We start from the raw sequence: 72089 nt of genomic DNA, 5'->3' as shown, positions 1-72089 counted from the left end.
TTTGGATAACTAGCCTCCCCAAAGGTGAAGGCGGGGTCATTATCCAGGTTAAAAACAACATGAAAATAATCTACACTGAGAACAATTACACTGGTAACTCTTGACAGAGACCAGGGTCATTCCTTCCCCTAGCAGCCTGGGGTTCTGCCCAGGTGAGAGTGGTCGGGGAGAGCTGGCTGGGAGTGCATCTGCTTTTCATTCTGACGTCCAAACCCCTGGCCTGTTTTTCACCACTGCTCACCATAGTGGAACTAGCTTTCCTGTTTCTGCCAATATTCTTGGTGGCGTTAGTGTATGTATATGTGTCCCTGCAAGTATAAATGTTGGATAAAAAAAAAAAATGGAGAAAGAAATACAAAAACCAACATGATCGTCAGTAAACCTTCCTGACGTCCATGCTGAGGCTAGCAGTTGAGTCTTCAAAAGCAAACTCTGGGGGTTGTGTAGGATGTGGCTGGACATTTGGAAGTGAAGGCTGTTTCCTGGACCTTTCATGAGGACCTCAAATTCGTCACGGTTATATAGAGTGCTTCCAAACAGTTTCTGGAGGATCTTACAGAATTTACCCCCTACAAGAAAGTTTGGAGTAAGGTCAAAGGGCTAACTGCATCCTCCCTTTTGAATATACAAATTCAAGAATTTATTTCCCAAGAGCTGGCTTTAATTATTAGTCATATGGAAGATTTGGGATCCTGACTTGGGAATCAGGATATTACGTCGTCTTTCTGTCAGACTGTTTTGAGCCTTAACAGACTGATCCAATTAATTGCTTCTTCCCACTTATTGCTGCCTTTTGTGAGCCATTATTCTACCTCTTTTGAACTCCACTTCCTGCTCACCACTCAACCTTCACAGTCGCACACAGATACTCTTTTTTCGCCCTTCCCCTTTATCTTGAACTCTTTTGGTTTAAATATCTTTCCAAACTCTTGAAGAAACACTTGAATTGCAGAAGGATGTCACCTGTGTGCTGTGTTTCCCAGAAAAAAATGTGACATTCATTGCAACCCCAGCGCTAACTTTCTGACCATAATTAGCTCATCCACCAAGTGCAATTAAAACTGTCATCTTACTGGTGTCATAGAGCAGCTCTGTAGCTGATCCAACCTACCTCTGCCTGCAAGCTTTGAAACATGTTCAGACCTGCTTACAGTTTCCAATACGATGTTCCCATCCAGTCTGGAAGACAAGAAGGTGCTTGGGGGTACCTCCCAACCAGTTGGCTTTATTCTGACCCTTCTCCCAGTAAGAATGAGAGCCATCTTAAAGCTGATACCACAGACGATATGCTACTTCTTGTCCTGAGTAGAGTATGATAAGGAGAAAGGTGTATTGTTTTAGAGCTATTGTCTTAGTCTGTTCAGGCCATTTTAACAAAATGCTATATACTGGGTTGCTTATAAAACAACAGAAATTTATTTCTCACAGTTCTGGAGGCTGGAAAGTCCAAGATCAAGGTGTTGACAGATTTGGTGTCTGGTGAAAGCCTGTTTTCTGGTTCATAGAAGGCTGCTTTTTCTTGGTGTCTTTACATGGCAGACAGGGGCAAGGGTGCTCCCTGAGGCCTTTTGTATAAAGAAACTAATCCCATTCGTTATGACTCTACCCTCAGGACCTATTCCACCTCCTAGAGACCCTACCTCCTAACACCATCCCATTGAAGCCAGGTTGTAACATGAATTTCAGAAAGGCACAAATATTACATTTATAGAAGTTGTGTATTAACATGAGAATTCTAGAGAATTAATGGATGCTCTAAGTGTAACCCTTTCAGTAAAAGTATTTGAGGAAACCGTGAACAAAATTAAGGAGAAAACAAAGGAAGGGAAAGATGCTTGTAACTAACTCCCAGAAACTTCTTGATGAAATGGAGGAGGGCCCAAGCCAGGAACTTAATGACAGCTATGCCAAGTTTGACCTTCAAGGTACTTTTCCCTCTCCTTTCCCTGTCTCTAACACCATGGCCATTCCACTCAAGTATGGCCTCCTGTGCCCCTCAAAAATCTCCCTGCACTGTCCACTTAGCCACTCAGTCATCAGTGGCTAAAGCCTCGGTGACTGTATATCACTCTTTGTTCTCAGATTTTTTTCATTTTAAGAAGAAAGTACTTCTGTCTGGAAGCTTCATGAAGGCAAGGAGCTTGGGTCCATAACTGGTGCCAATAAGTATGTGTTGACTGATTGCTGCAGCTGTAAAAGGTCAGTCTTCAGGTTTCACGTTGGGGTACCAGGACAGTTAGTGTGATGCGGGCCTGTAGGTAGGACAGACCAAGGATCTTCAGGATCCTTGCTCATGCTCATGCTCAAAATGGAGGACTGATTCTCTGTGTCCATGAGTGGTAAGCTGCCCTCAGTGTGAGCTTTGCTGGGGAAGGGGAGTTAGTTTTGGGAATCAGGTGAAACAGGGAGGAAGAAGCAGAGAAGTCCTCTAGAATTCATGTTTGGCTTCCTCCTTTATGTCTTCTGCATTTTGTCATTTATGAAATGATGGATTACACATAGAGCGGGATCCAGACTGGGGTTGGGCTGAGGAGTTTCAGGAATGGAAATGTTTGTTTCTGAAGTTCAGCCACCAAGCTGGTTATTCTCAAAATCTCGTTGGCTTGCAATTCACAGCTCTACCTTGCTGCCACCTTTATGGCTGCTTTAGCCTACACTCCCCAGGTTATTGGCAAGCTGCAGAGAAGGCCGGTGGAAAGCAAAGGGCCAAGAACATTCTGGGTCTGGAAAAGCCACTACTCTGCTGCTAAGGAGAAAGAGAGCACCAACTAGGGCTTTAAGAGGCAAGACAAGGTTCCCCAGCTGCTAAAATACTGGGAGGGTCTTCATGAGTGGCTGTCGTGTGATGTTTCTTTGTACTGAATGCTAGTCTTTTCACTCCTGGTTTCTGTACTTCAGAGCCCTGTAACTGATTGGGTAGACGTTTTCTTGTGCTTTGTGTGTGATATATAAAATTTTAACACCACAGGCTTTCCATATGTGTTTTTATTAGACACTGAAGCAACAATATACAGATTAAAATAGTTATGTGAATTTCCAAGTATTGTGTGAGGATTATTATAATTATGAAGTACCTCTTTACATAGATCTCCAAAGAGTAAGTCTGTTGAAAGATCAGCTTTTTTGTTTTCTAACTCATTTCAGTCCAGTCCTTACTGTATCTAGGAAGTCTTTATGTTCTTTCTTTGGTGTATAATGGAAACCGTTGTCTCTGCTCCTTTTATGTGTGGAAGAATAAATTGTCTTGCATAATTATAGTTTAAATTTTTTATTGTGGCCAATTTTTTATATAAATAAATTGCTGTTACATGAACTTCACCTCTGAAAGTGATCCTCAGCCATGGTTTGAATATAGGTTCACAGCAGTGCTGTCCATTAGAAATTTCTGCAAAGATGGAAATGTTCTTTGTTGTTCCAGGCAGTGAGCCCTTGAAATGTGCCTAAAGTGATTGAGATTTGAAATTTGAAATTTTATTTGATTTTAATTAATTTAAATAAAAACAACCACAGTGGCTACTGCTTACCATAACAGATAGTGCAGGCTCAGAGGTTGAACAGTGGATGAGATCAAGGGAATGGAGTGATTTATCAAGGATCCAGAAGGGCGTTGTCTCCAAAATCCTTGCCCCACCCACCAACTCACAATTGTGAAGGAGATTAAGTGGCAACAAATCTGCTTATGCCCTGCCTGTATCCTTCTGCCCCATTCATATGTTGAAATCCTAACCCCCTCCCCACATGCCATAGTATTAGAAGGTGCGACTTTTGGAAGGTAAGCGGGTCATGAGGGTGGAGCCCTCATGAATGGGATTAGCGCTCTTGTAAGAAGAGACATGCTGTGCACCACAGGAGGACACAGGAAGAAGGTGGCCCTCTGCAAACCAGGAGGGCCCTCACCAGAACTTGACCATGCTGGCACCTTGATCTCAGACTTCTCAACCTTCAGAACAGTGAGAAATCAATGTTTGCTGTTCAAGCAACTCAGTGTGCTGATTTGTTATAGCAGCCCAAGCTAAGACAAAAGTCTTGAGTGAAAGCATCACTGGGACTTAAATTCTTGCCATGGGTGGAGGTGGTGTTGGCTCTATAGAAATGGAGGACATGGCTTTCAAGATGTCACATAAGAAAAGCAGCCGCCTTACTTTAGAGTGACAATTTCCTCTTAAAGATGCATTGCTGTGCTCTAGTCACAAGAGAAATACATGACAGTTCTTGTTGAATGACTGACTTCAGACCATTTCCTGGGGGTAGAGGGGGATGGTTTGAGCCAGATGCCAGGATTTCTGACATGGCTGGGGCAGGGATAGCAAGCAACATCAGGAAGGAGAGAAAGGGGAGGGGCCAAGACGAACTAAGCAATTCATACTTCTGCGCAGTCACTTCACCTAGGCTGAGAAGAGGATGTAGTAGGAACATTGCAATAGCCCAGGGGGCCCAGAGCAGAAGTCCCTTGGCCCCACCATTTCCAACAGTGGCAACAAATGGGCAGTTTCCAAGTGCCTCCCTTGAGCCAGTCTTCTGAGGGAAGGGACTGCGTTTTATTCATTTCTGAATCCCTCACAAAACTAGGTCTCCATGAATACCTGAGGACCAACTGTATGGGTGTCTGAACTATGCTTTTTCACCTTTGCTAACTCCCTTTTCAAAACAGGGACCGATCCTGTCTCTGCTACCGTCTGCCTGTAGGGAAGCCCCTTGGTGGACCAGGAAGGCAGAATGGTTAGACCCTCATCTCCTCCTTCCTTCAAGGGTTTATGGCTGTGAGGAAAGGACAGTATTTCCTGAGAGGTATTTTAAATGCATTAGCTTCCAACTTGTTTGGGAGGTATTTTAAATGCCTTAGCTTCCAACTTGTTTGAGAACCACACACAAAAGAATTTTGAAATAGAAAGATGTTCATATTTAACAAATGATTTATGAATTCCATTAGTCGGAACTCATTTTACCTTATCTTTGGCAGCTGGTTTGAGAAAAGGTGAGGTGTAACTCAAACTTCTGGACTCCACTGAAAGAACTAGAATATCCTTTTTCTTTTTAGTTGTTTGTGTGTTTATTTATTTATAGTTAAGAGCTAAATTTTGCATATGGCAATGCACCTCCCATCTCTGCTTACCCAGCTCACTCCCTCCTTTGTACCTCCATCCCCCACCACTGCTATCACTCCTGTACCAAAATTATTTTCTTTGAAAACGAAAGGCTGGGATTCGTCAAATTATTAATTCTGTTTAGTTCTGCGACCAAGGGAACTTTGGTGAAAATCATTTCAGATGATATATTTGGTATGGGGGTTTAGAAAGAACTGACCAGGGGCACCTGGTGGCTCAGTCAGTTAAGCATCCAACTTCAGCTCAAGTTATGATCTCATGGTCCAAGAGTTCGAGCCCCATGTCAGGCTCTGTGCTGACAGTTCAGAGTCTGGAGCCTGGTTCGGATCCTGTGTCTCCCTCTCTCTCTCTACCCCTCCCCCATTGACACTTTATCTCTCTCTCAAAAATAAATAAATGTTAACAAAAAAATTTAGAAAGAACTGACCAAAGGAGACTCAGGTTTAAAAGTTGACATCTTAGGGGCGCCTGGGTGGCTCAGTCAACTGAGCCTCCAACTCAGGCTCAGGTCATCTCACAGCTCGTGAGTTTGAGCCCCGCATTGGGCTCTGTGCTGATGGCTCAGAGCCCGGAGCCTGCTTTGGATTCTGTGTCTCCCTCTCTCTCTGCCCCTAACTCACTCACAGTCTGTCTCTGTCTCTCTCAAAAATAAACATTTAAAAAAATAATAAAATTAAAAAAAAAGTTGACATCTTAGTAACACGCTTTATTGGTAGAGTACAGAAAGTTTTATTGGCCAAGCTAAAAAATCTATAACACAAACACTATAATATTTTCCATGTATAGTGGTGTAATGAAATAATTCTAAGACCATTCTCAGCTCTTTCAAGTAAGGATGCTACATAAACAACGTTGGTGATATTATCACTGCTCCCCATTTCTTTTCTTTATTTTAAGATTTTTAAAAATGTTTCTTTATTTTTGAGAGAGAGAATGCAAGCAGGGGAGCTGCAAAGAGAGAGAGGAACAGAGGACTCGAAGTGGGCTCTGTGCTGACAGCAGCGTGCTGATGCAGGGCTTGAACTCATGAACTGTGAGGTCATGACCTGAGACAAAGTCCGATGCTCAACCAACTAAGCTACCTAGGCACCCCTTCCCATTTCTTTCCTGCTACTGAAAAATTTTTGGAAAAGTACACATACTTATCTTCTACTAGCACCCAACCTCTCAAGAAATGAAAGAGACAAAGAAATTAAGTGTCTGGAGAAATAACCATTGTCTCTAACTTAGCTGCTACAACATGTTGCTAGTTTAGGAGGAAAAAAAACAAACAAACCCAAAACAAAACTATGTACAACAGTTGATGAACAGAAGCATTGTTCTCAATGAGAGATTCAAACTATTGGATTTCCTGTGTAATGAGCCACTTCTGGCGGCAGGGTGCCTGGATTCTTGGATTCAGAAATTCCACTACTTTAGAAGAATGCCATAGATTCATTTTGATTACATAATTTATTGAGTAAAGCAGTACTCTTGGTACTTTAAAAAATATTCTTGGATTTTGTGAGTGGTTGCTATAGTTCATTAATGCAAGTTATGTTCTATGATACAATTACATCCTGGTATGTGTATTTTATTTTATTTTTTAAATTTAATTTAATTTTTTGCTTTTTGAGAGGGAGAGAGAGAGAGTGCATGTGTGCACCCTGGGGCTCGATCTCACAACCATGAGATCGTGACTGTGAGATCATGACCTGAACCTAAGTCAAGGGTTGGATGCTTAACTGACTGAGCCACCTAGGTGCTGTTTTATTAAGTAAATTCTAGACTGCTGAAATGTTCTCAATTTAAGCTTTTTAGAGCTCCTACTTCCTCAGGTCTTTTATACTTCCCAGCCTTTATCTGTATCTGAATTTCAGTGAGTTCAATCTTTGCTACAAGTGGGGCTTATAAATATATATTTATATATTTATCCCCTTCTCCACTCTTATTACTTGATATTTATTAATTGATACTGATTAAGTGAGCAATGGTATGCTAATTGTCTTGGGGTCCCACCTTATGCAGACCCTGCCCCATCACCATTTCTGGCTCTTAGCTCTCTTTTCTCCTGCAGTCCCCCATCTGCTAGCTGGACTTAGATATCTGCATGTTCCTTTAAGTGAACTATATCTCAGACAAGTTCCTGTGACCATCCTTAGTGACATAGCCATCCCGGTCACATGGGCTTGCAACCTCGATGTGACCTTGTAGTTTTCTTCTTGTTCACCCTTCAGGTCCAGCTTACATCCGGGTCTTTGACTCATGCTTTTTTCGTTGTTGTTTCTCCCGTCTTCCCCCTACTTCTAACACCACTGTCATCCATGACTCAGTCCTTCACTTCACTTGAGGATTACTGCATCAGCCTCCCAGCTGCTGTCTGCTTTCTGTCTTTCCTCTCTTCAACCCAACCCACTTGCCTGGTCAGTTTCATTTTTTTCTAAGAACAGTGCTCTGATTATGACAATCTCCTGCCCAGAAACCATCAAGGACAGTCTTTTTTTGTAGAGAATAGTCTACCTACCTGGGCATGGAAGTCAGACCAACCAAGATAGGGCCCTCAGGCTGCTTCTCCAGCTTCTCTCCTACCCTATTTGCTACACCAGTTTCCATTTCTGCCCCATGCCTTTGCTGGTACTGTTCCTTCTGGCTCACACGTGTTCCTTCCCACACCCCTTTGTGAGGAACCCACATTCGGCCTCATTTTCAAAATCTTGCTCAAATGCTACCTTCTTCATACAGTCCTTTCGAATTTTCTAGTCAGAAATGACCTTTTTCTCTCTGGGTTCCTATAATATCTAATACTGAATAAGTCAAATTTATTTGAATTGAAACATTATTATTTGACAGGGACTTCATGACACTGCATTGTTTCTCAAACCAGCACTCGCTTTGTCTAAAACTCAAGCTCATTTTATATTTATCTCCAGGGTCTGTTGGCAGACCTTTGACAAGGATGTGTGTCATTCCCTGGTTTCCCCACGGTGCCACAGAGATGATTTCCACTTTGTCCCGATTAACCACTACGTTATGGCAACATACTTTTAACACCATTATGAAGTAGTTATGAGGCAACCATACTTCTGGGAGAGCCTCAGCCATGTGTAGACCAGACAGTGGGTCATGGGCTGGGTGGGGCTCAGAGGCAGAGGAAACTGGCTTGGGAGGAAGTCATCCTTGCAAGCCTGCAACAGAAGTTGAAAGGGGTCGCTAGGCAAGGACAACGCAAGTCAGGTGCCACAGAAAGTGGATCTTCCGGGCAGATGGCTTTGTTGCCAAGTTTACTGAAACAAGTTCCGCTTTCACTGGGATGACTCAGATCTTCCCTTTTGGTTCCATCCAGGGGCTTGGAGACCATATCTAGAAAAAGGGAACTCTTAGTTCTTTCATGAGGAATGTATTTGACTTGTGTTTGTTTTCATCTATCTGTTCATGATGAGTGCTGGAGTAAAATACATGTCGAAAGGACAATAACCTCAGTGCACTGAATGATGATGTAGTAATCAGGAAAAGTGATGGTCTCCTGCAAGTCACCTGCATGAGGAATCCTGCAGAGTGCCTGGGACTACTTAGGCTACAGAAGGATAGATGGGGGCGGGGAACACCCTAGAAATATGGATTTAATTTTAACAACAGTAAGTTAAAATAAATGGTTAAGGCATTCTCTTGTTTATGAAGAGTAACTCGAACAAAGTTAATTTACCAAAGAAAGTCATGGATTTTATGTTTCTGAAAAGGTCACCTAGCATTGCTTATGGATTGTTTATTCCTATAAAACTATTCTTTTTTTTTTCTCTCTCAGTCCTCTTCAAATTAAGTACTTTAGTAACTTCTACAGATACTAAGATTGTGTGCTTCAGCTGTTTGCCAGGTTAAAATATTCTTTTCCTAGCCTCTTTGCATCCCATAAGCAACTAATTTTCCTGAAGAAACTTCTTGCCACTTTTATATTTTGGTTCTAAAGAAAACTTTTTTTTTTTTTTTAAATAGAGAAGTTTTTGGTGAGGAAACCATGTACTTAATAGTCTACTTTTTTTTTAGTGTAATTGGGCTAAGTTCTCTTTAAAAGGAAAAAAAAAGAGTATGCATTTGGGCACTTCAAACCTCATCAACTACATTTGATCCCAGATATTATCTAGGCTTATCTTGAATAGGAAAATGCCAAAGGCTCAAGTGCTGTAAGACTCCAAGAGCATTTTCACTCATCAGGAGGCTGATTAAGCTTATTATTTGCTGTCCAAAAAGCTTCAGGTGCTTATTGACCTGGACTAAACCAGAAAACAGTAAAGGGAGAAAAGGAATGCACTCCTAATTGAAAGTCCTAAGGAAACCAGGTCTACAAAGTAGAGATGGACACTTCTTTGTGAGTGTTGTAGAACTGAACTGTTCTGCCAAGAGTCTGTGGCCTGGGAAGGTTCATTTCCCATCATCCCTTGAGATGAGAGATACCCAACACCACATTTACAGAAGCTCAGCCATGTTTTCACACCTGGTTAAGTGTCCATATTTCCTTGCATCCAAACAAGAAGTGAGTTTTACACATATTTTTTACTCAAATATTTGAACTCTCAGGAGAACCATCCAGCAGTCTGGTTCTAGAGCTGCTCTGCTTCGAAGCTCAGGTTTGTTCAGTCCCCACAAAGGATCCTGATGCTTGCCAAGAAAAACAGCACAGCAGCTGCATCGTTGTGAGGGTGGTGCAAGCTTTAAAATATCCTAAAATCATCACTTATGGAAAGATGTAGAACCTTCAGTCATATTGGCATATTTAACCAGGGCTAGTTAGTTAAATGCCTTCCCCCACATTGTCACTTTTTTTGTTTCATTGGTTATGATTCCTCCTAACTTATTAAACCTCTTATGTTTTATTTTACACAAATCACTTCAATTTTCCTACAGAAATTACAAAGGTCCTGTATTTACCAGAAAAAAAAATGTGGATGAAAGAATTATTTGGAAGTCAGTTCTGTGATAAACTACTCTGTTATTTTTATTATTTTATTCACAATTGGGTATTGATGGTGGAAATTATAATGAACTCAGTATTGTGATTGGGCAAAGGAGTCTGTTCTATTTAAAAAAAAATGGGTCATATCCTGAGTGGTCTGAGGCTGGTATAAATTCCCATCATTCAGTCTTAAGAAAACCTGTCTTGGAGGAAGTTAAAGTTGGGGAAAGCAACAGATGGTGAGGGGACATTTAAGGAGCATGCAAGTCTTCACTCATTCTAGGAAGTATCTGGTAAATCCAAATGTATTTTCTTTGTTTTTATTCCAAAGGACAACTTCTCTTATCTCTTCTGTGAGTTGAGTATTTTTCAACCCAAGAGAAGGTAAGGAATGACATGTAAAGTTTTAGCAGCCAAGATAAACAATCTTCCATGAAACCAAAATATTTCATGGCACTGGCAAACCTCCTCAGCTTACTGGGAGGTTTGCTAAGGGACAGTGGGAATGGAGAGTTCAATCAACCAGGAATTTCTGACTCAAGACTTTGCCAGTATTTCTTTTGTATTAAACAATTGCCATTCAGAGGTTTTCAGCCAACTATCGCATCTTTACCTAAGTTATTCCATTATTTAACCTTATTCACATGCTGGATGATTAACTGCATATTTTCCCTAGCTTGGTCTTATAGGAAATTGTTTCTTGGTAGAAAGGAAGTTTCCAAACAATCATCCTTTTGCACATGTCACCTCAATGCCCTGTACTTTTGCTTTGTGGTGGTGTTGTGCCTTTGTTATTTCCTTACATTTTTCCCCCCTGCCCTTTCACTTGAGGGCTGAAAGTTTCTGCGTAAAACCAGAGGTTTCAGTGCATGGCATTCTTGGTAAGGGCACTTACATCTCTGTATTATACACATAAATAAATAAGCTGAAGAATCCTAAGTCAAGGGGAACATTCAGCAGAGCAGAGATTTCACTTGCAGTCAGAATTCCAGTTCTCTCTGCAGGATGATTAGGCAGGTACTTAGAGAGAAAGACGGAAAGAAACAGGAATGGAAATTGAAGATTTCTTCAGAAATTTGAGTCTTTGTATCCAAAGGTCTAAGGGAGAATTGCCAATAATTCATATTCCAGGCAAAGAAAGGAATTTGGCTTGTCCCGCTGAACAACTCCGAGTTACGAAGAGGAGAGGTCATCCTTCCTTCTACCAATTGTACAATCCAACACAGACATGGGGTCCATTAGACCTTGCTCCAGCACTTTATCTAACAGCCTCAGGTCATAGAACACTCTGGGTTCACATCCCTCCAGAGTTAATATACCAATTTTTCCTTCACTGCTTGCTTGTGGAATTATTGGAAATGTTTAGAAAAGCAGTAGTTTGTTCTTACTTCTTGTATTATTTCACCCCCACACAGAGCCTTTTCTCTGAGGAGCTCAGGAGCACACGCCACAATTAAAAGGATTTCATTTGAAGTTCAGTTATGACCTTGCTGGGTCAGTGATCTGTGAACTGAATTATCAAGACCTATTGATGACCTGAACAAAGGGAAAGCCAACCAGAGCACTTGGAAACAGTAAGAAGTGAAAAGAAATGTGGACATACCAAGATAGGTTTGTGAGAGAAGGGACTTGCAAGAAGCAAGAGGGTCAGTGGGAGGTCACAATGTCATCAGGAGGCCTATTGAAATATTACTGCAGGAAAGGAACCCAGAAAGTTTGGGAAAAGCCACTAAAGAGACACAATTTAGTTGAGAGGGAGGAGAAAGAATTTTCTGTTGCTGAGCTATTAAAAGCCAGGCTGAGATACACAAAACATGCCCATGTTTGTACTTTTCACCAATAGTGTTTCCTTCATTTAATTTGTTTATATTCACAGTGACCAGAGGACTTGAACAATAGTTATTATGATAGCTATGTTAGCTAATAATATGATTATGCCTTGATAAAAATGAATGTAAAATATTTAACATCATTAAATGTCATGGTAGACTGAATACACATGGTTGACTGTTTTCCCTCCCAAGTGTTCCAAAGCTGACCATAAATAATTTTAAAAGATTTAAGACCAAAGGGAAAAACAGACTGAGAGAGGTCAAAGAGCGGACTAGAAGTATCAATGAAATTCCAGAAGATGGGAAGCAGAGAGGGACTCAGAAGGAGACTTATCAGAGAGGGGTGACAATGAGTCCTTGTATTATTTCATAGAATCTGGAACAGGTTCTAGAGTTGGCAGGAAAGGTATGTCAGCAGGCTTGGAAATTCTGTTTATGGAGTAGTTGGAAACCTGTCTCCCCTACTCACACCCAGCTAGGTAACTATTCCTGGAAACCTGAGCAGGAGGTAGGGGCAGTCTCTGTAGACAAACTTGAGCAGAGAGGTCACCTGGGAGGCTCAGTCAGTTAAGAGTCTGACTCTGGATTTCAGCTCATGTCATGATCTCACGGGTTCATGAATTTAAGCACTGTGTCAGGCTCTGTGTTGACGGTTCAGAGCCTGCTTGGGATTCTCTCTCTCACTCTCCCTGCCTCTCCCTGACTCACACTCTCTTTCTCAGACTAAACTTAAAAAAAATTCTCAAAGAAACTGGAGCAAAGAACCTAGATTCTTGTTTGCCAAAGGCAGCTAAAAGCACAGTATGTTGCAGTAGTGCTGACAGGGTATTTGGTGAGTATGTCTTCCTGAGAGATGCACCTCCCTCCCCCAGCTCCCTCCCTTAAAGGGGTCCCCAGCACCCATGTAGTAACTGGACATTGGAAGATTTCTTTTAGGAGAAAGTAGCCCAAGAAAACAAGATCTGTTGATATTGATATTTGGAACCATCCAGTGGGAAGACTGGTCCCTGTTTGGCACTTGAATACAAAGCGCATAAAACCCACTGAGGCACACTGAGCTTAAAATTAGCTCTCGAGCTCCTCTCTCTTAAATATGAATGACAGCTAAGCATCACCAGTTCTCTAGGAGAGACTCCAACATGAAAGGTAAAACCCAAAGCAAAGGAAAGAAAAGAAAAAAAGGAAAAGTTTCAAAAACAAACAAGAAAAAGGAAGGGAAACTCAAACTAAAACAAAGCAAAGGGTTCAATAAATATGATCCTCAGAGAAAGATGGAAGATACTGCATTATTATTATTTTTTAATTTGTATTTTATATATATATATATATATATATATATATATATATATATATTTGAGTAAGTTTCCCAACTGCACAGAGCTCAATGTGGGGCTTGACCTCATGACCCTGAGATCAAGACCTGAGCTGAGATCAAGAGTTGGACACTTAACTGACTGAGCCACACAGGTGCCCCAGAAGGCACTGCATTTATGAAACAAGAACAGTATGCAACAGGAAATCTTAAAAGAGCTGTTGGAAATTAAGTATAGCAAAATTAAAATAAGACATTTCATACAAAGGCAAAAACTGAGTTTGAAAATTGTTCAAAAAGTACAAAAATTATTCCTATAAGAGGAGAAGATAAGAAAAACAGAAGCTCAATCCAGTAAGTAAAACATAGTATTAGTAAGAGTTCTAATTAGTAAGAATTAGTAAGAAAAATAATAAAGGAGAAAATTACCAAAGATATAATTCAAGAAAAATTTTCAAAGCTGAAGGACGTGAGTTTCTACACTGAGGTTCCAAAGTAATAAATTATAAACACAAACAAACAAACAAACAAACAAAACACCCAAGCCTCAGTGTTATGAAATTTCAGAGCAAGAGGAATACAGAGAAGTTTCTACAGATTAAAAACCAAACCAAACGGCGCCATGCATGCACATATGCAAATGTACACACATAAAAGCACACACACACACACAAGTTTTAGAATTGAACCAGACTAGTTATAACAATGTAAGCTGGAAAAACTATAACAATATCTTTAAAATTTTGTTAGAATATTTTCCAACGTGGAATTCTTTATCAAGCCAAATTAACAAATAAAAGTGAGGATGTTTAAAAACATATGAGAATTTTAAATCATACATCCTTTCTATGGAAGTTACTGAAGGATTGTTCTAGTAATACAAAAGAATAAATCAAGAAAAAAGGAGGAAACTGCATCTCGTACAGAAAAGAGGAAAAAATAGGTTCCCAGGTGGATGAAGAGAAGGCACAAAACTGCAGTTGTGCACAAAGTAAAACTAAAACAGATTAGTGTGGAAGACAGAGGGCTTCAGTAGCGATGACTCAAAAATATATTAGTATTCTTGACGTATGTGGCCATATTAGGAAGCTTCCCCTCCATTCCTGTCAAGGAACAATTTAGTGATAAGGCATAGAAAACAAGTCCAGCCAACTATCTCAACTGAGGCAATTATTATATATATATGGAAATGTTACAGTTCACTCTGTGGTTCAGCTGTGAACAATAATTGCATGTAGACAGAGTTGTATAACATCAGAGCTGGGTGAGGAATAGAAAGGTAGAGATTGTGTGTGTGTGTGTGTGTGTGTGTTAATATAATAGAGTTAAATTCTCACCTATTTTAATAAGGAATTGACATATCAGGTCTGAATTGAATCATAGTATTTGGGAAAATGGAAGCAGTGTCAAAAGAATCAGCTAAAAAGCTGAAAGCTGTTGGCGCTCAGAGCAGGACTCAGAGGGTGGAAAGAGGCAAAGAGGAGTCCTGTTATTCACAACCAACTCTGGTACCGTTTCACTTTTTATATTCTGCACAAATAGGATCTCATAAAAACAGACCATCCAACACTATCCCATGCATGAGGAAAAACTTTACATGAATTATTGCTTTTAATGCTCACATAATTACTGCATGAGATACATACCTTATTTTCCTCATTGAATGTTATAAGGCAGATCTTGGAAAACTTCAGTCAGAGAGAGGTTTGGAAACTTGTTCAAGGTCACATGGCTATGTGGGTGTTGAATATGGGCTATGATCTCAGGCAGCTGACTCCAGAGCTGTGCATTTAACCATTACAGCATTCTGACTGTTCAGGCTCTGTTGATGCAATGGTTGGGGAGCTTAAACTGGCATGCTTTAGCATATCAGTGTTTCATAAAAGCACAATTCTAGTAAACACAATATAAATGCTTTTGATTTTAGCCACATCTACTTAATTTGCCTTTAGAGCTAAAAGAGTGAAGATTATTGCATTGATGGCACAGAATGTCTGCTCTAAGGAGAGTGTGGATGGACAGGCCACACATAGCTGTCGCTCCTTTGATTTATACAGAATGTGGTGAGTCCTCACAGCACTGAGGTGTTGGAGCCCGGAAAACAGCCATATGCCATCCTCTCTTTCTGGCCTTCCTGGTCCCCTGGCTTCTCTCTTTAGGACCAACCCCAATTTTGATATTGAATTATTCAGGCTTAATGCCTAAGTAATTACTCACATAAACTTTTTAACCCCTGGGCCCTGAGCAGGTCTAGACTTGCCCCCCTCATTCGGCGACTTCCATTCTGCAATTCTCAGCATGATGGAAATTTAAACAGCAAGGATCATGTAATACACATCAGATTATAAAACTTTATATACTGGCGGTGCCTTTGACTGTATAAAAATTGGTTTTCATGCCTTGCTTGGATTTGGCACCAGACTAGAAAGGGCTGAACTCTCACTCCTCAGGAGCCCTCTTGACTTCTCAACCACAAACTCATGTCAACTGAAATCTTAGAAGTGGCCACAAGCAGTCTGGTTTTGATACCTGCCAACATTTTCCTCAAGCTAGCCCTTAACCACTTTCATAATTCACTTTTAAAACTAGCCAGTCCTTGTAAGTCAATGAGACTAAACAGTGTCAGCTGCTGGCTTAAAGTCGTTTCTCTGATGGCTGTATTAATATTTCTGTGTTCTCACCTCCTACCCCTGGAGGCATCAGCTTGCATGACTGGAGCCATTAGTTCCACCCAAGATTTTAGTCTAAGGCAAGCCATAGACAGATGATGTGGAAGACAGATGTTTCTGAATCCATATTCACAAGCTTTAGATGATATCAAACACCCAAGTGAAGAGTTCTTATTCTATTTCACTTATACATTCAGAATTTGGATTCAGTTGAAGTGTGAGACACAGACAAGCTACCTGCTCATGGATAACAGAATATTCTGGCTTCCTACTCTCTCCTATATGTCTCTGTTTCTGTTTATTGCTCAGTTTTTCTTTCCATCTAGGAAGAATAACTTGTTAGGTATTAGGCTTTGTCTTTTTTAGAGAGTTCAGTTAGAAGCCCATCTTTTAGATTTGTATTTTGAATTGCTTCATTTTTAATCTGGATCCGGCTTCATTCAACAAATTAAGAGACAGCCTTAGAGTAGCAACTCAAGTCACATTTAAGTTTTTATTTTTTTCCTAAACAAGATTCTAATGCAAAGACACTTCTGCATATCCCTTGGGATCCTTTGTTTTATAAAGCTTTCTTTCACCAAAATAAATTTCTCGATTTTGAGACGTTTTCAACCTATGAATGCTCTTTCCAACATACTGACATGGCTTTAAGAGAAAATACTTATCTGAGCAGGAGATACTGACACTCTGGGACTATCTTTTGATTTGGGGTTCAAATCGTTTGTTTAGGTTTGACACAGAGTAGGAAACAAAGTTTTGGGTCATTCTTTGATCCCTCTCCCCTTTATCTTGGGTCCCTGATTCTCTTTACAGAAACGCATGGAGGCTTACTAAAATTGGGAACACCAGAAACAGCTACAAGAATCTGCGTGGAAAATGAAGTGATCTGCTGGCCAATGTCTATACGTATGTTTAAGTTGAGATTCTGCTCACTGGATAATTCTTTCAATGACAGTCCTGTTTAAAAACCTGTTGGATGAAATGAAATGCCTTTACGACGTCCCCCCAGTGCAGTTTAGTTTACATGTGGTTACCGGTAAAGACAATCACCTTTCTTATTGAGGGCTTGGTTTTCTCTCACTTCCTCTGCTTAGGGAAACCTCACTTCTTATTAGTGCAAGTGTAGTCATTTAAACAGAGGCTTGGGGAGAAATTTGTGGTTTTTAAAGATCTATTCTTGACCTATTACCACTAAATGTTTTTATTAAATCTTCCCACTGACGTCTGTTCCTGACTGTCAGTTTCGTTAGTTGGACTAAGTGACCATGAATGTTTGCGGGTAGGTGAGGCTGGCTACAATGGGGAGACGGAACACTTGACCTTCTCTCTCTGGTATGACAATCCTTTACTGTTGCATATACTCAGATTGTTACGACATTTTACCTCTGATAGAGACAGGGAGATCTGCAACCTGAGGATATGGTCATGTTACAAGGGAGGACAGTATGTATATGGTCATGTGGTATGTTTTAGGCACATGGGTATCATCATTGTCAGAGGGAAGGGGGTTAAAAAAAACCATAATATTTACTTACAAGTGACAGCATCTAAAGTAGCCTTAGGTGGAGCAAGAAGTCATGCAGGGCAGCCTGAGAGATGTCCAGTGGAAAGAGGGAAAGAGTGTGGGCTGACTCACTTTCTTCCTTGGTGAAGCTGTGTCCATTTCTCTTTGCGCAGGTGAAAAAGTGGGGGTGACCAGCTGATCATCAACAACACGTTTGTTAACACCTCCCCTCTTTTCTCCAGTGGTGAATAGTGGGGGCACAGATAAAAGGGAAAGTGGGTGCGGAAGATGAAAAAAAAGGCAACCAGGGCCACAGAACTGGTTCTGGGCTGTTTACCACCCCTGGAGAGGGGTGTGGTTCCGGGAGGGCTCCATGACACCTCTCCTCTCTGTTCCCACAGCCCTCAGGCTCCCCCCTCCTCCTTCCCAGGTGCCACCTCCCTTTCCTAGCACCACCTGGGCCTCCACAGCTGGACGCACAGCGCCCCTCCTGGTTTGGCTGCTTTCTTGCCTCCATCCCTGAACGCCAGTCATATGCGGGGTGGGTTTGGGTTCCTCTGGCACAGTGCTCCTCTCACCTCCCCTCCCCTTCTGGCTCCATCCTCCTGCCAGAGCCCAGCTGCTGCAGGCTGCGCTGTCACCCTGGGAAACTTGTAAACACACAGTGCTCTCTTAAGATTCCAGTTCCCCAGATCCAGAGAGCAGTCTTGGGATGTGCCCTTTCCAAGGCTCCCCTGGAAATTCTGAAGAGCAGCTGAGTTTGGGAAGCCCCTGTGGCCATCCCTTCTCTGGGAAGCATCCCTGATCAGCCCCTCCTGTTGCAGGTTTCTTTACCTCACTACCTGGGATTCCTGGTCTCAAGGTTTCCAGGCATGAAGAGGTGGACACAAAATGAGCAGCAGACAAAAGTTCATTGGAGTATATGATTAGAAAGTAAGAATAGTAGGCGAGCTCTCTTTGCAGAGAGGGGGCATTGGAAAGTGAATACCTGCGGACAATAAACAAGGGTCCATGTTTTATAAGGTTCTGGTCACCCCCCCCCACACACATTCCCCTTTGTTCCTTCTCAGGTTCTACCCTTATTGGCTGGATAACTCTAGGTGCTGGGTTGTCGATTCCTGACTGGCTCCATTCCATTGCATGAGAGGTAGCCTCTAGACATATCAATTCTCGTGGGTCAGACCTTGTATGGTCTACTGCTTATTTTAGTTAGATCTTCTGTCAGATTCCTGAGGGAAACCTGAGGGGGAGTAGGTGGTGTCTGATACATTCTTAAGAGGAACCTTAAGCTAGAGAGGGTTTGCTGTGGCCTGAGGCTCCCAGCATTGTTCCAAAATATGTGTTTTTCTCCACCCAAGGACCTCAGGTCCTAACCTTTCCCTCTCTGCCTACTGAATCCTATCTTTTCCTATCATACCCGACTCCGTGTTTTTCCAGCACAATTATGTCTCTCAAGGAAATGTCCACTTCGTGAGGGCAGGAACTCTGTCTGGCTTTGAAGTGGTTTGCAAGATACTCATTTGATTGAACTGAGTTGAAAATTTTGTCCTCTCCTGCTCTTGCTAAAACAAAAGCAAACTTCTTTTTTGCTCTTTTTTGTTTGTTTTTAAAGGAGGAGGATTTAAAACAAATAAGACACTAGGAAAATTACAAAACTGCAAAAACTTTTGTTCCTAACAAAAGCTGGTAATACTGGTCCTTGGTTGTTGCTCAAGTGTGAATGATGCCAGACCCACACTTGCTTCATTTTTCTCCTTCTCCTTCTCCTTCTCCTTATTCCAGTGAAACCTCTACTTCTCATTTTATCAGTCTTTTTATAACATGGTATGTAAGGCATTAAGTTTTTTCAGGAAGACTCTCATGCTTATTTTCTTTCCCTGTCTCCCTCAATATCATGTCTTTGTCTCTCTCTCTCTCTCTCTCTCACACACACACACGCACACTTTTCTGATAGATTTTGCTAGGATTGAGAAACAAAAGCTGATCATGTGGATAAGATTCTGCAAGTTTCCATAATTGAGTCTGTAAGATTTCATAATCTTTCTCTGCTCCCCCACCATCCCATTTTCAGCATCCCTTGCTTCTAGAAGTCTCCTAAGGTAAATTCATTGCATGGATACTGAGAAAACAACAGCCTGATATTGACTTTTGCTTCTCAGCAAGTATATAAGACATACTTTTATGCTATTAGCTGTAATTTACATTGATACAGATGTTATTATCTGATTTAAACATCAAAGGGCTGATTTTATTTTGCTTTTGCCCTGGAAGCAAAAGAAAGAAAAGAAAAGAAAAGAAAAGAAAGCAAAGCAAAGCAAAGAAAAGTGAACCAGCACCATTTTGAAAAGGAAAGCATCTAATAATTAAATATACTTTCCCAGAGAGCTGAGGAGCAGATGTTCTGTCTCTTTCATGGAGTGGGAGGGTGTGGATACTTAAGGGAGTTGTACCCAGAGCACATTTCATAATCTTAAAAAGTCAAGGGGTTTGAGGAAAGTCCCTAAACATGGGAGGTCTGGTTGGGGTAAATTCATACTTGTGCAGCAACACAACAGGGAATTTACCACATTTTTTGGCAATCATATATTTTTGAATTTCTTCTCCAAACTCTCAAGATGTGAAAGATTGTTATCACCACAAATTAGTAGAGTTTTTAAAATTGAGGGGGAAAAAAAAAACCTTTTTACTTGGCCAAGACAGTTTTACTAAGTAAATTGTTACTGTGATTTCTGTAATAGCTTACCACGCAGAAGAAAAGTCAGGCAATATGAAAAGTGAAGCCAAGTTTGGAGGAAAAATCATTAACAATAGTAGATGGAAAAGAAAGAGAATTATTTTGACTCCAGTTCATGCGATATGATTCTGAAACAGGTAAGATAATTACAGTCACCTGAGGAGCCTTTTCAGCCATGGTACTGCCTGATCACCATTCCTACCACCTGCTTCCTGTCCTCCTCTTCCATAGGATAAGCACATGGCATTTGAAAAGACTCCTGAATTAAACCCAGTTTGCTCTCTCCACCCCATTCAGACACTGCCTTCCTTAGTTTTAGAACCAGTGCTATAGTATATAAACGCTTGAAGAAAGTTCAGCTTCTTCTGCCTCCTTCAGAGGAAGAATGCCTTGATTTCTCTGACACACCGCCCTATGGCCACCCTCTGAAATTGATCTCTCTTAATTGATCTGTTCAGACAGATCAGCTTCTGAAGGTGAAAACAACCATTCCTTCCCTACTACCCTTGCTTCAGAGAATCGGCTGCTCATTTTGTGTGCTATATCCATGATTAAATTCCCTCCATCTCATTTATAATGTTATTTTCTTCTGATCTTTCAATGAATTTGAAATATCTGTGTATCTGAAATCTGGGACTGAAATAAATCTTCAATGTTACAGTATTTTTAGAGTTGGAAGGAGCATGAGAGATTGTCTTCCACAATTTTACGGGAATTCATTTTATAGTATCTTAGACAGTTGATGCTTGGATATTTAAAAAAAATTAGGCACTCATTACCTTATGTGGAAGCACACTTTATTTTTGGAGAATGCACGTTTGAGCCAAATGAAATGCATTTCTCTTCCTAAGGTCTTCCAGTTACAGGAATCTTAGAGATAGATGGCATGTCCTTTCTCAGTAACTTCTCATGAGCCTCAACTCAAGCTGCCAGTTTGCTTAGGAGTACAACACATTCTCACATTTAATAATCATGGACTTTACACCCTCTGCTGAATTTGGTCTTTCAGCAGATCCACAACTCCCCCGATAATTGAGCAATCTTTGTGGTGCTGTTCACATGACCCTTCCACGGCAGTCAGTGCATGGAAGGGACAAAAGCGAGCCTTCTGCAGTCCTGAGTAGGGTCAAGGTGGAACCTCAAACACTGGCTGCACTGAACCTGAGCCTGTTCATCCTATGGGACAGCCAGAAAACACAGCTACAACCCTAATTTCTCATACACTCTGCATGACACCAGGTCAAACTATTAGTTCTGCAGAAAAACAGCAACAACAAACACATGACAGTTAGACATTTGGTATCATATAGAACAAATATCTGTTCAATGAATTTACACTGTCATCTGGTGATTTTGGCATTACTGGGATGCAGTTTTAGGTTTGTGTGTGTATGTGTGTGTGTGTGTGTGTAGGGGATAGCCACTTGCTATCTGAGCTTCCGGGGTCATTTCTCACATTTCTGCTCCAGAAATGTGTGCACTTGGGAAATATATTGTTACTGCTAAGACTAAATTGGCGTGTTCTTCTGTTAAAAATTTGGACCCATTGCTTTTCTAAAATCCTAGCCTTCTTAAAAACACTAGTTTCGGGGCGCCTGGGTGGCGCAGTCGGTTAAGCGTCCGACTTCAGCCAGGTCACGATCTCGCGGTCCGTGAGTTCGAGCCCCGCGTCAGGCTCTGGGCTGATGGCTCGGAGCCTGGAGCCTGTTTCCGATTCTGTGTCTCCCTCTCTCTCTGCCCCTCCCCCGTTCATGCTCTGTCTCTCTCTGTCCCAAAAATAAAATAAAAATAAAAACGTTGAAAAAAAAAAAATTTAAAAACAAAACAAAAAAAAAAAAAAAAAAACAAAAAAAAAACACTAGTTTCCTTACCAATGTTTACAGTTTTCTATCATGTGATACATCTTTGTATTCTGTTTATCCCCTTCCTTGGTACTTAATAAAGATTTCACAGATTCTACTGCAGTTCCTTCTAAAACTCCTTGTGCCTGAGGTTGATGAGCTTCTTGATAAAAAGATACAATGTGGAGGCTCCTTTGCCTGTGGACCCGGGAGACACTCATGGCCTGAATTCAAGACACAGGCAGAATGACTAGTTTATTCTTAAAGTTTCATCCATATGCTCTCTGTGAATAACCTAGTCAACACTTTGGGGTGAACTGTCTTCCTCAAATAGAGATGTGAAGTCCTAACCCCAGTAGCTGTGAATGTGACCTTATTGGAAATAGATACATTCACACATGCAGTCAGGTTAAGATGAGGTCAGCCTGGCCATATTGGATTATGACATGGGTCCTAATCTAATGACTGGTGTCATTAGAGAAGGCAAGAAGAAGAGAAGGGATATGCAGACAGACACAGGGGAGAAGTACATATGAAGGTGGAGTCAGAGATTGGAGCATGCAGATACAAACCAAAAGACACCAAGGATGCTGGCACCACCAAAAGCTGGAAAGAGTCAGGAAAGAATTCTTCCCAAGGGCCTTAAGAGGAGGCATGGTCTTGGTGACACCTTGATTTTGAACTTCTTGCCTCCATAACTGTGGGAGAATAATCTGTTGTGTTAAGCCACCAATTTGTGATGCTTTGTTATATGACAGTCCTAGAAAATGAATAAAGTACTCATAAAGGCCTTTCAGTTTTCTTGGACTAAAAACGAAGTAACTTGGAACTCTTGTTTGCCTACCTTCCATATTAGAGGCAGAACCTGGAAGGAAGTGTCAAAATATCAGGTCTTGTGGCTCTGAGCAACCACTTACTCTGCGGGCCTTGGGTTTATTCAACTCACTCACTTGCTCACTCACTCCCTCAGGCAGCAAGTGTTCTGTTGAGTATTGCCTGAGTCCTGGCCCTTAATGGGTGTTCATTCTAGTAGGAGAAGGCTGACAATTAACAGGGAAATGGGTAACAAAAAATAATGAATGTCATTGCATTCAGTGTCAGGGGAAATAGTGTCCCTGGTTCCTGGTATAGCTTCTAAAATCTTTGGGCTTTTTAGAGTAAGAGTATCTCTTGTGTGCTCATGGGATGACTAGTGACTGAGAACCCCTAGAGAGCTGTAGGATGGAGGTAGATCCCAAAAGACCAAGGAGTGATTAGAGGGTCGGAACTTTCAGCTCCAATCCCTAACTGGGGAGGGAAGAGGGGTTGGTAATCGAGTTGATCACCAACAGCCAATGATTTAATCAATTGTGCTTACATAATACCGCCTCCTCATCCCCATAAAACCCCCTACAGATTGGTGACCACACTAAGGTTATGAGAGAGTAATGCACCTGGAAAGGGCATGGAAGCTCTGTACCTCTCCCCCCAATGGCTTGCCCAATGTGTGTCTTCCATTTGGCTGTTCCTGAGTTGTATCCTTGATAATCAACTGGCAGTAGTAAGTAAGCTGCCTTCCTGAATTCCATGAGCTATTCTAGGAAATTATCAAACCTGAAAGGAGCGAGGGGTTCTGGGAACCCCCAGACTTTGTAGACAGGTTGGACAGAAGTGTGGGTAACCTAGGAACACAAGACTAGCAACTGGCACCTGAAGTGACGGCAGTCTTGTAGAACTGAGCCTTTCAACCTATGGAGTCTGATGCTAACTCTGGGTCTTTAGTGTCAAAACAGATTTGAATTGTAGGACACCCAGTTGGTGTACAGAGAATTGGAGAATTGACTGGTGTGAGGAAAAACCCTACACATCTGGAGTCATGAATATTGTGAGTAAAAGCAAACCAGGATGGGGATCAAGAGTGAGAAAGTGAGAGAGACGGGGTGATTTGGAAAGGCCTCTCTGAGGAAGCATCAAGAATGTGGGGAAAGAGTGAGCCATGCAAAGTTCTAGTGAAAGTGTGTGCTAGGCAGAGGGAACATTGTGTTTTAAAGGCTTTGGACTTGGAATGTGCTCAGTGTGAGCTGAGAGTAGAAAAAAGGCTGGGAAGCTGGAAAGGAAGGAGGTGGAATAGAATGAGCAAATGGGGTGAGATGGATGGGGAAAGGGAATAGAGGATGGGTTCAGAGAGCTGGGCCCTAAGGCTCAAATCATGAAGGCCTTAACACTTATAATAGTTCATGGGAAGCCTTTGATAAGGGGTATGCATGTGTATTTTTGATTCTAATCTGTTAAATGCAGAACAAATGTTTGTGTGTGTGTGTGTGTGTGTGTGTGTGTATAAGATACATATAAGATATATATAAGATACATATATTTCTTTTTTTTTTCTAGAGGTCAAGATTTAAGATAAAGGAATGGAGCTCCTTGCTGTGATTACTGTAGAACTTTTTAAGATGATGATTAGATTAGGCTTGGGGCACTTGGGTGGCTCAGTCACTTAAGCATTGGACTCTTAACTTCAACTAACCTCACAGTTCGTAGGTTTAAGCCCCACGTTGGGCTCTACAATGATAATGTGTAGCATGTTTGAGATTCTCTCTCTGTCCCTTCCTCTCTCTCTCTCTCTCTCTCTAAATAAAGAAATACAAATAAAACTTAAAAAAAAGAAGGTGTTCTCCTGACTTACCCCTAAATGGTGAGAACTAAGGTAAGGTTTCTTCCCCATTCCTGACATGTTCCTACTTGGGAGGAGAGCTCAGTGAGGGGACTGTAAGCCTGCCCTGACACCTGTCCTTGCTAGCAGGAGAGCCTGGGATGCTCAAAAGGGGCATCATTAAGAAGCCCTAATATCTGCTCTGTGTCAGGCACGATGCTCGTTGCCAAGGACACAACAATGAAATCCTACATGGTCCCTCCCTTAAGGAAGGCGCAGTCTGATAAGGGTGTCAGACAGGCCTTATGCCCCGTGAACAGCATACAAGAGATGGATGTAGTGAGCATTTACTTACCATGAAGCATAAAGACGCATAAAGAAGAGGCACCTCACCAGAAGGGAGGGATTACTTTTCCTGAGCAGAAATGTCTGCAGAACAAGGTGGCATAATCTAATCCATTCTACAGATGGTCTCAGCAGAGAAGGCCCTGACATGAGATGAAAAGCAGTTATTTAGGTGGGAAATGTTCACCAGTCATCAAGGGTATGTTCTGGTATCTTTTGTTGTCTTTGTTTTTGAAATGAGCAAAAGATTTCCATCAATCTTTTGAACTTCCATATTTAATCTAAATATGATTCTCTTTTGCTGTGCAAATGATTATCCCGCTCTGTAGTCCTTAGCAGGTAAAACGGTGAAAAATGTAATCTATTCCTGCATTATCATGTAAATGCCATATTTCCATGTCACTATATGTTTTTGCCCTTAAGTTTTTGATTTTTTTTTTCCAGCCTGTGGGAGAGGGTAGGTTCTGGCATAATCAATTGGATTGTTTTTGTTTGTTTGTTTTTGTTATTTTTACTTTAGGTTAATATATCTAATGTTTGCAGAAAACCGCATTTGGAGACACTATCCTTATTATTTGTGAGCTGATGGAAGGCGAGAATCCTAAGCCAGTAGCTGATGCTGCTGACAGAGCAGCCCCAGCAGAGGGCACGTGGAAGAAGCCAGGCAGCAATGCATGTGCTCAGAGCTGGTCCACTTCCCGAGTGGGTTTGTGTTTCAAATCACCCTGTTAGGAGCTGAGAGATGGCTCAGCCAAGGAAGATCGGGGGATGGAGAATGAATAACTGCTGTTCTCAACAGAAATAATTCCTGGAAGTGGGGGCAGATGAAGAGTTAGGTGCAGAAATGGATGACTAAGTGTGTATTTCTCAAAATGGATAGGCTGCCTTATGTCTTTATTAATGTCCAATGGGCTAGTTATCTTGTTTGAATTTATGAGGGAGTAAGTTCAGGTAGGAGAGTGGTAAAGACCAAGAGCTGGTTTCAAAAAACAAAAGGTATGGACATTTAAAGCGACCTTTTTTCTTTGCAGAGGTGCGCAGCCCAGATCTCATGTCAAAAGCTTTGGGCAGCTTTTGAAAAACATTTTGCCGTTATGAAAACCAGCGGGAGTTCGTGTTAGCTCTAGCATGTCAGGATTCTTCCATCAATGCTGTTCAAAGACAGAACACAAGGAAAGTGTTGGTCTCTGGGACTTTGTAACAAGCTAGGCTGTGTAAGCATGAGAATTTCTTAGAAATCCATGAGATTTGTCAGGTTTGTATATCGGCCATAGAGGCAAGGTTAAACTATAGTGACAAGTGACCCCTAAGTGTCCGTAGTTTAAAAAAACAAGGTATATTTCCTGTTTGTGCCCTTGAATCTTCTGCATTGTCCTATCTCTAGGACTCTGTCTGATAAAACAACCACAAATTGCTGGTCATTGTGGCAGAGGGAAAAAAGAGACAGTGGCAGTGTGTGTACTGGCTTTCAAAGCTTCCCTCTGGAAGGAACTCCAGCACTCTTATTCTTTTTACTGGCCAGAGCGAATCACAGGGCCACATCTGGCTGGGAGGGCAAGGTATGGCCATCTTAACATATGCTCCGAAGAAAATCAAGAAAGATGTGCCAGATAGCACCCATGGCATTCACAGATGTAAGTAATGCATAGAGGCAGCCAGTTGAGGTGATGGCAAAACTCCAGATAGCCCTTTCTCATTTCTTGTGAGTGTGTTATGGGTGTGTATGTGTGTGCACATGAAAGTGAAGAGCTAAGGCTGAATACAGACAACTGGAAGGAAAGATAAAAAAGCTATACCCTCCCCACCTCAGCCCCTCAGTAAACTGCTTATGCAGGGGCTTACTTATAATAGAACTGTTTAATTCATGTTTTAAGAACCCCTGTCTGCTGGGCTGAAAACAAGCTGGGACAGCTTGGATATGACTGAAGAGCTTTTCTGAGCCAGACTGAAGGAGACAGGTATCGAACTGGATTATTCAGGAGGCGGGAAGGCTGCTGCCCACTCAGGACACCAGCAGGAAGCATGGTGGTTGGGAGAGAAATGGAAAGACTTTTCTTGTAGGGAAGCAATTCCCACCTTCTGGGTTTTTAATCTTGTCTAATGATTTTATCTGGCACAGAAGGAATTGGGGGAAATGAGCATGTTTTCTTCAGTCTTCACCCAGAGGGTGATTCTTAAGAAGAGAGTGATCATTTGTGATACCTTTTCTCAGATCTACCAATCTTTTGCATGATTGTTGCTTTATTGAGATTGCAAAGTGTTCTTGAATCAGGCCTGACACATCAGCCACTGCCTCCCAAGCAGCCAGGAAAAAATTGACAGTTTGCACATCCTCGGGTTAGCTTCACATTAATTAAAGCTTCACACAGCTCTGTCTGCTTCCTTTTGTTATTCACATGGGTTTTTGTGAATCATGCTGTTTACAAATAAGGCTAAATCCAAATGCCACCCTTGCATCTGAATGTCCAGATCCATGCCCATTCCTAATTGCTGGACGTACAAAAGAGAGACTTGGTGGGCAGAGACGGTGAGTATAAGGAGACAGAAGAGCCATACAATTCGGTTTCTTGCAAAATAAACTTCAAGAGTTATAAACTTCCCTTTACTATCTGAAGCTTCTGGAAGCCAAATGTCTGAAATATATTAAGTAGAAGTTTGCCTGTGTTCATAGCTGTTTCCTCAAAATTAAGATTTCACTTGCAGAATATCAGCATAAGCAGTTTATTTTGTGTAAACTCTGAGGTTCATTACTTGCGTGTATGAACATGGGGGAAATAAAGAAACCACCTAAAACTAAAAAAAGAGAAAATTCTAAACACTAGGGTGATAGAATCTTTTTAATCTGTCAATCAGATGTTGTTGGGTCCAAAGAGCAAAGCTACTCTATTTTGTGTTACATTTTATCTACACTATTCCTTTGTTAAAAATGGAATAGGTTTGTGAAGTCTACTTATATCAAATTTTAATGATTGTTCATTAAACATGTTTGAATGAGATTAATGTCAATTTCAAATATGCATGAATCAACCCGACATGATCCCCCACATAATTAGAAAAATGTTTCAGAGTTACTGGCTACAACCTAAGTTGTTCAGAATGATGAAAACTTCAAGACAATTTTATATGGTTACATTCAGAAATTTGTCAGCAAATTTGTCAGATGTCACTTGACAGCTGGACTCATGTACTAAGTAAAAGGAACTGCTTGTAAGTCGGTCTTCAGTGGTGTGGTGGGGAGGTGGGAGGTGGGGGAGCAGTTCTACAGGCTAGGATTAGGTTTCAGTCTTGTAGTGAACCTGAGCCTCCAGACTGTGAACTTCACAGGTGCTTCTCAGTCTCTATCTCCTCCCCTTAGATGGAATAGGCTAATGGGTTGTAGATGGAGTTGGTGTTTGGCCAGGTGGGTTAGGTCCTGATGAAGCCTGGACACATAAGCTCTGGGAAACCAGCTTCCCCAGAGGCCAGACCTTGTTAATAGAACAGAGGGCTCTGGAATATTGCAGAATGTCCCCCCGTCCCCTCCATGGTGGAAAGCCAAGGGCACTTTACTCTGCCATTCACTGTGAGGACTTAGTAGAGCTCTGGGAGGTAAAACTCACAAAAGCGGGGAGACCCTTCTCTGACCAGGCCTCTCTGGAGTTTTCAACTCAGACTTGTCCACACTGAGCCTCCAGCAATTCAGTTCAAGTCCAGCCAATTACAGCTCAGGTTTCCCTGACCAAGCACTGGTTCCCACTGGAGCTGCTGATTGGCGGGTCTCAGCTCCCATGCACTGTGGTTCTTATTTGCCTGTCATTAACTCTAATCTGGGGGGGAGGGCTTTGTCCTGTGACCTCATGCCTCTAATGGCTCTAAGAAGAGTTGTTGATTTTTTGCTCTTTGTTCAGCCTTTTACTTGTTGCTAGGATGGAGTGATGACTTCCAAACTTCTTACCTGCTGCACCGAAAATGAGAACTTTGTCAGAAAATTGGAAATCACATTTATGTGGTATCTGTCCGGATTCTGAATGCTCCTGGAATTCAGGCCCACAGAAGAGATGTCGTAAGGAATAACCATCCAGCAGCTGATAGCTCTGGGATGGAGGGAAAAACAGAGAATGGGGGGAAAAGACAGAGACGAAAGAAAGAAAGAAAGAAAGAAAGAAAGAAAGAAAGAAAGAAGAAAGAATGGAAGGAAGGAAGGAAGGAAGGGAGGAGAGAAAAGAATGGAAAGAACACAGGATCATGGAGCAGAGCAGAATGCCCATCTCCACCACTTCAGATGACTTTGGGTATCACACTGCCAAGTACTTACTGCCTGCCCTGTCCTTAATCTTGGACTCAGAGCCTGGGGCCCCCATGGCTCGAAACCCTAGATGGGCACATCAGTGTCCCCCACATCCCCTTTTCCATTCTTATTTATTGACTTGCTACAACTAAGCATGATTCTGACATCAGCGTTGCTTACAGTGTGCTCGTGGAATTCATCAACCAAACAGGGTCATTTCTGAGACTATAAGGGGGGTGTCCTTAATAATTACTATGGAGACTCAGGGGCAACTGTGATCTCCCAGGAATACTGGGGAGTGAGGTTACCCCACAAAGAGCCCATTCTGCCTATAGGTGATTTCCTACTTCTAGCTTGAAATATAAGTGATACCAATAGGGCTGATAAATGTGTAGTATCACATATTGTCAGAAAATTTGGATAGTCAAATTTTTAATTTTTAACCTCCATTACCTAAGAACCTGTATCCATCATACAATCTTTCTTAATACCCCAGAGTTTGAAATACTTTTGCCCTTCTCTGTTCTTTCTCTGTTTTTCTCCCACTTTGTATTAGAGTTATATGTATCTCCATCTTTTCTTCCTACTACATATTATATTGTTTGAGGGCAAAAACCACATTTCTTAAAAAAATTTTTTTAATCAAATTTTTAAAAATCTATTACAGGTACTAATGAGAATGTGATTTTGATAAACATGAAAAGCAAAAAGACAAATGTAAGGAAATGATGATTTGGGAATAAGAAATCTTATCTACATTGGCCTTAAGGGTAGAAAAAGGCATTTCGAAATGAAGCTTTGAAAGCCAGTTTTTGTTAAATGAGTTTACATCTAAATTTTAACTCTGTTGGCAGTTAACTCAAGGGTCTTTTATCTATGCTTAATGTCACTAGCTATATCCTGCCATCGATCTAAGGGAAAAACTCCCTACTGAAATCAATGGGGAGTTCTATGTAAAAATCAATGACAGGATATGGCCTATAAGAATAGTGGTTACCACAAGTCTTCGGCCAGCCGGGAGGCCACCATAAATGGTACTTCAGGATAACCCTTGCAACCACGTTCAAAAACAAAAATGGGAAAAGCTGCTATTCTTTAGAAGGGGAGAAAATGGCAGGAAGGAAATGGCACATGTTCCTACAGCATAACCTACATGTTCCCACAGTTCAGCTGCAGCTTTTCATTGTCTTTTCAGATTCCCAAAGAAAAATCCATGGAAAAGGACTAATGCTTAAAAAAGCCTGTATTCTTTGAAAGGAAAATAAATGCAGATTACCATGCCTAAGAACACAAATCGGCCCATGTGCATGGAACCAACTGCTCCCTCTGCATTCACGTAGTATCCGCTGGCTCACACTTATCCACTGCTTGCAAAGGCAAGACTGACACATCCAGGATGAGAGCAAGAAGGAATCAAAGTAGTGAGGATGCTCACTCCCAATATTAGAGAGCTGTGTTTTCCAGGTAGTAAAAATATCTGAAAAACAAATTCTGGAATAGTTGGAGAAAAAACATGTAAAAATGTACAAGAGACAAGTCTCTTGTACAAATGGAGCATGACAATTAGTACCTATCTACACTTAGACAGGTCAGCTTCACCAACAGAGAATCCACCCGTATTATGGTCTTATGGTGTTTTTGGAGACAAAGAGGATGTGAGGGTGAGGGGGCAGTGATTGCATGCAGCCCCATCATTCTTGGTAGAGGGTATGCAGCATTCCCATTGCATCTGCAACTTTGCAGATGCTGGATCCTGATGGTACCAGATTAGCTTCCTCTTCTCTTTAGGTAATATGTCCATTCTTGTGTGTAAGGTCTAAAATGAAGGCCCAATATTATGTATACTTTGTCATCTGAGGAAACCAGGAGGGCATCAAATGGCCTAACATCAAATTCCTTTCCTCACCCTGTTCCTGGGGTTAAGGTCCCCTAGCCAAACAAATCTCCATGTCATGGGGTCATGCAAGTTCCTGCTTATTCCTGAACAGTGAGTTTCAGGTCCCTGGTGGCCTGAGGAAATATTCAAACAAGCCAGTCACATCCACGTGCAGGAACCAGGGGTCACCTCACCCTCTTGATACTTCAAATCCTGCCTCCCACAGCACCCTAGTTGTTCACTAGGTTCCCAAGTGGCAACCCCTGTGTGTCCCTGGTGCCACATGGTGTCTCTTTCTCTGGGCTGTAAGGTTACATGACTGGTAAATTGTTATTGATCTGGTCTGTCCAATGTCAGGTGTCCTGTGTTTGGTCATCCCCATCACCTGGGGGCAGGAATCCCACCCTCACCAATGGAGTGAGAAATTATTAAAACAATTTCTTTAAAAGTCGATTGAATTTAGAAGTGGTCTCCTCCACCCTGAGACATAAGTATCTGAAATAAAATTTAAACAGTAGAGCATGAATGTTTTGAAAGAAATAGCCAACATCACTGTGAGTTATGTTTTATAAGGAGTATTTTCCAAGTATTTTGAAGACCTCAAAGAGATGATGCACAGGAGTATGGTCTGATAGACAGAGTCTATGAGGGAAAATGATAGAAAGGCATTGGGATCAACATGTTTTCAAAATGAGAGCAAGGTACCAATGTGGTGTGAGGTAGACAAGTTAGAAGGAGAACAGGGTGAGAGGAGAGAAGCTGAGGAAACACGCTTGCAGTATAAACAAGACTAGAACTGAGTGTGAATGGAGGGATTCTGTCAGCAGCCCAAACACCTCCAGAACCTAGGGGAAATCCAGGCAACTGGGATCAGGAGGTAACTGGCTTAGTTACTTTGCTTTGATAGTTACTTGAAACTATCACACTGAAAATATTAAACCATGTTAGTTTCTCTCCACCGTATGCAATTTGTCTGCCTCTCTTACTTTATAATTTTGAGTTAAGTAGTGTTTCAGTGGTCAGTGAGGGACACACAAAAAACGTGCTATAGAAGCCAAGGAGAGGTTGGGTGAGACCTTGGGTGAGTGTGGGCCTTTTATGTTTCTTGCCTGAGAACAGAAGCTAAAAACCCACAAGTTGGCTGGCGGCACACAGAAAGTCAGCAGAACCAAAATTTCCCCATTTCATTCCATTATTTCTCCTAATTCTACCTCACCCAGCCACTCTGCAGCAATTTGAAGGTTTACTGTGTCCCAGATACCACAGTAGACCCTATACACAGAGATTGCTGATGAGAAAGGTCACCACTTCCCCAAAGAGACCATTGCTGGACTTAACCAGGCCGAGGTCATTCTTTGTGAAAATAAGGACCAAGAATAGCCACCTAAGGCAGCTTTGTAAGAAAGCTTCCAGGGGAGAGTTCCCAGAGGAGTGGGTGCTGCAAGGGAAATTTTGCAGGCAAACAGGACTTGGTCGGATATAGAAGTGCCATGTTACAAGACTTTTTTAGACACAGAATTTGTGGGACGTGGTGACCAAGGGGTCATGAAAGTGAAAGAGAGGAGGAGTCTAGGATAATTCGGACAAAAAACTTGAAACAATGCTTCAAGAATGTGGAAAAGCATCATGTGTCTAAGGAATTATAAATACAGTGGTGCCCCTAGTCCAAAGTGGGGTATGTTCCAAGACCCCCGGTGGGTGCCTGGAACCTCAGACAGTACCTTGTCTATACTAGGTTTTTTCCTATACATGCATACCTATGATAAAATCTAATTTATAAATTAGGCACAGTAAGAGATTAATTAACAGCAACATAATAAAATGAAACAATTGTAACAATATACTATAAGAAAAGTTATGTCAATCTGGTTTCTCTCTTTTTCAAAATATATTATTGTGCTTATTCTTCTTCTTGTGATAATGTGAGATGGTAACATGCCCACATGATGAGGCGAAGTGAGGTGAGTGACAGAGCCTTAGGCTATTTCTTTAAACAATTTTTTTAAACATTTATTCATTTTTAAGAGGCAGAGAGAGACAAAGTGTGAGTGGGGAAGGGGCAGACAGAGTGGGAGACACAGAATTTGAAGCAGGCTCCAGGCTTCGAGCTGTCAGCACAGAGCCCAATGTGGGGCTCGAACCCACCTGAGATCATGACCTCAGCCCAAGTGAGACACTTAACCAACTGAGACACCCAGGAACCCCATTGGGCTATTGGCTTTCTGACAGTCTGTCATCTGCTTCCTGTCGTGGGTTGGCTGAAGTAACTGAAATGGCAAAATGTGAAACCATGGATAAAAGGGGGCCATTGTCGTTTTGGGGTTTCTGGAACATAGCTTTTGGAAAGGGAAGTGGTGAGAAGAAGGCCATTGAATGAAAATAGGCAGGCTTGAAGCCTTGGAAATACGCAGGACTTACATGATGAAAAGCCTTGAAAGCCAATACAAAAACAATGGGCATCACTGAAATACGTTAAGAAGAAGAGTCATGTGGTCTGACTTCATGTGGTTACTCCTTCGCAGATGAAGGGGCAGTTTCAAGAGGTAGTCAAGAGAAATGTCTGAAAAGAGAGGAATTTAACCAAACATTGTGGTTGATTCAATGGGAGATTGTGAAAGCGAGATCTTGGGGGTGTCTTCTGGCTGGGTAACTGGGATGGGGCACTATGAATGCAGCTGGTGCCCTGAGGAGGTGGAGAGCATGCTAGCCCAGGGCTCCATGGACGGGCCCAGGGGAAGAAGAGTCCAGAATGTGACAAATGTATGTAAGGTGTAAGAAATTGAAGGATTTGTGTCCCGTGGCCTATTTTTCTGGCATTGAGGAGGCTGAGCCGAGTGCTGATGTAGATGCTCAGATTGTGGGAGCACTAGTCCCCTTGGTTTTGCTCCTGGCACGTAGGATACAAAGGGAGGAGGCAGATGCCTGGGCTGACTCAGGTTGTTGATGGGGTGAGGGGGGACTGCACCGCCTTTCTCAGAAAGGCACTCCCTGACTGTGGCCCCATAGCACCTGGCTCGTTCCTCATCAGATCACAACTGATGTTTTTCTCGTCTTTTTCCCCACCAGATGGGGTAGCCCCTGAAGGTGGGCACAGTCAGTTTTCATCTCTGTACCCACTCTCCCTACCATGTTGCCCAACATTAGCAGATCCTCAAAGTTTTGCTGAATGATTGACTATATTAATACAGAGGACTTTGGAAAACTAGAAGGAAGATCAGGAAGGGTTTTAACACTGAATGCGTTCTGTGTGATTATTACAAATAATGCATTTGGTGCTGAGAACGGGCTTCTAGAGTGTAACTGAGCTTCAATTCAAGTGACCCTGAGGCTCATATGTGTTGTCATTCCCTCTCCATTTCATGAGGCACTGAGCTGGCTTGTGATGAAGAGGAAGGCTGTGACCAACATTCTCATAGCCTCGATGCAATCAAGTCAGAGTCTGTTCCGTTTATATTTGTAAAACATACATACTTACTATATCGAAGCACAGGGATATGCACATGTTTTAGCTTCTGTTGGAAGAATTATAGTGTAAGGTACTGTCTTTAAAATCTCTTAGAAGCATAATGGGGCCTACCAATGAATGAAAGAGGGTGCTTACATTCTGGTCACCAAAATCTGGCCTGGCAGTTGTCAGATAATTTTTCTGAGTCATTTGGGTAGTGACTGGCTTGGCCCCCCCCAGGGGTGCATACCAGAGAACTGAACATCAGGCCCAAGATTTTAGTGTTTTTATTCTATTTACAAGACAAATAATAAAAATAATAAAATCTGACAGTGAGTTTTACTTCATTACAGACCCTTGGTATGGGGAATAAGAAGCTGCACGAAGGAATAGTAAGAATTTAAGAATACACGAGAATGTTACAACAGGGTGGGACAGTGGGGCGATTATGAGCACGGTGTCTGGGGCCCAGAGGAAGGCACTTGGCTATGCTGCACGCGGTCTGAGGAACAGAACCTCAGCTTCTCCCCCTTCAAGGCAAGCACACCCATGTCTCCCTCACAGGCTTGTGGTGAAGACAGAAGAGTTCACGCAGTGCCTGGCATGTCACGAGATGTGTTCAATAAAGGCAGCTAGAGGTATGTGAGCCAGGAGAGTCTGGTGGCATTGTGGCAAGGTGGCCACTGTGTACAAACTCACAATCAGATGAAGGGCTGGGTGTGCTAGCCTGAGAAATGCATTCTTGCCAAGGTGCTACTTACACTGCAGGCTGGAATTCATGCTTGTGTAATTTGTAGCCTCATCCACCTCCTCGTTTTTAACTTATTATTAATGAAATATAATAATGATCATGAAGATCTAATGACACTAAGTTCCCAGCCCAGACTATGCCGGGGCCAGGCCCTTTCTCAGGGCCACTAAGTTCCATGTATTTAAAGTGTCAGGCCTGTGGTAACTGCACAGGTGTTGGTGACTGTCACTGCTATGGTTGCCATTTCTTATTTGGTGATTTCCTTTCCTGGCTCTATATGCAAATTATGTGAAGAAATGGAACCTTAGACTGAGTGTGGCATAAAATGGGTTCTTTCTTTTCTTACTAAGGACCCACTGAGTTTGTGTTCTGGCCAAATTTGACCAGAGTAGTGTGCTAATAACCTCAGTTTTAGGAAGCCTGCTTTTGAAATTGTGTTGGTGTCGAACATGAAGAATAATGCAAATAGGCTTGCAGATTAATTTTATTATAATGAAGAGTGTGCTCATCTGGTTAAAATTATTTTTTTTTTTTTTTTTTTTTTTTAAAATTATTGTTTTTATGCTGGTACTTTAAGATACAATTGCAGATTCAATTTTATGCCTAATATATTGTTTATTATTTTAGTTTACTACTTAAATTAATGCTGTTATGTTTACATAAGCCCCATAACTCCTTCTCTCCAAACCCTGTTTTCGTAAGGCTTGTGCTGGCGGTTTTTTAGAGCAAATTATAACCTAAGGCTGTCTTTATGATGTTGCCATTTCGAACCCTTTGGGGAAGTAGGTAGGGCATACATAAATAAATAAGTACATGCTGTCAAACATCCAAATAAAAATGTGAAATATTCAATTTAAAAATGAGTATTTTATCTCTATCATGCCAAAACACCCAGATTTTTGGCTGTCTTTGAATATGGGTGGGCGTTGAGAGTCAAACAGATAGAGCCTGAGCTGGCTTAGTATCTTTCCCTTTTGTCTGGATTTGGAAAATGCTCCACAGCTATGTCCTACAGGTAGCACCTTGAATATGGGCATAACTGCACCCTGTTGGTTCTTCTGCCCAGTGGCTCTTCTCTACTCCAGGGCTTCTAGTAATCTCTCTTCAGAAATTTACTCTCTGGCCTACAAAGACCGTGAGGGCATCCGGGAAGCACAGCGATTCTTACTTGTCTCTTTTGTCTGGTTTGGTGGGAGGCTAAGCTGCTGGTGATTTTTCTCTCACAATGGAGAGAGGTAAATGTCCCTTGCATTTCAAATTAAAATACTAAAACACAGAAGACAGATTCAGGATCTCTGATTTCCTTCGGAATGGGCACAGTTCAGGTAACCCTTATGAAATCAAAAGGGGGTTTAAAATGTTCAGGATGGCCATAATAACAATAGCTACCATCTAGTGAGTGTTTTCTGGGATTTGCTTTTTATGTGCATTATTTTTACATAGCATTTTTCCTAGGTGATAATGACTACTAATTAATCCCAGTTGAAAATAATAGAACTGAGTCTCAGAGAAGTTAAGCTATTTGTCCAAGACCACACAGCAAAAGAATGGTAGGGGTCAAAGTTTTGTCTGATTGCAAATCTGCTTTCTTTCCTATTTTTTATTACTATGTTCTGATAGAATCTTGAAATGTTTGCAAATATGAGCTCTAGTCCTGCTGGAGGTTAATTTACACATGAAAGCTTACAGAGTGTTTCTTCTGTAACCCATGCTTCATCTTGCTTAAAAAAAAAAAGTGTTATCTTCCCTGTGAAGGGTATGTTCCCCGAAGGAGAACATCCCACCTGCCTGAGAATCACTTCTGTCTATCACCCTCAAGGAAGATTTTGTCAACCTTTGCTCTCTTCAGATTATGTTACCAAAAATAATTTTTCCCGAATATGTAAAAAGCTATCTTATAGCTTTTTGAAATCACACATAATTCCCCATTCTACATAGAATTTTGAGAAGCCTCTTCCTGCCTACTCACAACTCATATGGATTGAGACATATATAGAATATTATTGATAATATAAGGTAACAGATAATATAAAAAGTTCCTTCTCCCTCACATGAGCATTTCATACAGAAGATTTTGGTTCTGAACCCTAGAAGCCAGCCAGTTATCTTTCAAAATGACAAAGGGAGTGGAAATCAGTGCATTTGCATCCAGCTTCACTAGTAGAAAAGCAAAGCATGTGTTCTTTTTATGGTGAATTCAAGGCTACGTGGACTCATCTATACCATGTCATTTGAGGGACCACCGAAATATTTGTTGGGACAGAGTCTCTGAGAAACTCTGTGGGGTACCATGCAATTTATATTATGCAGTGCACAATTCATACACCTATATACAGCAGTCCTGCTTGTACTTATAGTAGCTCCAGCTCAGGTCTCTGAAAGTATCTGAGTTTCTGTCTGATGAAGATATTGAGGGTGTTTGTTTTCATATGTGTCAGATAATAGAAAATATATATATATGTGTGTGTGTGTGTGTGTGTGTGTGTGTGTGTATTGGCCTCTGCTCCTGGTTCCTGGTACAGAGCTCCTGAAACCCTTGTAATTTCCTAAGTGATAAGAGCACTATGAGCACCTTTTATTCTTTGCTCTTTGATGCTAGTTCCTGACCCAGAGCCCCTAAATCCCTCTGAATTTCCCCAGTGACAGGACTGTCTTTTATCTAATGAGGCAACTCTGAGTGGGCTCCTGGATGACTCCTGAATGGACGCTGGTCACCAGAGAGATCAACCCATGATTAGAAGCTGGGAAGTTTTAGCCCTATTCCCATTCTCCAGAGAGGGGAGAGAGGAGTTACTCATTGATGGTAGGTACATGATGAAGCCTTCATAAAATCCTGATGGTATGGGATTTTAGGAGTTTCCAGGATGGTGAACACATCCATATACCAGGAGGGTGGTGCACCCCAACTCTACAGGGACAGAAGCTCCTGCATTTCACTTGCCCCCAGACCCTACCCTATGTATGTATCCCTCCATCATACCTTGTAATAAACTGGTAAACTGAAGTGAAGTAACTTAAGTGTTTCCTCAAGTTCTATCAGGTGGTCTGGTGAATCACTAGAACTCAAGGAGAGCGTTGTGGGAATCTCTGATTTGTAGCCAAGTGGACAGTTATGGGCAACCTGGGGATCTACTAACTGTGATTAGCACTTGAAGTGGGGGTGAACCCCTAACCTATGGGATCTGACACTATCTGCAGGCATTTAGTGTCAGAACGGAGTTAAATTGTAGGACACCCAGATGGTGTCACAGAGTTGCTTGGTGTGAGGAATCCCCAGACATGGTGTCAAGGTGTTACAAGTACATGACAGGAGGGGGAAATGAGCCTTTCCCCCCAGTACAATACGAATGTGTTCTCTTAGAGGAACAGTCAACTGGTTTATTAGTAACTTATCCTGGAGCAAATTCCTGAGTACTGGAAGGTAATTCTGCTTCTGAAGGAGGTAAAATCAAGCTGAGAAAGGAGGATCTGAATCTAGCTTCAGGTTGGAAGATTGTGAGGAGACGAGGGGTAACACGGATCAAGTCTGCAACCGGGAGAAGTCAGAAGAGGGAGAAAGATACACTTCATATTGCTAGAATCAGACTTCCTTCTTTTAGAATTTGGCCTGGGTCCTGTGAGCCAGCAATGCCCAGCCTGTTCCTCTTTACTGTTTCCAGAAGACTGTACCTCTTTAGAATTATTTTGATGGAATGTTGATATGGTTCAAAGTTATATAAACTGGAAAGGGTAACGCTCTTGGGGTTTAGAAGTACATGAAGTGGAAATTATGAAATATTTCTGGGGTACCCACTATGTGAGAGGCTGGGAGACATAACTGAAGACAACAGAGTCCTAGATCAGTGAGAGACTGCACACATTGAGGTGGTTTTATATTTTCTGTGCTGGATCTCAGTAAAATCCTGAAGGTTTAGTGTAAAAAGTAGCTTAAGTGGTCTGAACATTTCCAGATCAGAATAAAGGGATGGAAGGTCAACCTTTTCAAAATACAAATGGAATTATTATCAGAAGCAATTAATACTGATTGAAAGGTTCTTGCCAAAGGCAGGCAGACACAAAGACTATACCAGCTGGTATATAAGCCAAAGAAATTGCAGGAGTCCAGCATGCCAACTGGTGAGAACAGAAACCACCTACTCTCATACAGCCTACGGTCCACATTAACCTGAGTTTAATATTTCATTGTATTTATTAGCATAACTTTATTATTGTGGGAGAGTCTTCTCCAGGCACATCACATAATTGTTTGCTCTAAGAACAATTTACAGGACTTATCAGCTCTTTACAGAAAGCATAGTTTTCATATCAAGTTGGAATCCTTCACCTAAAATTCCTCTCTTTGTCTTTCCTGCTAACCCTAAACATCATGAGCTTTACTCAGTCATCATCATGTATTCCCCTTTGCTGCCCCCTCACAGACAGACTTACCTTAAACCTGAAGGGATCCAGAATACACCACTATAGAGAGGTTTTTTTTGTTTTTGTTTTATTTTGTTTTCTGAACTCTCCTTATCTGTCTAAAAGCAGAGCTTCCCCGAATAATTCCACCATCATAAAGCCCTTCATTGGGAGTTCTGCAACTAAAAGATTGACTTATCACTAGACACAAGAAATCAGAAATCGGTACTGGTATAAGAAACCACCTAGACAGACAGTCGCAAAACTACTATTTCTCACATCTATGAATGAGGAAAGCTCATTCATCTTTCCTAATGGATATTTGCTTTCGAATAAATGCCTTTTCTTTCCCTCCTCATCCCTTATTAAGATGGTGTATAAGTCCCAAATTCTAGCCATCTCTTGTAGTCAAAATTTGTTTGAACTCTTACTTACTTATGTGGATAAAACTCCGTCTTTTTAATTGCTAATCTACCTTTTATCAGTTTAGTTTGCATACCTCCATTTCTAAACTTAAGTGTATGGAGGGAAAATTTTCCCTCCCCAACAAAACCAAACTCAAAAATCTCAGTAAAATCCAAACTTGTCTCTCCCACTCCAAGATGCTATCAAAGCCCTGTGGAGGTGGTATTCTTTCTTCACAGCAATAAACTCAGCTTTGTTCGTTTAACATAGTACTGGTGATATTTGGAGAATTGTCATTTGACTCTACATTTCACTAAGTGGTGAGAAACTTCTTTTTATGTAATAGAAAGACCTCCACTCAGTTGGAATATTACTATTCCACTGATAATCAGAGAAAAATTTCTTTTTGTCAGAATGCAAGTCTTAAAGATTAGAAACAGATTTGTTCAGAAATTTAAAAAAAAAGTTAATTTGTGATATGTGAAAATTGTTGGAGGTTGAGTGCACTGGCGGAAAAGGATGGAATTTTTCATTAAATCCCAAATAGAGATGGAGTGCCGTGATTTGATTTGCAAGCCACTGAATGTCCCACAAGTTATTAATTCTGCACTTAAACAATTAGTTTGAAGACTGAGTATAGCTCATCCCTCATGAACTCAGATCACAACATATTGCCTGAATTGAATTCATAAAACACTTGTGGCTATAGCAGAGTTCATTCAACAATTTGCCATAGCTCAACTGGTCACTTAATTGGCTCCCCTAAATGCTAATACAGTGGTAGATAACAGAAGCAGCTTGTGCATAATGTGAGGTTCTTGCCCCTGTCCTCTTGCATGGGGCTTCTGAGAGCTCAGGGAAAGTTAAAGAGAAAGACTTCAGGAACAGATGTGCATTTTGGTTTCCTGGAACTAGTCACAAGACAGTACAATCTTCTTCCATTATTTGCAGAACATTTTTTCTGCCTTTTAGATTGAGTTAAAATGATAGCCCAGATTCTGTTTTTCTCTATAATAACAGGACTGTTAGTCCAACAGCCAGCCAAGAAGGTCAGAATACTTCCAGAGCCACTGATTGGTGTTTCCATCAGAGGACTAGTACAATTAAAATAATTAGTATTTTTCCATTATAATGAAAATTGGTTACCTAGAAGACAACAGATGGATTTTTCAACCCTGAGGACTCTTCCAAAGGGTTAGTACAGGAAATATGTCAAGAACATGGTTGTTGATAGGCTTAGATTTACAGAAATATAGAGAGCAAGTAACAAATTCGATCACAAGACAAACTAATTAATAAGAAACATGTAAAGAATTAATATTATGCTTTGGAATGGTGTGATTATAATACCATTTGGGAGAGCCAAATCAACTCCACCAGGCATGCTAAAATTGTTTTACAAAAATGATTTTAAAATCTTCCAAGAATTTTTAATGGTGTAAGTTTTATTAACTTCACTTGCAGATATAATAAAGACAATACAAACAATGTTAAAAGCAGTTATGTAGCAAGAAATGATATAATACAGATAAGGAAAATGAAATTATGGACTTGTAAGATTTGATCTCAGGTACCTTAGAGAATTGGCACCAGGACTGGTTATCAGGCCTAAGAAATGATGAAATTGCTCTTAAGGGGTTATACTTGCATGGAAACCAAAATGACATCAAGCTTCAATAATTCAATTATAGGGAAGGCTGAGTATTATGGGTTTGCTTCCAATAGAGCACAAGAGAGTTCTGGTTGCTGTCTTAATTGCTGTTTTAAAATAATGAAAAGAACTAAAAAAATTTCAAACAGTCTCTTCATATTTGTCCAAAAAGCGAAGTCAAATGTAAGTATTTGACAGTTGACACAAAGGATGCTTTGTTTGGGAAAACATCAAAAGGTAGCCTATTAAGAGCTAGAATAATACCAAGGAGCCTCAAAAAAAGAAAGTGAAAGCATGAGAAATAAATAGGCAGGAATGAACAGAGACCAGATAGAACTAAGGTGTGCTGGACACAATGGCTCTTTTCTTCTCCCAGGACATTTAAGATTCTAATGAGGGGAACAACTCCATCCTGCTTACACCACAGCCCCATCAAGGATGTGCCTTTCAGGGAGAATGTGCAATGACAGGAAATCCTTTGCAAATAAGTCTAATGGGCAGTCAATTCGACTCTTGTTGAAATTCCCAAGATCCACAGTAAGGCCTCTTTCTGGGCAGGACTACCTGAGTCTTCTGTACTTGGTGGTGACTTGAACTCCCTTCCCCCAGTTCCCTACTATTTTAGTGGGACTGATATAAGGAAAACAAGTCTTGAAGGCATGTTTCCCAAAGCCATATTGTTAGAAGGCTTAGGCATTGTCTCCCCAATTAAAGACATCTGGACTGATTCAGTTTTAGATTGAATTTGACTAAATTGTTTAAATGTCAAGCAGATACAGCTCCACTGTGTCCTTGGAAACACGGTGTCTTCTAAGCTGCGGCTCTACCCTCTGCCTGTGAATAAGGGGGGTTAGGGAGGGAAAGGCGAGCTCATTCTGTTCAACAGCTACTCCTTGAGCTCACACCATGTGTTCGGTTCTGTGGCACAGGCCATTATTGAGGCATGGTGCTATTTTCAAGAAGTTTATTAACAGTGTAGAATTAGCATTATTTTACTCTTCTGAGGCACCTCTTGTCAGGCAAAGGTTTGGATTGTTCATTTCAGGAATTTACCAACAAGATCTATCACCTCTTCAGTGGAAAATGTTCACAGTTTGTGCTATAAAATTCTTTGAATCCTTCATCTTAAAACCTTCATTTCACTGTTTTCACTAATCCTGGACTTTTGTATTGTGATCTTTCCTGCTTCTTATCAAGGACCAGCTTTGAAAAGCTCACCTTTAAGCCAAACTTCAAATTCTCAGTAACATCCAATCTTGACCTTCTCTTCCAAGACCTTAATAGAGCTCTTCGAAGGTAGCATTCTCCCTCGCCACAGTAAGCAATAAAAGGCAGCTTTGTCTCATCAAGAAGTGTGTCAGCAGCAGAACACAAATAAATGGTGGGTAAGCGGTGGCACTGGATTTCAACACCAACTTCTTCTGACTATAATGCTTACTCTCTTAACAGCTACGTAGAGTGCTTCTCCTGAGTGGTGTTGGGACCAAGACTTCTGGTTGAGATTTGAACAAAAATAAAACTTTGTGGCCGAAAAGCAAACTCCAAACCCCTAGAGTCAACTAACACCTGAAAGTTATTCCACCCTGGCAATTTTCTGTTGCATTAGACACAAGTCTATGTGATTATGTAACAGAAAATCGACTCTGTGAAATAACTGTAATTGTACCATCTGACAAGTAAACTACATGAGAGAATAGCAAATTCCTTTTAAATGAATACCTTGTAAAGGAATACAGGAAAGAACTAGATACATATAGGTCCCACTTCTAGTTTTTTGCTGACAAATACCCTTTGTCAATATTCTCTTACCAGCTATTCATTTAAAAAGGCGTCACCGTTCTTTTTGTTTGTATCCTGTTTGCTGTCTGGTAGAATTACAGAGTAAATTAAGTTGGTACCACAGTATGCATTATGTTATTCACTTTAGTGTAAGCTGCAGTTAGGTTTGTATGAAGTTTCTATTGTAACCCCAAGTTTCACTCCATTGAAACTTTCCAAAACATTATCCTTTGGGGTTAAAATTTTCCTTGGTTCTTTTGAGGCCAGTTCTTTTTTTTTTGGGGGGGGCATAAGAAAATTGCCTGCAGCTGCTTTTGAGTTGTTGGTGAATTAAATAAAAAAAAGGCTATTTCCATTGTAAAACACTTTATTTTATAATCTCTGCAAAACTCCACCAGTAAAAGTTATTCCCACAGAAACCCTCTTAACACTTATAATTACATAAAAGGCAAATTTATTACTGCTTTCTGATTATTTTGATTTCCAGGTACAATAAAACAAAACAACTCTACCATATTAAGATAACAAAGCAAATGAAAAATTCAGTAAATTCAAACACTTAGCCTATGTAAAAGGTGACTTTCTTCATTTATTGGCAAATATTGACTAAGTGCTTGTTTTGTGCCAAAGGCTATGCATCCCTCACATTTAATCTCTTCGGTAACCTCATGGAATAGATACTATTTTCCAGATGAAAATATCAAAGCATAAGGTGACACACATTAGAAAAACAACTAGGTAAAATTAACATTTTTAGCATATTAATGTAAACTAATTTATTCTTCCTACAAACATTTATTGAGCACCTATTATGCCATTGGGGCCATAAAGGTGAGGGAGACAGACATGATCTTGCCCTCCCAGACTTTACCAGCATTTCAACTGTAGGGGCCCAACTATCTATAAACTGAAAAATGTATGCTATATCTAAATTTATGCTTAGTTCTGTGAAAGATACAGTCTTATGAGGGCAGGTCAGGAGACAGGACACCTAACGTGATATAAAAGAACAACTGACATTGTGTAGGGAAAGGCAATTATACTCTACACAAAAATGCCGATTCCAAATATCTGGAAAATTGCAGAATTAGAAAGACATGATTGTCAGAAGGCTGTGGCTGACCTAGGAATCAGTGCATTAATTTTAGAGCTAGAAGCAATTGAAGAAGTAGATAGTCTAGTGCTGTGATTTTCAAATTCAGCTTCTGGATGTCCATGCATACCCTTCTACATGTCTACATGATGAGCGGGGAACATAGCGGAAAGAAAGCAGGGACAAAATGGAAGAAAAATCTTTCTCCATTTCAATAAGAACAATTCTATTATGTGTTTTATATACTGATTTTTAGTATTACTAGAAGAAAGAATTGTACTGCAAAAAAAAAGCATATTTCAAAAATCATTTATCTGGTCTAAGTAATTTGTATGAAACTTTTATATCTGCTATATCATTTCCTTCTGTTTTGGGTTGAATACAAAAATGGGAATAATTAGACTTAGTAAATGGTTAAGATAAGAATCTCAGATGTGATAATTAATGCAAATTGTCATCCTAAAGCTCTTGCTCAAGAACTAATTTTAATACTAAAGTAGCCAACAGGATCATACAGTTCAGGAGCCATGGGTTTCTTCATTTCATTCACAAGGAATTTCAGCTTAGAGATGGAACTGTAAGATAAAACTTCATTCAGGGAAGACATTGGAAGAAACTCCTCACTACAAAGGAAAGCCTCCCACACATGTGAATCACTGGACCCGGGATAATCATCTGTCTTGTCCAAAAGCATCAAAGGAAACCAAGCAGATCACCTTTCTTCATTTTCCAGAGAAAATCATCCACCATGTGAATCCAAGCCATTCTGAATCAGAAGCCCTTCTACTGTCAGACAAAAAGATGCTATCAAAACCATGTATAGAATATCCAGGACCAAGGAGCAATTTGTCAAGATTAGGGAAATTCTTTAATCATCTAAGCCCAGATGTTTAGAGGAAACCACATTCTTCGAGAGAGACTGGCCTTTCTTGCAATAGGAAGTCTGTTATTTCCTATAGCACTTTACAGCTTTGGAAATGACCATAACCTTTTATCAATTTACATACCTAAACCCACATCCAAGCCTATGGTTGGTGGGGACCCATAATGCTGGTTATGTGTAATGGGCTCTATGTCAGATTTTGACCATCCAAGATGGTCAGGAATACGAGATAAAAACTTGGGGGCAGAACCAAGTCTTCATCATTGCCTGTGTCCTTGGTACCAAGAACTTAGTAGAAAATAAATATTTACTGGATGAATTAATAGATAAACAAGGGTGTTACAGACCCAGCAAGTGCTATACACAAGGAGAAGCTTGTGGTGGGGTAGTAGGGCAGAATACACAATCAAGGTAACAGAAGCTTATACAACGTACTAAATGCAAGGAACTAGAAGATGAGACAAAGGTTATCTCCTGTGGGAAGTCTCTCATACACTATAGTGGGAGGGGAAAAGCCATAAATGACTTTCCTGGTCATAGCCAATACAGGCCAGGGGAGTTAAAATCTATTGTAGTGCAGCAAGTCCCTGCATTACCAAACTGACCCAAATAAACTTCCTGTTTGGGGCAACCTGAGTCTTATAAACTCCCACTTTAATCTAGTGGTGCTTATAAAGTTGTTTTTATCCAGGGATGTGTTCTAGGTCACGTATGGCTTAATAGCCTCTACTTGGATTTGGTAAAGCAATATGAAAACAAGCTGAGTAGCACTCATAAGAAATTTGGCCTCACAGTCAGCCATGTAGGCTTTTATCTATGTGATGAAAATGCAGGTGTATTAAGAGGACCCCTTTATAAAAAATTTCTCCTCCATATTCTGAAGATTTATTATGGAGCAGTGTAGTGAAGTGGAATAAACATTGGATTTGGCATCAGACCTACTTAATTCCAAATCCCAGGTTTGCCACTTACATGCTATGTGACCTTGGACAAAGTCCTTACCTCTCTAAACCATAACAGGGAACATTTGAGAGTATTCTTATGTAGTAGTATAGGGGCCCAGGGCAGGCTGCCCCAAGATAGGACACTTTGGTATAAAGATTATTTTGAGCTAAAAGTGACCCAAATCCAACAGATTCAGGAAAAGCTCTCTCCCTTCCCCTACACTGCCTAAATTTACATTGGAAAGGAGAGCCTGTACCAAGAAGAGAGCTACTAATAGAGATTCTCCTTTACCTAAGAAACTTATCTGCATAATAGGGCAAGCTTTGTTTTTCAAACCTCTCTTTTCATCTTCTGGCTAATGGCCTTCCTTCCCTATGTGTCCTCAGACCCAAACCCTCTCCTTAGCTCACATAATAAGCTTGCGGTTGTCTCATCATCTTTGGAATTTCATGTCTGTGTGAATTCCCATATGTACTTCCAGCTATTAAACCTGATTTTCTCCTATTACTGTCTTGTGTCAGTTTGATTCAAAGTCCAGCTAGAAGGACAGTAGGACAGAGGAAGGTCTTCCTCCCTGACAGTAGGGTTATTATGAAGTTTAAGGGACAGAGTATGTGAAGTTTCTGACCTTTAGTAGGTACTCAGCACATGTTGTTGTTATTAATTTATTGCCTTGAGCTCTGATGGCCATTTGGTCCACAAAGGCCACTATTTAAAAGGTTTGGAAGAGGTCAGTGTTTGAGCCATGATTAACACCTTAACCAGGATTGGTCATTAGTAATTAAGAAGAGGATGCATCATCTAACCAGGAGTGGGGACTAGGAGTAGCCCAAAGAGACATTTCTGATTTCTGGTTATCAATTTCCCCTCTCATTTTCTTTTACTTTTCAGAAGCCAGTCTCTTCTCCAGGCCAATCTGCTTCCTTCTAGGCAGCAAGGAATTGCACGGATTACACGAGAAGCCACTGCCTATGGCTCTCGAGCTGCTCTTCCTTCTGCTTAGTGTGTTCCTATGAAAACACAGCCATTAGGTTAGCACACGTCTCCAGGGCTGTTCTAGTTCATGAGGATCCTTTAAGTGTGAGTGGACCCCCTACGCCAGACATTCTACTTCCACGTCAGTATTTATAAAACCTAATGGAAATTCTTATCAATCTCACAGTGTTTCTAGGGGAATTAGAGTACACAAAGCCTTTTAAAGTCTTTGTTAATAAAATGGAATAAATAAAAATAGTCTTATGTTTCCATTGGACTAATCACAGGAAAAGCTTGTTTTGCTCTTTATTCCACTAATATCAAAATCTTATCAAGACTTCCTCTTCTGTAAGATTGGGCCATAAACTTGTTAAGCCACCTCAGGAACCATGCCAGTTCTTTAAGACTATAAGCATGTTCCAAGAGAACATTTCCCAATAACATTGCTCTGTAGAAACCACAGTTGATAGGACTCCTGAAAATGTTGGTCAGAATGCTTCTGTAGTTTTCTTGTGATGGAAATGCCAACTTAGGAATCTTCTACCAAGAATTGAAGACAAAATAGAGTCAAGTGCCACACAACAGTGATTTTGCTTACATGTTCTACACTGAATAAAAAAATTTCTGCGATGAAATAAGTACCAATTTTCATGCATGGACTCTGCCCAAAACTTTGGTTCTGTTTTGAGAAAAATTTGAAGTATGATCCCATCATTACACTTAAGGAGAAAGTAAAATCTTTTCTTATCTTAGTGTCTTAAATATAATTTATATCTTATGTTAAGCAAAAATAATGTAAAATAGATAATCTGAAAAAGAAAATGTTTTGAAGAGCTATTAGAGAATGCGATTTGAGGAAATGGGTCTAAAGAATATCCCATACAAGCCATAGCTTTTCTGAATTTTTGAGTTGATAGAAACAAATGACACAAAATTCCTTACAAATGATACATAAAAAAATAAACAACCTACCCCTTCGCTGAATTTTGAAAATGTGGTAAATGAAGACTATTTTAATAAGACAATTCTCTAGAAAATGTTCAGTTGCTGGTTTCATTTTTGCATGTATACTTTTATTATGCATTGTGCACCATAGGAGAATATGAATAAATTTATGGATATCTTCATTTTAATGTTTTTTATATCTGTTTATATTTTCACCTGAAAATTGCTTTACTAAGAATGATTGTGATTAATTGAGACTGGAAGTAAAAATGACCACGTGCTTATCTCTATTCTGTTTCATCATTTTATTGTATAAATATTCATTATTTCATTATAGGTATACCAAGAGTAATGAATGATGTATCATTTTATCATGTTTTTTTAAACTTATGTTTGATTTCAGATATGATCTTTTCTACAAGGCTATTCTTTGAGCAGGTATGTATTGAAATGGGCTTTATTTTTGTTTTTTGTGGGGGTTTTTTTGCATAAAATTAAACTGCCAAAGCAATAGACTCTAAAAATGTTTGGCCTCAACATCCTATTTTAATTATATCTTTTAAATAGGTTTAAATACGGTTAACTCACATTTAACCAAAACAAATCTTTCAAGAATAAATATTAACCCAAACTACAAAAGTCCCCACATCAGTTGCTACTAGAAATTGAAATCCTTTCAAAGCACAAATAAGGTATACACATATGAATAAAGAAATGCCACTTCCCATTATTTGGGTGCGGAAGGGTTATTTCTTTTAATAGTTAATGCTTAACTATAATCTCCATCTCTGGATAGTTTACTGACATTGGTATTTTCCTAAATTTATTTTAAAAGGACTTTAAAAAGCATTCTTTGTTTTGGTCTCTGAGTCAAAATTGCACATTCACACAGTGTAACTACAGTGCATCTTGAACCATGTCACAGTGATGTCTTTACAACATTCAAAGTAAAATAAATTCAGAATGTTTGATTAATCCTTGTGGATTTTCATAATCCATTTTCTCTCCTGTGTGTGCTCCCAGAGTCTGCAAATCCTTTGACTAATCCATTCATTAGACTAGCCTATAAAAATGAAACTTGGGTCTCAGAGAGGTCTGATTATTCTGGAAGGTAATGGGTATTTGCCTCTTGACCTGAGAAATAAACTTAATTTTGGCAGTGCGTGACCTGTACCTCCTTAATCTCGGGCTAGATGCCTCCTAAAAAAATTCTGTGGCCTGTTTTTGAGAAATGATCCAACTTAAAAATTGATCTGTATCTCAAACTGGAAGAGAACCGGAGGTTCTATCACAATACCATTTATCACATTATAAAAATCCTCCTGAATCTGCATGATGAACTTGAAGAGCCAACAGGCAGCAGCTAATGATCTGGAGCCTGATGCTAGGCCCTTTGAGGCTGCTCTGAAGGAAGGCTTTGCACTGGTATAGAAATGAGACCATTAGAACCAGGTCCCTTATAAATCACAATGTCATAAAAGTTGCACAAACAAGTACAAATCACATGTGCTGAGAAAAAAATTACAAGTACACACTTTATATGCATTCAGTCTAGGAATTTGTAGTTCACGTAAAAAAGAATATGGAAGGGGCTATTGTTAGCTGTTAGGAAGGAAGTTTCAGGAATATCTCGCTTGTTGCCGCTTATTTTCATTCTCATTGTTTTCAGGCAGGTGTCTAGTCCCTTTTTGCCAGGCAGCCTGGCATTTTGTCTTATTTTTTTACTGGGAAACACATTTTAACATCTGCAAGTCATTTGTAACCTAGCGATCAGCATCAGGTTTTCATGTATCTTCTGCCATTATTTAACCCATGACAAATACATTGATTTACCATGACAAACTTCCAAGAAGTTTCTCCCTTTAGCAGTGACTTACAACAAGTTCTACTAACAAAATACATTCTTCCTGCTCTCAGCTTGAGTGGGTGGAAAAGAAGTGCCTCATTTTGCTCTCTCTTGTAATGCCATTAAAGTTGGGACCCAAAGGATATTTAATAGGAATAGGAACTACCAATTTGCCTAATTGGAGAAATCATTTTTTAATGGTCTTTAATTTAAGGTTTATTATCTTTCACTCCCCTGCAAAAACAAAAATAAAAAAACATAAAATGTTGGATTTTTAAAATTGTAATAATTCATAAAATTTTTTTCTGGGGTGTGTCTAACCAACTTTGTGGTTTTGGACTCAGAATAAACTAATCAAGTGAGGAAAATGGTAGAAAGGAGATGCCTCTTTCAAGCTAGCCCATTGGGAAGAGCATACATGGAGGCCAAACCCCATACTATGCCATAAAGCAATTTCTTTTATCCATCTCTCTTCATACAACCTGCATTCAAATATACCATGGTTTTAATATGATCATAGAGTTATAAGTCACAATAGATGAGAAAAAAAATGGAAAAGAAGTATCAGAGAAGGAAAACACTCACTGTAAACAATGATAGTTGAAGCAAAGCCAAAAAGGCAAGAAAAGTGTGGTAAGGCTTTCAGGGGAGTAAACTAAGAAGGTTAAATTATAGGTGACTCTAAAACAATGTGGATTGAACTGTACTGGCCCACTTATATCTGCTTTTTTTTTTTTTTTTGATAAATACAGTATGGCACTGTAAATGTATTTTCTCTTCCTTATGATTTTCTTAGTAACATTTTCTTTTTTCTAATTTACTTTATTGTAAAAATGCAGTATATCATACATATAACATACAAAATATGTGCTGATCAATTGCCTATGTTATCGGTAAGGCTTCTAATCAACAGTAGGCTATTAGTAGTTAAGATTTTGAGAGTCAAAAGTTATATGGCAGATTTTTGACCAGGGTAAGGAGAGTCAGTGCCCCTACCCCTAGCATTACTGAAGAATCAACTGTATTAGAGGTGATATGTCTTTTTATACAGGGTCTTGAAAAGGTCAAGCATTAAGAGGTAAGAAAAACAACAACAACAAAAAAGGGTATAGAGAGAAGACTTAAATCAGATATGAAAGATGGTCAAAATTAATCAACAGTTAATGTCTGGAATAATAAGAAAAGCTCATCAAGCTATTAATTTGAAGAGGGAGGGGCTGGTGTTGGGTGGAATGGCAAGGCATCCAAACTGGGACAAGGGACCCATGCACTTCAAGGCTAGAAGCAATAGGATATTGATGGGTATTCCTTAGGTGAAGATGTTAGTCCAGAAGCACAAGTTCTTAGTGAGTTCAATTTATATATTTAAGTAGCACCTCTAGTATGCCCCCAAAAGACTTTGTTTTTTGCTTAATGATTTCCTTCATTGATTTCAGGGCCTTTAAACTGGATTAGTGTGCTTAACTTCCTTCATCTCCCTTTTCAATTTGGCTTTTGATAGAGAAAGGGAAAGCAAGGGCTATAAAAAGGGGCTTCCAAGCCAGTTGAATTCAGATAATTATTATCCTTTGAAGACTCCCATGAAAAAGAATATATTTAGGTCAACAACTAGCCAACTTAATCTCTTGAATGCTTGACTATGCTATAACTGAATTTACTGTGTGTCAAAAGAGTGTGATTAATATCTCACCTCAATTTTCCTGGTCAACTGCAAATAAACACAGAGTCACACTGCTCATATTACCTTTATGTGTCTTTCTTGGATAGTTGTAAGTACACAATTTCCAAGTGCACGAAATTACATTGGAACTTTGCAATATTTACAATGAGAAACTATTGTTTTTAATTACTCCAAGCATGTAATGGCAAAAAGTATAATAATATGCATGTAAAGCCCCTTTGGGGTTAAATTATAAAAAATCTCCCTTCATATCTCTTTCTCTCTCTCTCTCTGTCTCTCTCTCTCTCCCTCCCTTTCTTGGTATCTGGGTCTGTCTATCTATCTATCAATCAATCATCTATCTATCATCTATCTATCTATCTATCTACCTATCCATCTGAATAAAAGTGCTTTTTCTTCCCCTTAATCAATTGAACCAGACCAATGGTATTAAAAAACATTCTGGCCAAGAAATAGTCACAGAATTTTTGTTAATAATTCCAAGTGTTCTTGCCCAAGGGAAGGAAGAATGCTTTCCAGACGTAAATCTTTCTGCAATATAGTGAAGCTGAAATTGTTCCTTTTGTGTCATGATAGTACCAAATGTAAGGAGTCTGATTTCATCCATCTTGACAAAATAAAAGTACTACTTCTACTTCTTTTATATTTTTTTCAAGTAATCTATTTCAGTTGGTCAGAGCTATCTCAATGGGTGTGGAAAAATCACATAGAGGCATCATGATTTCTAAAGATCACATCTACTATTGAAAAATATATGGACCCTCAAGCTCGTAGAACAGGATGAACAAGGACTCTTTTGACATATCACAGTCATTTATTGTTTCTCTGTAGTTTCTCAAAGAGAGGAATGGTGAGGATTAGAGTGGATTTGTAGACTATATATTATAGGGATCCATTTGGAGTCTCCCATTTAAACAATATAACTAATGTAACATTTTTCTCTGGGTCAGATTTTATGGCATTAAAACTTATACATCAAAAATTATTCTGGGTTGCCTGGGTGGTTTAGCTGGTTAAGCATTTGGCTCTTGATTTCAGCTTAGGTCAGGAGATCAAGCCCTGTATTGGGCTCTGTGCTGAGTGTGACGGCTGCTTAAGATTCTCTGTCTCCCTCTCCCTTTGTCCCTCCCCTGCTCATGCTCTCTCTCTCTCTCTCTCTCTCAAAAAAAAAAATAAAAAGAGAATTATTCCGACCATCTTTGACTTCTCAGTTCATTTCCAGGGACTCTACTTTGATATATGGAAAAATAGCAAATGGTGCTCACTTTTGGTGCATGAAAATTTCTTCAACCAAACCAGTGAAGAATCTCCTCTTGATTCCACCAAATTTCATTCTTACCTGAGCCGGGATTTGCTTCTCTCTGCTTATGATTCTAGCCAAACTGAAACCTGGATTGTACTGCCCAAGCTCATTGGAAGTCAAAGCTAAATTCCAGTTCTTGCCCACTGGTTGTTGAGTGAATAATTAGCATTTACTCTGCCAAGGCATGGGGCAGAGAGGAAAGAAGAACATAAGAGGAAAAAATAGAAGAGGAAATGATTATGAAACTTTCAACTTTAAGTTATCAACAATTGCTTTTGAAGGAAATATTGTGGAAATGATATGAACATTCCTTTGTAGTAAAAGGTAGTGATAGGGTTTGTTAGGGCTGCCCAAAACTGGGGGAGACCAGATGCCGTGGGATGGCTTTCCACCTTCTTCTTCCCTTATCAATTCCCTTCATCTCAAAACTCAGCAGGACCTCAGACTCACGTGCTCTTATAACACTTTGTATCACTTTTAATATTTCAATTCTTATCTCATGTAAACAGTTGAATATGAGAAGGCCTATCTGCTATATGAAATTATAGGCTTATCAAGTAGGAAACATGCTTTGTTCAATGTTGTGTTTCCTGCAGTGCAAAGTACAGGATTCTAAATGAAAACCAGTAAAAAAGAAAAAAGAAAGATGAAAAGAAAAAAAAATACTCCCCATTTGGTGAGAATGGGGACACAGAAATTCAAGTTGAGAAAAGGTTTCAAAAAAAATCTTAAGAATGAAGATAATAAATGAGAATATCTTTTATCAAGATCTCCAAAGTTAGAATTAAAAAAGTAGGTACCAAAATCATAGCATCTCTTTCTGTATTTCTTTTAGTCTAGTTATGTGTTTTCTCTGCAATATTACACATCTTTTCCATTTTCACACATGTCTTGTTTTACTTTTTTACTTTGATATAATTTTAAGCTTAATGAAATGTTATAAATATGGTCCAAAGAACTTCTATATACCCTATACCAAGAAAATCACTATTGCTTACATTTTACCCCTTTTGTCTTATCATTTACCAAAACTCCCTCCTATTTCTCAGGGAGAATCATTTGCAAAAGAGGTACAGACACATCATGGTGACTCTTAAATATGTCGATGTATGTTTTATAAGAATAAGCAAATGCTGTTACATGTGTACATCTCACTGTACAATACAATTACCAAAATCAGGAAATATAGCATTGGAATAATATTTGATTCACAGTCCATATACATATTGCATCAATTGATGTGATAATGTCACAGGACTACTTTTTCTTTCGTTATCTTGTCCTAATCTCTTTTTTCTGGAACCATTCCTCAGTCTGTCTTTGTTTTTCATGACCTTGACATTAGTGAGGAGTACACGCCACTTATTTTGTAAAACATCCTTCAGTATATGTTTAACTGATGTTTCCTCATGAATAGATTCAACTTATGAATTTTGAGTAGCAATGCTACAGAAATGATGTTGTATCCTTCTTAGTGCTGCATATAAGAAGTCTCATGATGTATATTGTCCCAGTATTAGTGATGGTAAGTTGCATGACTTGGTTATGCTGATGGCTGCCAAGTTTCTTTTCACATGTAGCTTTTTAGGGGTCTTAATTAGGTAATGTAAATTTTAAAGATATAGCTGAAGGAGTCGATAATTACGAAGCACAGCTAGGGAGATAAGTAACTCATTTTGCCTTTATAGATGATCTAAAACTGACACTTCTTTCATGCCAGATCATAAGAAAACCATATACCTGGCTATGTATAGAATTGCTTTACTTGACTGTGTTTGATTTTGTGTCATTGGGCTCTGTTGTATAGTAAAGACTTTGTTTGGTCTTTGTCCATAGATCCTAACACAGAGCTTCTAAAACCCTTGGAATTTCCCAGTGGAGAGGAGGATCTTTGTTATTCATGACTTCCTTGGATCACACCTGAATTTATGCTAATGAGATGGCTCAGGATGAGGGCTGGTCACCAGAAAGACCATGTGATTAGAGGGTTGGGGCTTTGAGGCAGCCTGACCTCCAGGGAGGGAAGACAGGCAGGAGATCAAGTTATCAGTCGTGCCTATGTAATATAACCTCCATTACAAACTTTGGACACTGAAGCTCAGTAGAGCTTCCTAGTTGGTGGATACATGAATGTGTTAGAATGGTGACACACTCAAATTCCATACGGAAAGGACATGCAAGCTCTGCATTAAAGACCCTCTCGGACCTTTCCCTGTGTGATTCTTCATCCAGCTGGTCCTGTTGGTTATCCTTTATAAGAAAACTATTAATTGTAAGTGTAGTGCTTTTCTGAGTTCTGTGAATTGTTCTAGTGACTTACCAAACCTGAGGGGTGGTCATGGGAACCCCCTGGGTTTGTCAGTTGGACAAAAGTGCAGGTGGCCTGGGGATACCACTTGTGTCTGGCATCTGAAGTAAGGGCTGTCTTGCATACTGTGTCTTTTAATTCCAGATGGTGAGCTCCAGAATTGAATTGTATTATAGCAACTGGTATCAGAATAGGCTTTTAGAGAAGGATGTGACATATAGTTTATAATGATACTTAAATCTGATGACAAAGTTTCAACTAAGAATGTCAATATTTGTGCATGTAAGATGAATAGTATATATTATATATACAGATATGAATTATGCATATATATGTATTACAAATATAATCTATCAGTGAAACTTCAATTGGAAAAAAATAAAGTTGTTATATAATAGTTTCATTTCTTTTTAATTTCTGAATACAAATACTGATCCAAGGTTAGAATAAAAATATTAAATCTTCCACATTTACTTTTTAATGAATTGTCATTTACTTAAAGAAAACTTTCGGGGCGCCTGGGTGGCGCAGTCGGTTAAGCGTCCGACTTCAGCCAGGTCACGATCTCGCGGTCCGTGAGTTCGAGCCCCGCGTCAGGCTCTGGGCTGATGGCTCGGAGCCTGGAGCCTGTTTCCGATTCTGTGTCTCCCTCTCTCTCTGCCCCTCCCCCGTTCATGCTCTGTCTCTCTCTGTCCCCAAAATAAATAAACGTTGAAAAAAAAATTAAAAAAAAAAAAAAGAAAACTTTCAATTGGTCTTGGTATTTTATTTGAGGAAAATTATGAGATTGGTTGGGATTGTTTTAAGGTGTTCAATGGAAAAGGTTTTTCTAACAGTCGTTTCTTTTGGCCAAACTATATTAATGTATGCTAGATAATAATCTGTGTCCTACCAAATGAGAAAGCTTTCCAGTGGAGGAATGAAGTAGGCCCTGCTATTACTTTTTTCTTTTTTTTTTTAATGTGAGGATTTTAAAAAGTTGTTCAAAAATCTCTAAGGATGGAAAGAACTCAAAAGGTCCAAAGTTTCTTGTCACATCTTTGATAAGGATTGTACTCAGACCATCTCAGGAAGATATCAGTTTACAGTTAATATAAAAATATAGTGTAACCTGGAATTATCCAATATCCTTCTCTTTCTCAACTTTTGTTACTGACTAGGTAAACCAGAAATGTATTCTTTCTTCAGAGTTCTCTCTGGAACATGAGGCAGTGAGTGCAGAAGCAGCCATGGGAAGAGATGCTGAGTGGTGCTTAGCTGTGACCACTCACTCATCAGGGAGGGAGACTTATCTTGAAAACATCCTTCCTACATGGAGGTATTTGCTAAGACAATTCTGGGGGGTTCCAGAGCTAAGGATGGAGTACTATCTGATTTTGTAACCTGAGTTCAGACTCTCCTCAAGGACATTTTAGACCTTGCTTGCTGAATATTTTTGGTGGACCAGTAGAGTAATGAATTGAACATTTTGACCTGCTACCTATAAAAACTTCTTGGAGGTATGGGATAGAGGGAATTGTCTCTAGCTATTTTGTGGAGAAAAAGGGCAAAAGTATTGAATATTTACTCTGTGTCAAGAACATTCATCCCATTTAATTTTTACCTCAACTTTGTGAAGTAGATTTCTTCCATTCCTTTGTTTATTCATTTATTACACAAATATTTAATGACTACATACTGAGTACTGTGCAAAGTGCTGGAATGTGATGGTCCTTGTCTTCTCAAACCTTAGCCCCATATTGGACCTTGAGGTCACCTCTGTTACCTAATGAAATCATAATTCATATGACTTTAATCCAATTTTAATTAATTTGGAGTTTTAAAGTACTTCTGTAATAAAGTTAATCTATAAGAAGATAATAAATAAAATATGTAGGAGATAAGGTGGAAGGAAGAAAAGCAAATGATCCACCTTCTCCACATTTCTACATGAAGGAAGAGAATGTGGAAAAAAGAACAAAACCAACTTCTCTGATTTTTTCACTGCCCATATTGGTCCTTGAGGTCACCTCTGTTACCTGATAATACTTGGCCTCTGAGACTTTCCCTTAATCATAACTCCAGTGAACGTTATTTCAAGATCAGCCTGTCTATTTCACAGGACTGATCTCCTTCCAGACTTTGGATGGGAAATGTCAGCCCTCTTGTCAACATCCCTAACATTTAAATTCTTGGGATACCAGAGATACTCAAAGAGAAGAGCCAGGAAGGAATTGTGCATACATGTTACTCTCCCAAATGCTGTTGGGTAGAGGCAAGAAGCCTTCTCAACCATTTTTTAACTGCAAAGTAGGGCAATAAAAAGGTGATACAAAGAAATAATTTCTTTGCTAAAGAGATTAGTGGGCATAAATAAACCAGAAAGAGGTAAGATTATATAGATTTATAGAAAAATTCAATTGACTGTTTTTCAATCAAGGAGCTTGAGAAAATAATTTCTGTAGTAACAGGTGATAGGGACTGACCAGACAGTTTGGGCTTTGGAGATGCTGGGTTTCTTTATCAAAAGGACCAAATTTACTAACATGACAAAGGCCACAGTTGCCCAGTGTTTAGGGATGGCCTAAATATAATACTCTCTGAAAAGGTATTTCTGCAGAAGTCTGTCCTTCAGCCCTGCCTGAGTTGGCAGCCAAAGTATGAACATGACTTTCATGTTAAGTGATCCTCCGAGTCATTATGTTTGAATGTGTGAACTTGTCCTATGATTTCGCATGCCTCACTGCTCCTTAGCTGACTCATAAGAAATTTTTGAGGTTGTTTCCTATGTCAAGAAGAATCATCTCAAGTCTGGCCAGCATGCAGGGATGAATGCTTTGATCTCATTAGCAGGACTTACTGTAATTTGTGAAATGCTAAAATTAAGCTTGGCGACAGCCTGCAAGGGCAGGAGGATTTGTCTGGCTGACAGAGAGGCTGCCCAGAGATATACAGATAGTCAGGAAACATAGGAAAAAGATGCCATTTCAGCACTGATATGAAAAATGCCCCAGATGAGCTTATGGAGGGATTGAAAGGAGACAGTGGTGATTTTAGCATGTAATCTGGAGAGAAGGGTCTGTTTTCTCAGGAAATCAAGACCTGAAGAGGTTGCTGAAGAGACAGTGTCTTCTTCACAGTGAGAACAATCTGTATGTTGGATTTGGACTCTAGTGACAGGCATGAAAATGAGGTTCTGTGAAACATATATCAGGATCAATAGGCAGGAGCTTGGCTGTGGCAGGAAACATGAAACAACCAAATTGAGACAATTTGCTGAAGAAAGTAAAATTGCCTGTAATTGCCTCAGACTGAGTGTGTGCCTGTGTGGGGAAAGTGGGGTGCCTAGCAGAAAGAAGCATCAGCTTAGCTGTCCCTGTGTTAGCTTTGAGCAGCTGGTGAGGCCTCCTGGTGAGAAAGCCCAGGAGACAGTTGGATAGATTACTGCCCAGGAGGAGACACTGACTTTCGGATTTGTATGGCCATTGGCACATGGGCTGGAGTTTTCTTTTATAACTTAATGTGGCTCAAAGTGACCTTCTTAATCTGTACTGCTATTGCATGTGATCACAAAGGAGCCACGGGTGAGAAAGTCTGGAAGAGGTTTTCACTTGATGACACATTTTGGCAGAGTTCTATTTGCTAAAAATAGAGTTCAATCCATGGTTTACCTGAGGCTAGCTTGTGTGTGAACTCCTGGATTTCTATTTATCAGCAGGAGGTGACTTGATGCACGTGGGACAAATTGGATCCATTATTATTTGCATGTCAGCCAGAAAATGCCCATCTCCCACACGGCCACTGGTAAATGTTGAATCATGATAATGTCAGTAATTCTTACATTTCCAAGGCAAATATACAGAAAAACTCCAAAAGCCTACACAATGCTCTAATGTGGTAGGAAGGGGGCAGGAACTGTTTCCCTATATTATCTTGAGGGGTGAAGACATAGGGTAAATGAATCGTCCAAGGTCAACCCAGAATGACAACTTGACTCGTTTTTACCTATCTTAAAAACTTGATTTTCTCAGCTCTGATCTTATTTTCTGTATGAATAATGTGCATTGAAACCTGTATTCTGAGACCACCTGCTCAATCCAATCTTAGGGAGCTTCTAACAGGCATTAAATGGGCATAGAACCTCTTTCAGGGGCCAGAAAGATCACTTCTCAGAGGCAAATAAATCCTTAATAGGAAACATACCCTGAGGCTGCTGGAGGCCTGGGGAATACAAGGTCTCTGGGTGATGCTGGAATTAGTTTATACACACACGCGCGCACACACACACACGCACACAGATACACATCTTTTCCAAAGCTGTTTAAAAATTCATACACAGCTATAAGAGATGGAGGTCACATGTAAAGTCCCAGGATCTCATTTCATAAGCTACCTTAAAGATCATTTGAGAGTCAATTAAAAAAAGCTTGCCATAGGACAAGGCACATCAGTGTGGAGCAAGGAGAAGAAAATGGGAAAACCCATCACCAGACAGACATGTGAATCTGAAGTTTGAGAAAGAAAATATGGCAAAGTGCCAGTACTTAAAAGAACAAATGATGCCTTTTAGTCCATGGAAGCCTGGGGGCAGTGTTAATGGCTATGGAAAGGCCACTGTGCCAGTAAGGGCTATTGTCAAAATTGGATTCCATTTCGCAGTAACACAGTAACTAAATGTTATTGCCGTTTTTGAGCACAAACTTTGCGTATAGTCAAACACAAGATTATTTCAAAACCTCTTTAGAAAATAATACTGCCTGATTATAAAGGAAGACAGCATTGTTATTATTTTAAGTGAGTTTTCAGATACAGTTTAGGCTTCTCATCTTTCCCAACTCATACCCTATCTACAATTCTATGTGAATAATATGTATTGAGGGCTGTGTTAAGTGACTACTTGCTTGACCCATCTCAAAGTCTGTCAGGGACATTCAGGGCAATACTACTTCTTACAGGTGAGAACAGCTCACTTTCATAGAAAAATAGATCCTTGGTAGAATAAACCTCTCCCAAGATAGCTGGTACTTCCAGCATCATTTACTCTCTGGGGAGAAGAAAGAAGATCTCTTGTTAATTATATAAAAAATATCCCAGACATATCAGAAATCTTGCATAGATTAAAATTCCATTCCCAGAGATAAACCTTAAAACCATTCATAAGTTTTTGTCTTTATTTTTTTTTTTTTTGACCCCTTTGGTTGTTTTTTTAGGCTATTTATGACAAAAGGACTTCCATCAGCTAGAAGCCCACTATTTAAGAACAATTTTCTCTAAAATACCAAACAAATGGAACAAAAGTGAAAAATTAGATCTTCTGGAAGTTTTTAATATCATTATTTGACATATAATAACACAGATCTGGACCATTGACATTATCTTCTAATTTTATACATCTGTCCCCACTCCTGCTAGAATGGATGTTCTGCTGTGGAACATCAGAGCTGCAGGACCCCAAAGAGATGACTTAGCTCAGATTCGCCATGTGTTACTTGGACCTTGAGAAGGTAAGGACGCAGAGGCTGCTGCCTGGGTTTTAATTTCGGTTCCACCTCTGACTCAATGTATGAGTGTGGACGTCTGACTCTTCATCCATAGACTTAGTCTTTCTGTACCTGAGTGTCTTCATCCATAGAACAGGGATAATATTGGTGCTTACCCCTTTGGTTGTTGGTGTGGCTGAGTTCATGGCACTCTTTGCCATAATTTTAAATATCATTAGTGTCTCACTTAACTACTGATTTATATTTATAGCATCTCTTCCAGTAATTTTCTGGAGCTCTGGAGTAGCTTTTTGGTCTATGTCTTGTTTTATTTTCCTTGGGAGAGTGTGTTGTGCAGAAAATAAGTGTGACTACTGAAATTAAATATACCTTCAAGGCCCACAAACAGTCACACACTTGTAGCATTAACTATTCCAACAAATAGTTGGTCAAAATTCCCCTGCCAGGGCCGAATTTTGCTCTTCAGTGCCATTAATAAGGATTTCACTGACAAAACATGGCTAAGTCAGAACTTGGATATTTGTAAACACACTCAGCCCCACTCACATGTGGGAGATGGCTTTTAAGAGCTGGAAGAGCATCTAAGTAAACTTTCTTGAGCAATTGGATCACAAGCCACAGCCCTCACATAGGTGTTACAGTGACCACATTTCTTTCTATTTTGTCAGAGAACCAGCTGTCTAGAGAATGGATTATAGAAGCCCAACTCCTGAAAGCTCAATCTGTCAGGTCATAGAATAGGTGACCAGAACTTCCTCAGAAGCAGCTCTGGGGAGGGCTGGGATATGGAAGGGTGTGCTCTCTCCCTCAGGACTCCTGGCTCCGGTTCCCCTCCCTCCACTCTCATTCTTGGCTGCCCAGGGGCCCCCACCCTGATGGCACCTCAGGAAGTGCCCAGGGCTCTGTTTCTCCTCTGATCTCATTTTCCATCAAAACTGACTTGCTTTCTTGCCTGCCCCCTTAGGACTCTGCACTCGATTAAAAATAATCCAATCAGCTAAATCTAGTTGCCATGGACTGTGTGTATGTGCATGTGTGCATGTGTGTATGTAGAAGCACAAAGCTTGCAAAGGATGTTAATGGTTGAGCTTGTTAAGCTCCAGATTGAATTTACATTTTAGCAAATGTCAGTGATGCCTTAATCTAAAAAAGAGAATCGTGTAGAAGAGCACAACGTCCGGGTGAGTAGGGGAATCTTGTTCAAGAAGTTGTTTCTACTCTCTCAGTCCAGTGACATTGCTATGAGTGCTGGCTTTGGAAACAACATTAGAGATCCAGTGCTGCATACACCAAGTCCACAGACCCTGAATGACCTAAACTTCATGACTATTGATTAAAACACTGTAATGTTTTATTGTTGAAAGAGACCTCAAAGATGGTGGGGAGACATATAGCGCCAGAGTTTTGAAGGGCTTCCCATCTTCTTTGCACAGTAGCATCACTGAGGAATGAGACATGTTCCCCATAGTAACAGTGGCTGTGCTGTCCTGCCTGCCACATCCCTTCCCCTAGGCATCCAACCCAGGGGCATAGTTGGAAGACATTATAGGCCTCCTTCTAGCTCGTCATCTCTGGTTAAGGATCATTTACCTAGACCAACTGACTTTGAGTCCCAGTTAAGCCACTCGCAGGCTAAAGGACTTTGGATAGGTTATTTGATCTCTCTTAGTTTCCTAAATCTGTGAAACAGGGAAACAGGGATGATAATGTCTAACCTGCAATGTCATGAGGATGAGATGATACAAACAGGTAAATCACTGGTGCACTGTAGGCACTCTGGCATTGTCAGTTTCATTGCCAACATAAGTCAATTTCTTCATGGCAGAGAGGAGTTTCTGGGAGGTGAAGTGAGAGACTCCAGATCAACACAAAGATATTTCTACATATCTGTTGATGGCGTTTTACAAATTATAGCTCATTGACAAAGTTGATTGTCAACAAAGTCCTTTTGCCATCCATGCTCCTTCCAGAGAGACAGAAAGCTTGATTTGCTCTACAGAGCATTACTCTCAGGTCTTGGGGTAGATGTGAGCTTTCAGGCCATCAACTTCTAACAAATTATGTCCAACACAAGTATGGTAATTTTGACAATTGTTACTCTGCTGGAAGTTGAGATGAGACAACCAAATATATAATTTTCCTGTTTCAACTTTTCTGCACTACATTATTATCTTTAAATAGAAAATAATGTACAAACAAAATGGTTAGGTACTCTTTTTTTTTTATTCCCACTCTTTTCCTGTGAGGTCCCTTCAAACCTCTCAGTCTGCAAGCTGTCTACAAAGCTCTGCTTTCAAATATTAAGGGCCAAGGATTCAATTGGCCTTCTTTCTCCAGCCTTCTGTTATTTACAGGTGCTGATTCTAAATGCAAAAATTCCAATTTACTAGTGTAATTACCCAATTTATATGCACAAAGGTGGGCTGCCACTCACAAAAATTAATGCAGCCCCAAATACTGCAGGTGAGGCCAGTTCAAATGTGATTCTCACTTAACACATCCAGACCTGGCTGGGAATTCTGCTGGCTAAATTATTTTAGTTATGCCACATCTCTTAATTTGACATCAGTGCCCACAGAGAAATCTAGATTTGATCTGGTAGGCAGCAAAGAATTTTGGCGAGTTCTTCAGGAAGGTGGTATGATGGAATTGGAATTTTTGCAAAATGAATCCGTTAGATCTGGGCAGGGTAACTGGTGGTTCCTGAGATCTGGAGACATGTGAGGAGGCCGTTGTTATTGAAGCAGTGAGTGTGTGGACTGGGAATGATGGCCTGGAGATCTGAAAGAAAAAGCCATCTAGGGGTCATGGGTGGATAAAGAAGGTTGGTGATGGCTTAATACTCACACTGAATAAGATGACTATAAGAGTCTCAGACTGCTTAAGAAAATAATACAAGTGGTCTTTGACTGGAGGGAGAGGGAATTTAGGGATTTCTGCTAGAGAATAAACAGCAAGCTTGGTAAGGCCATGGTCTGTGATGGCAGGGGCCATATCTCATCAATCCTTAGGGGCCCTGTAGTATTTTATGTGGTGTTTTGACCTGAGTGCATAGATGTTCAATTAAAAAATTTAATGGGGAACTGAGTGACAAGGGAACATTTGAACAGTATAATCATAAGGCAAAACAGGTCCAGGATGGTTGGTTCAGGATTTTGCTATTTAAAATTTACACAACTGACAATCTCAACTACGTAAGACGACCAGATAATAGAAGATATGCAAAAACAGCATGTTCCAAGACACATTTTTCTCAAACAGACTTCTATTTCTCTGGCCCACTCGATCTGCTTGTCTGTGAATGTATGGGTTTCTGGCTTTCCCTCACTCTACCATTAGGCTAACAGCCCAAGAAAGCAGAACACAGTGTCTCTAGACCTGGATTGGTAAGTCTGTGTTGGGAGGTATGAGAGAAACCATTTCACCTGGGAAGCATATGGATTGAAAATTGTAAAGTCGCACTCATGAAGCCTCATTCAAACAGAGCCATCATCTCCCATGCACACCATTCCACATCTGGACTGTGATTGCTGGTGCCCAGTGATGATAGGGAAGCCTGGCAGCTCGTCAAATGACAACCAAATGGATACCGAAAGCCCTGACGTTATGCAATGGTCATAATCTTCTCTGAATTTACCTCTATTAAAAGCTGCTTGATACCAGAGTAAGTTCTATCTTTGGGTCTGGCGAGCGTTTTTAAGCTCTTAAAACTACTTGCCACTTAGGGAGGCAAGAGTCCAAAGATTGAGGCTTGAAATAACCAGGACCTACTGGATTTGCTTTTTTTTTTTTTTTTAATTTTTTTAATGTTTATTTATTTTGGAGAGAGAGAGAGAGAGAGAGAGAGAGAGAGAGAGACAGAACACAAGTGGGGGAGGGGCAGAGAGAGAGGGAGACACAGAATCTGAAGCAGGCTCCAGGCTCTGAGCTGTCAGCACAGAGCCTGACGTGGGGTCGAACCCACAAACCGTGAGATCGTGACCTGAGCTGAAGCCAGACGCCCAACCGGCTGAGCCACCCAGGCGTTCCTGAATTTGCTTTTTGAATGGCCTGTGAAAAGGAAATTTCTCCTTTCCTTCTCTATCCCTCATCTCTCTTTTTCCGTCTTGATTCACCACCATGTGGGCCTAGTATCATTCATTTGCTCAACAATCTGTACCAATTTAACATCAAATGATTAATATTTCCCTGCCAAGTTTAAGGAGACAATTGCAATAAAACCCTTCTGATATCAATAGCATATTTAAAAGTCTAACAGTAACATGCTTAGCTTTTTGATTCCTTTTGATTTGCTTTATCTTTTTGCATCAACTTGGGAGAGTTTTCAGCTAATCTTTTTTGATTCTTTTCTGACCCTCAGTACATGTGGGCATCCTGGGCTCTTTCAGAAGGGAAGCATGGTAATGAGAGAGGGTAATGTACAGAATGAAGAATGTGCCCTTTCCACTCTGGCAAGGCCGAGACACCAGCATGACCTGTGGTGCTAAAAGCAGGCTCCCAGACTGGCCTGTTTATCTTCACGGGTGGAGTTTGAGGAATTTTCTCTATCCCGCTTTCCCAATAGGGAAAGTGAATTCCAAACCCGAGGCCAATATTTTGAAGGTTATGGGAAAAATAAATACTTTAGTGTCTGCAAATAATCCTTTCTTGCTACAAGCAAAATATATCTATTTATAAAATAAAAATTGTTGTGCAAATATTTTTTTTAAAGACAGGCAATAAAAATGACAAGGTGCTTTATATGAAGGCCTCCAGCCTATTGTAAATGTTTGGAGTTGCTACAAATGCTACGTTAACCCCAGAGTAAACTGCTTGTCTGACATGAGCTCATCATTGATGGGCTCTGGGAAGTGGCATCTGAGCTGAAGGGTTCCCAGCCTGTATAAAAGACAACGAGAGACAGGATTCTCTCAGCGTTTGCTTCATGCCTCACTCCTTTGCTTCCAAAGGGTCCTAGGAAAGAAGGGAATGGAATGAAATGAGTAGTTCCAGTGTCACCTGACTGCAAATAAAATTCAGTCAGTAACTGTGTCATCTTTTTTAGGATCTAACCATCCAGAAAGCTTATTTTAGATCTATAAATGGGAAGTTAGATGTCACATATCCACTCTTCACTCTCTTTCATCAGTTCCTTTTACTTCCCCTCCCCCGATCTCTTCTCATGTATTTACTTTGAGGACCAAAGCCCCTTCTAGGTACAGAAGATTGTCAGGGACCAAAGTCTGGTTTGGACTAAGCCTATCTGGCCCATGAGGCGGGCCAGACAGGTGACCAAGTTAGTGACTGGGAGCAGAGCTACAAAGACCACAGCCCTAAGTAAAGGCTGGATGTGATCATTGTCATAAATTATGCACAAAGCCAAAGCTGCCGTGTTCAGAAGAGAACAAGGCCACATTCTGTGGAATTTTAAAAGTATGGTGACAGACAATTAGGTGTTGGCTCCAAGGGCTCAACATCCTAAGATTAGCTACCAGTGGCAGATTTTGGTCAACAGAAGAAAAAAAAAAGAATCACAGTACTCCTCTTGGGAGTGGCCCCAATTTTATTTTCATTCTTGCTTTGTTTAGGCCTTTCCCTTAGAAGGTAAAAGATATGCATGCTTTTTATTTTATTAATAGATATAGTTTTCTTGCAGAAAGAAAGGTTTATTTGCAAACATAAAAATATTTATTTTTCTCGTAACTTTCAAAGCAGTGGCCTGGGGGTTTAGAATTCACTTTCTCCATAGGAATAGAGAAAATTCCTTTCTTCCCCTTTGTAATTGCAAATATAAAATAGCCATAATTAGCATCATCATGACACTAGCTGTTTTGAGCACTTATTTGTGTGCCAGGTGCTGGGCAAAGGTTCTTGGAACAGAATTCTGCTTAATCTCCCCGTTTTACAGATGAGGAAACAGAGGCTCAAAGAGTTTCGCTTGTTCAAGGTTCCCAAAGATCCAAATGAGGGCTCCGGGCATGAAAGCACAAGTACCCTGCCTCACCATGCTTCTGGTAGACCTGCCTGGAGTCACGGGAGGCTGTCCCCATTAGACAATGCAGTTTTAGGACAGCCACTGCCTACGTTCTTTTCCAACCCCCTCTACCCTTCCCCTCCCCTACTCCTCTCAAAACTGCCCCCTACTCATCAGTTGATTCTTGAATTTAACTGTCCCTCCTTCATCATTGTACTTACAGTGAATTTGTTTCAGGGTTTTGTTTGTTTGCTTTGGCTTTTCTGAAAGCAGAGTTTTCATGGGTTTTGGGGAAAGAAATGGTAAAGGCTAGAAGCTTGAATTAAGCAGGGCCAGAGGTACCAAGGGTAGGGAAGGAGGGTTAGAGCTGTGGACTCTGTAGAGAAAGTGTGTAGTCTTTCCCCACTCTGTTGAGGGCAGCTTTGTTCCAGAAAAAAGTGGATGCTTTTTCTTGGATCCACTATTGAACTTAACACTGATATTTGAGAAGCAAAACAAGAAGAGGGGGAAAAAAGAAACCAGAGAACATTTAGGTAATAAATTTAGAAACTGTTTTTTCCTTCAGAAATGACAAGTTTTTTTTTTTTAACCATTTTCTTACTGTGTAAGCTTGGAATTTAAATATTAATTAATTTACCAATTAATGTACATCCCAGAGGCAGTTTTAAAATAGGTAACAACTTATTAAATTGAAAAGCAACTTATAGTTACAAATATAGTCGATGGCCCTTGGATATGTTTGCAAAAGTCTGCAGCTGAATTTTCCCCAATTTGTGTAACATTAAAGCAACTCCTCCTGTTGTGTTTTTTTAAAAATTTTTTTTTTTTAACGCTTATTTATTTTTGAGACAGAGAGAGAGCATGAACAGGGGAGGGTCAGAGAAAGAGGGAGACACAGAATCTGAAACAGGCTCCAGGCTCTGAGCTGTGAGCACAGAGCCCGACGCGGGGCTTGAACCCACGGACCGCAAGATCGTGACCTGAGCCGAAGTTGGAGGCTTAACTGACTGAGCCACCCAGGCGCCCCAAACTCCTCCTGTTTTAAGATGTTCCTCTTGCTGGCTTTTGCAGGTATTTTTATGAAGAGTACAAATACGTGGACATAAGTAAAACATTTGAAAGCTGTAACTCGTTGAGACTACTACTTTTATTATCTGAACTTGAGGGAACCAGACTGTTTTCATTTGCTGGCCTTCTAGGTAAAGGGATGTTTGACCCTGCTAAATGTTTCAAGAGTAATATTAAGGGATGAATAAAGTGAAATTCAAAATTCAATAGATCTTGAAGTATCCTTATGATAGACTCATGAAAGACTTAGGCTAGTTTGAGACCACTGGAGTTTACACTTTTTAAAATAATGTAATTAGGAGTTGAGTAAATGTCTGCAGGGGATGCTGAGATATAAAAGCAAATCTTCATCTGTAAAACTGAAATCTTTTTAAAGGCATATTTATTTTCTACTTAAATATAATCAGAAAATTGGAAAAATACAGAATATAAAGAGGAACATTTTGGTAGAATTTTTTATAATTCTACCACCTTTAAACATTTTGGGCAGTTGACAGATAAATACACATCCATGTAAACAAAGTACATTAGCAGCATATTAAATGTTCAGTTATATGCCCACCTCCTTCCACTTAGTTTCTATTTTCAGCATTTACCATACATTAACTAGATGTCAGAAACATGATTTTTGAAGACTGAACAAATTATTATGTTATGGATATCTCAAAATTAATATTACCAATACTCCATTGTCTGACTGTTTTTCAATTGTTAGTATAAAATAACCCTTAGCGGGCAATCTTACTATATTTATTTATCTTTATGCTTGTATAAAGATGTGTTTGTGTGTAGACAAATAGACCATTTTCTTGGAATATTGTGTAGTAGTAGAATTACTAGGTCAAAGATTATGAGAGTTTTTGCAATCCAAGTTTGGATCCTAGGTCAGTTTTTCAACGTCATCCATGCCAGGAGCTGCTGATTTGTAGCCAGTTTCCTTTGGCAAGGGTGGACTATCATAATGGGCAATTGCAATTTATGATGGGTATCGTCCCAATTGGCACCCACAAGACTCTGTGAGTGTGGCAGCCATGGGTTCTATCCAGAGCTCATTTTACCTCCACCTGCCCAGAGTTCATTATGGACCCTGGAGAAAGGCCCATTCATCCACAATGAGCTTCTAGTGGGCAAAAGAAACAATGGTGGCAGTTGAGATGCTGGTTGGATATGTCAACTTTATGCAGACGGCTGTGTCTCTCATTCAGTCTCTCATTCAGTTCCCCAGCTGCCCCTGGAGGTTCAAATGAACTGCTTGCTCTCCCCTCCAACGTCGGGAGGGGATCCCTTATCGGAATGGGGGGAGAAGGATAATGAATGTCTACTAGATGAAGCAATTAATCTTTACAAAAATAAGAACTAACATGGGAAGAGCGTCTGTAGAAGATGCTGTTTTCTATTTTTGGCAAAACGTGAACATCTATAGATAAATTGCTCTGTCTACAGAACATCCAGATTTTACCACCTGTGAATTTAATTGAGTCAGTACCTAAGTACCAGTGTAAGTAATATGCTCATTTATAAAGTTGGTGCCTGTAATTTCTCCTTACAACAAGAGATAGTTGGTTTTCTTTTGATTTTCATAGTTTAAACAGTGGATATCTTAGTCCAGGCTAGTTTAAAGCTTAAAGGAGGGCAGTGACTTAGAGTTATTGGTCACTTTGTGCATATATCTGTTTTCCTCTGGGTCACAAATGAACATTGCTTTTCTGTTTTTAATTATTTCAGTATTCTCAGAGCTGGAGGGAGCCCCCCCCCCCACTCCTACAGCTGCTGGTTCCCCTGGCTGCCCTCAAACAAAACATCTGAAAAGGTAGGTGCTGTGGAATCCAGGTATACTTGGTAAGACAGACTAGGAAAAGGAGGTATTTGAGGGTGAAACAGTTGGCAATGTTAGTGATAAGAAAACTTTAGGCATTTACTAATATAATTGCACTCAGAACTTGCATGGGAGGTGTCCACATGAACAGCACTGTTTCTCCTCAGCAAGATGGACTCCATTGCCTCTCTCTGTGGCTTATGTTGGGAGGTAATTGATTCTGGCTGGTCACTCTGTCAAGGGACAGCCAGTGTCTCTTTCATCTCTTTCCCTGGAGCCCAGCACTTGGCCAGGCCCACGTTATGACCAGGGATCCTTGGGAAAGAGCCTTAAAATAACAAGAGTTTCCCATGGTACTCAGATTTATACTAGGAAAAAAAACCAAAAAAACAAAAAAACAAAAAAAAAAACCTTGGGAGAGGTGAATTTCCCGACTAATTCTGAAGTGGGTCACTGATCCCTGAGAATATATTTTCTAAAAATATGCCTACCCCAGGTGATCTTTCTGTAAAACATCACCGAGAACATGCTTACTCTTTGTCATTGAGTCAGAGTTGTGTGGACCCTGGGAGGTCTTCTTTTCTGTTCTTTGCCTTTTAGTAAGTGAATGACCAAATCACCCAGCACAGATGAGGCTATCTAGTTTGTTCGTGAAGGCCCTGAGACAGTATCAAGTATTGGCAAGCACAGAAGTAGTGGGCCTCTAATACACCACAGCTGGAAGTTGGTGCCTTCAGCATCGCCTGTGATAGCAAAAGTTAAAAGCAGCGTAAACATCTACAATAAGGGAATAGTTGAATAAACTATTTGGATCCACATTATGGAATACTTTGCAGAAGTTAGATCAATATATACTGAAATGGAAAGATAGAAGAACTGTATATTTTTGGAACGAAAAATTACAAGGATAGAATAATATGTATAGTAGGATAGCATCTATCATATATAAATTGAATGCTACCCACCAGATATATGTCCTGGTGGTGTGTGTGTGTATGTGTGTGTGTTTATAAGGAAAAGTTCTGGAAAAAAAAAAGAGAGAAAATTGACTAGTGTTTTATGCAGTTTTTTGAGTCAGAAATTAGGGGTAGTGGGGGAGGGTGAGTTTAGGGAAGTTTAGCTTTATTTGCTATGTTTAAAATTTGGATAAAATATTTATTACCTATGTATTTTACTTATGTATGCATTACTTTCAATTTCATTACTTTTAATTTTTACTACTTTTTGCTATTACTTCATTATAGTATTTATTTGTTATTTATATATTTTGAAAGAAAGGTAAAGAAAAGTTTCTCCAGAGCAAGGGGCACAGCAAGCGATCAATACATGTTGTTACAGATATTGTTAAATGGGTGAGTGGTTCTCCTGCAGTGCGCCATTTAGTTTGTTTGATCCTTACATATCGCAGACCTTTGTCTTAAAGCTTAGGTTTTTTTTTTTTCCATTTTATCTTAACAGATGCTTATTTCTTCCGGTTTTGCCCTCCCATTGGGTATTTTGAAAATTCAAAGAGTGTGGTCAGTTTCCTGCCTATTGCCAGCCCTCTCCTAGGCCTGCTTTCCATTCTGCCAGCTGCCTCTCCCCCATGGTGGGGAGAGAGTTGTGTTTCTGGATCTCCCTGCTACTGGATCACCGTTGTGCTCTCTGGTGGCCGTGAGCATTGACTCGTGCTCAGTCCTGACATGAGCTTTCATGGACAGGGTCTGTCCACATCTTATCAACAGAACACAGGAGTGGTCCCTATTGGCTGAAAGGAAAAATAATTAAGATTTATTTTTTCTTTCTGGAGGTGATTGACCCAGGGGAAGAGCGTCCTACTACTGAACGTGAGCTGCCAAACTACTCTGTGGACAATTAGGTCTCTGCAGCTCATTGCATATCAATACATATGTGCAAATTTAGAGATATAAAAGCTCAAGCCAAACATATTTATCTACCCACAGTGGGGAAAAATGTTCACAGTACATTATGTTAACTGTCGATCCAAGTTCTTTTTAACACATAAAAACAGCTGTCTTACTTTTCACACAAGTCAGCAGCCTGCAGAATTCTGTTACCTGAATCAAATTTAACACAATTAAAAGAAAAACAATGTGCTTTCTGATGAGAGAGAAGGAAGATTCCATCTCTAGTTTGTGGCAAGAAGGCACGGGAGCAGGATGAATCTACAGGAAGATATTCATCGTGAAGGTAATGTGCTCTGGTGTTTAATACCACTATTTGGCCCTGTTGAGTTCCTCACATCAAGTAATGATGTTAGTCTCACCCTTGTCCCCACCAATTAAACCCCAGCATGATGTTCAAATGATAGCCAGCACCG

The sequence above is a fragment of the Prionailurus bengalensis genome, chromosome B4, assembly GCF_016509475.1.
Source record: "Prionailurus bengalensis isolate Pbe53 chromosome B4, Fcat_Pben_1.1_paternal_pri, whole genome shotgun sequence".
NCBI lineage: Eukaryota > Metazoa > Chordata > Mammalia > Carnivora > Felidae > Prionailurus > Prionailurus bengalensis.
The sequence above is the reverse complement of the archived record's forward strand: the minus strand, read 5'-3'. Positions refer to the sequence as shown.